Here is a 72,089-nt window from a genome sequence, read left to right on the forward strand (position 1 = left end):
AGATACACCCCCACTACACACACCTCATATACACATCGAACCCCACTAAAGCAAAACCCAAAGAAAAAGACACACACACACATACGCAAGCATGATCTCCAAAACCAAGACCCAAGATACAAACCCAGACAACACAAACCAAATAAATGGTTACGAAACCCCAAGACCCTATTTTAGAATTCTTTTTCTGAGCGAACAACGAACCAACAGACTACTCGATCCTTAAAACAAACTTTTTTTGCGTGGTTTTTTTCCATTACTATGAAAGGCAGAGAAAGAAATTTTTTGTGCATTTTTTATACTACAAAACGCTGTAAAACAAACATGTATTTTTTGCAATTTTTTCTTTTGCTAAAAAAGGAAAACATAGAAAAAAAACTTCCTTTTGGTTTGTTCGGTTTAATTTTCCATTTCTAGAAAAGATAGCAAAAAATAGATATTTTTTGTGTTTTCTCCTTTGCTTAAAAGACAATAAATAGAGCAAACAAACGGAAGCCTTCCGATATTTTTTCTTTTTCCGTGGCAATTGTTAACACCACTGCGAGCCTGCATATATGGGGTAACTCTCAGTAAATGTATACTTGGAGTATCAATGGTTACTGTTTAAAATGATGAGAAAGATATATGTATCGTGCATGCAGATTGGTAATAGACTATTTTACAGTTTACTGGCAACTGTTGTTACTTATTCTAAAAAGAAAGGAAAGATCAGGTGTACATTGGTAAATACTATATACAACAGTGGGTGAAATGAATATGGATTAGGTTCAAGTGAGGAGTTTGGATTAGTAGTATACTTTCGACATGCACCACATGTTGCCTCCACCTGAACCTAATTCATATTCATTTCACCCACTGTTGTATATACTAACTAATCATGGTCATAAAATCATATATAAAACCTATAAAAAACAGCGAAAATAAGCTGCAATTTCAAAAATACAGGAAAAATAAGCAGTAGCGCTTTTCAAAAGAAACGCTACTGCTACTTACTACTATCAGCAGTGATTTTCCACCACGGGCGCTACTGCTAACTAGGTATAGCAATAGCGCTGGATAACCAGCGCTACTGCTACCAGTTAGCTGTAGCGCCTTACTGGTAGCGCTTGTACAAGCGCAACTAGTAGCTCTAAAACCAGCGCTACTGCTACCGGTTAGCTGTAGCGCCTTACTAATAGCGCTTGTACAAGCGCAACTAATAGCTCTAGAACCAGCGCTACTACTAGGGTTTTCCCTAGTAGTGGCGGCTGCGGGGACGGAGAGGAAAGAGAGGTCGTCGACGGCGACTATGCACGGGGAGAGAGAGGGGCTGCGGGTGGGTGTGTCCACCGGCGAGGGAGGTGCTGCTTTATATAGCAGCCTGGGGGCGTCGCCATGTGTACGCGTGGCGGGAGGGGGCATGTCGCCTCAACGCGCCGCCCGCGAGGAATCAACGGAAGGCTGACCGGCGGCAGCCTTGGCATTGATTCCCCACGGGAAACCGAGGCGATGTGAGGACGATGAGGCGCGGGGGTCGCTGACTCGGCGGGCCCGCCATTCTTTCGCGCCAAAAATGATTGCCCTGGCGCCCTGGGGCGCCCCCGAGCGCCGGGTTCGTCCTGGGTCCGCCGGCGCCAGTTTCGGCCTAACCGGCGAAAAATGGGCTCCTAGGGGCGCGATTGAGCCGTTTGTTGGGCGCCAGCACCAAAAAGGGGCCTGGGGGGGCTGTTGGGGGCGCGGCTGGAGATGCTCTTTGTTGTGATCTATTCTAAAACAATTATTTTTTGCAGCCAATGAAGTTTTGTTGCATGCAAAAAAAATTATTTACATGTATTAAAAATTGTTGCGAAGTGTTCATAGCATTTTTCTTAGGATATGAAGGCCACATGTTGCAACAAAGTTAAAAACACATGATAATTACATCAAAAAAATTAGTGTTTTAGCATGTTTAGAATGTTGTGAGACTCTTTGAATAACTCACACATGAACATGAAAAAACATGTTGAAATGATGTGATGTACCCAAAAAAATATATGCTAGTACATATGAAGTTTTCATGTTGCAATGTGAAAGTTCCGATCACCACAAAGGGGTAGAGAATCGGGCTACAAAGAGAAAAATGAAACTGTATAGACAAGAGCCACCAAGACAGATGCATGCATGGTGAGCATGGATTTTGCATACAAGAACAAAAATAAAGGGTTACGCTTCATGATGCCATTTGGAATCCCGGTTTGGATGTCAGAAGGTTCCCGAACCTTTCCGCCAAGGAGTGACATAGGGTTAAACCCATGAGAGGATGTGCACTATGAAAGAGAGTCAAGCAAGCTATTGTTATCAAATTAAATTCCAATTTTTTGAGCGGGCCTTTAACAACCATTTTGAAAGGGTCTCACTCTCACATCCTTATATTTGTGCATGGAATCTCATCTTGATAATGAACATTGCGACAAACGCTATGATGTGTGTCGGTGGGAAACGTCACCTATGGGATCGCTGGAATCCCTTCTACGGTTGCGGGGCGCGGGAACCGTGAGAAGAGCGGGACTAGTAGACAACACAAGGGGATTTACCCAGGTTCGGGCCACAAAGATGCATAAAACCCTACGATCCTGCTTTGGTGGATGTATTTAGTGTTCTTGAGCTCTCGAACTACCTCTAGGTGATGTCGGGTTCCAAAGAGCCGAATCCCTTCTCAGTGTGCCATGGGCCTTCTTTTATAAGCGAAAGGGGCAGCCACAGTGGCACACAGGAGGTGGAAAGTGCTACAGCGTTGTGAGCCTATCGCTAGTACTACAGGACAAAACGCATTTAATGCGGAGCTTAGGTGTCCCTCCACTTTATCGGGGGCGGGAGCGAGGCCCGTCTCGTCCGTTGCCGCTCCTCCTCGTTTCGACACGCGCCCCGGCCAGCGGTGCATGCGGTGCCATGTAGGCAGGCAGGCAGCTGAGGTGGCATGGTGGTGGAGCCTCCATGAAGGACTGCATGTTGCCACGCAGGTGCCTGCCCAGCTGGTTGGGTCGACAGCTGCATGCGAACGGCGGTGAAGACTTGGCTGGCGCGGGCCTGACAGTGGCCCTGCCGGTGCGCTTGGCGAGGGTCTTGCCGGGTGGCCTGGCAAGGGTCTTGCCGGGTGGCCCGGCAAGGGTCTTGCCGTGGCGCGCTGGCTTCCCCGGCAAGGATCTTGCCGGGGGTCTTGTGGGTTTCTTCGGTGAGGATGGTTGCCTTTCTATCCTCATTTGATCTTGGCTATTCTTTGTCTTCACAAAGATCTGCATGCCACCACGGAGGTGCCTCCCGAGCCCTGTCCCAACGCGTTTGCTTAGCGTTGGTGGGCTCAAAGGTGACTCGCTCGGCTGGCGAGGGCGAGCTGCCCCGGCAAGGGTCTTGCCGGGGCCGCTCCGGCAAGGGTCCTTGCCGGGGAAACCTGCTTCGTCCATCTGATCTTTGTGGCCTTGGTCCTTGTCGTTGCTCTGTCTGTCTTGTGTCTTTGGCTTCTCTCCGGCTTCCCTTCCCTGCCCTGTTATGCGTGGCCGTGGCGGAAGGCTCTGACTGCCCGTGCACAAGTAAAGGGGTCAAAAGAAGAGCCCCTACTTTTATACACCGATAATGTGCTTGCTACGCGATTAAGTGGGGGATATATCCAAAGTATGTCTTGACTGGTACGCGACCTATACCAAGAGTCGTCCAACCGACGGGCCTTGCCTCCACGTTGGGTTACCTGGTTACAAAAGATTACTTCAGACAAGAACATTCGGCGTTAAATGACTATATTTCATTTAGCCGCAATGAATTGCTTTCCGCTACCTACTAACCCCCTTCTCTCACTGTGTTATGAATAACACTTCACGCATCCTCGCTTCTTGCCTCCTCATTCTTAGATACTTTGGATTCATACATATTCACAATATAATACTCCTTTTGTAAACAAATATAAGACGTTTTAGATCATTACTTTAGTAATCTAAAACATCTTACATTTGTTTATAGAGAGGTTGGCTGGACTTGGACCATGGCCTCCAGCAATGAGTAGAAGGAGTTATCCGACATTGCAGTGACCTGAGTTGTCTGGCGAGGCTTGCCAGAAAACCATTCAGATCCGGTGCCACCGCCATCGCCAGTCCGTCCTCGTCCGTCTAGGCTGGCCGACACCGTGTCCTTGACATAGCTTTGGATGGCCGCCGTCTCCAGGGAAAATATGTCGTGGGAGTGAAGATCTGCGCTAGCTGGCATCAGACTAGTTTTTGCCTAGTCCGGTATAGTTTAGTAAAAGTATGGCTGAAATGTAAATTCTTTTGCCCGGTTTGTACGAAAATCATCGGGCTTGCATGAAATACGTCTGATTTTTTTAAACTTGTTTTCAAATGTATGCGGAGCTTTGGATGTCCGCTTCCCGAATTCATGTCCGTGGAATGGTTCCCTCTGTCCGCAACGGATGTGGTGTCCGGTTTACTGGTCATTAGAGACAAAGATGCTTTAACTACTCACACACACACACACACACCCCACCCAACTCGTTTCCCACATGAAAACAACACACGCACTACTATAGTTTGAATCAAAGTGGGAGCAAAGTAGAGAAAGAGAGACGGACCAAACAAACAATACAACAAGGCTCAACAAACAAGAAACAACTACAGCCAACCGTCAACAGACAACGGACCTAGCCAAGTAAAATAAAATAAAAAGACAACCTAGACGAGCATATGAACGGCTGAGAGAAAACAAAATGACTAGTCTAAGTCAGCCAAGACGTCATCTGATTGAGACATACTTTTTTTCATTGTTTTTTTCAATGTTTTTGAGGTAGCTCACGACTAGACATATTTCCCCCGTCATGTTCATCGTGTCCCTTTCATGTCATAAAAATAGCATGAAATGGCTACAATTGATGCTAATTTTCAATCTGGGTGTGAGACGTTTTTTTTCTCCATTGATTAGCTTTTTGAAAGGTTTGTTCTTGAGAAGTATTTGATACCAACCGGATATGAAAGTCAAGTGTCGCATGCGTGCTCACCTGTCTGTATCAGACGTGTCTGCACGCATACTATGCTGAAATTGTATGCTTCAAGTATAGGTGGCAGCTTCTCTGAAATATTTCTGAGTCGAAACTCTGTATTTGATTTTTATTACTTTTTGCAGGGAAATATTGGCTATCAAAGTTATAATCCAAGTATACGCAAAACAGGGGTTTCTGTAAACTGGTGGGAGTATATATATGTTGCAACGCTATGATGGTACAGATTCGGCCATTCAAGCTACTCAGTCGCACACGATAGCGAGAAATTGTGTGTGATCTGTGATGATGACATTACACACCATTGGAAAAAAAACAATGTGCCTGAGTTTGAATGTGTGCGATGTTGAAGAATAGCACATGGATGGAATCGAGCAACCATGTGAGATGTCATGCATACGGTTTACCAAGCTGAACCGTCTGCGATGAGGGGTTAATTGTACTTTCCCCCTGACATGCCTCACCTCCTCGCCTTTCCTGCCGAACAATCATCGCCGCCCCGTCGTCTCCTGCACCATCATGCACTTCACCCATTGACACGCCTTGCCTTTCTCCGTGCACGCATTGCTGATCCCATGTGCTGGCGCCAAGCTGTGCCAATGCCGCTTCCTTGGACGTGTCTCTCTCCGGGCATCGCCGCCTACCTTCTCGTCTCACCCAAGCCCTATAAAACCACACGCTTTCATGCACCGACGCCTCTTATACACACCCTCCCCCTCCATATATCTAGCATCTCCCTCTCTCACCTTCTTCACGTCCGTCGATTCCCCGAGAGAGCCCATGATGGCACCACACCGCCGCTACACCATTGGGGATGATATACCCCGATGGTCAAACCGACAGGGGGTGGAGGATGCGTCGGCCAAGGTCACTCCACACCACCTATGCGTGGTTCATCGTCGAGGACACTCCTCCTTGACTGTTGCATTGTGCCTTCATTCTCCGTCTGTCAGCTGTAACTGAAGCCACCGAGCCCGCTGCCATGGAGGACTCCATTTGACAACGATGCCGACATGGAGGACACGTGTTCGAGCACAAATGGGGATGAGAATAGTGGTTGAGATGTTGTTACCGTACCTTTCCGTTTCCAACACGCTACACGTTCATGCAATGTGAATGCACATGCCGAGGCTGTGGTTAGCAGTAAGTGTCAAGACCAATCTGACGTACGCTCGGTGCAATTAGTCTTCCTACGAAAACTCCCGTGGGAACTGAGAAGATATATTTCTCCACAAGATACAGCCGCATACTCCGAGCATTTTACCTACCCCGTCCACTTAGCCTACTGCAAGCTCTAAATATTAAATAGACGTGCTGCACGCTCTCACCAACGCCCACACAAGACACAACCATCAGAGCCATTTCCATCCAGCCAAAATCCTCGTCATGGAGACGGAGCCACCCAAAGTGCTCGCTTCTCTCACCGTACTGTTGCTGCTGGCGACGGCGCTCGCGCCGGTGCCCGGAGAACAAGCGAGGGCACTCCTCGTCTGGAAAGCCAGCCTCAGCAACCAAAGCCAGCACGCCCTACGGTCTTGGGAGAACATGTCCGCGCCCTGCAGCTGGCTCGGAGTCAGGTGCACAGCGCACCGACGCTGGCGCCAGACGGCGATCAGCGGCATCTCTCTAAGGGGGATGCGGCTGAGAGGGACGCTAGAGTCCCTCAACTTCTCGGCCCTCACAACCTTGACGTGCCTTGACCTCTCGCACAACTACCTTGCCGGGGCCTTCCCTCCTGGCATTGGGGTCCTCAGAGAGCTCCAAGCTCTTCTCCTGCAAGGCAACCAGATAAGAGGGTCAGTTCACCTTGGCAAAATGAGCAGTAATCTTGTGACCCTCAATTTGTCAATCAATCACTTAGCTGGTCACATCCCTTCTGAAATAGGCCACCTAAGGCACTTAGTTACATTAGATTTGTCTAGTAACAATCTTTCCGGCTCAATCCCAAGCAACATAGGTGGTCTAACAAAACTCACCACCTTGAACCTCTTTGAAAATAATCTTTCAGGCAATATTCCAAGAGAATTAGGTTATTTGGTAAACTTAGAAGATTTTGATCTTAGTGAAAACACACTTTCAGGTTCCATCCCAAACAGCTTAGGAAATTTGACAAAACTCACCACCTTGCATCTTTTTCAGAACCTGCTTTCTGGGCAAATTCCACGGGAACTAAGTTACCTGGTTATCTTAGAGGACTTAGACCTTAGCAACAACACACTCTCAGGTTCCATTCCAAGAAATTTAGGTAATTTAACTGAGCTCACTATCTTACGTCTTTGGGTCAACAGACTCTCCGGCCAAATTCCAAGAGAATTAGGTTACCTTGTGAACTTAGAGAACTTGGATCTTAGCAACAACACACTCTCGGGCTCTATCCCAATAATTATAGGGAACTTGACAAAACTCACTTATTTGTCCCTTTTTCAGAACCAACTTTCTGGTAAAATTCCACGAGAACTAGGTTACCATGTGAACTTACAGGTCTTGGATCTTAGCCAAAACACACTCTCAGGTTCCATCCCAGACAGCTTGGGAAATTTGATAAGACTCAAAACCTTGCAAATTTTCCAGAACCGACTTTCTGGACCAATTCCACCAGAATTAGGTTACCTTGTGAACTTAGAGGGCTTGGATCTTAGCAACAACACACTCTCAGGTTCCATTCCAAGAAATTTGTGTAATTCGACCAAACTCACTTTCTTGCGCCTTTGGAAAAACAAACTTTCTGGTCAAATTCCACGAGAATTGGGTTACCTTGTGAACTTAGAGAATTTGGCACTTCAAGAAAACACACTCACAGGTTCTATCCCAATCACCATAGGGAATTTGACAAAACTCACTCTCGTGTACCTTTATCGCAACCAACTTTCAGGGTCTATACCTCAAGAAATTGGCAAGTTAATGAGTTTGGTTAAGTTGGACCTTGCTTTCAACAACCTCTCCGGTTCCTTGCCATCTGGACTTTGTGTGGGAGGTCGGCTACAAAATTTAGTCGTTGTTGGTAACAACTTGGTTGGACCATTGCCATCAAGCTTGCTAAATTGTACAAGCCTAGTTAGGGTTCGACTTGAACAGAATTACCTTGAAGGAGATATCACCGGGATGGGATCTTATCCAAATCTTGTCTATATTGATATCAGTTCGAATAAACTATTTGGCCAATTATCTCATATTTGGGGTGAGTGCTACAAACTTACTGTGCTACGTGCCTCAAACAATCATATAACTGGAGTAATACCATCAAGCATAGGGAAATTATCTATGCTAGGGATACTTGATGTTTCATCAAACAAGCTTGAAGGACAGATTCCACCGGAAATTGGTAATGTAATGATGTTGTTCAATTTGAGCCTTTCCGGCAACTTACTGCGGGGAAATATGCCACACGAAATTGGATCAATGAACAACTTGGAGTATCTAGATTTATCATCAAACAACCTAACTGGGCAGATACCAGACTCAATTGGACACTGCCAAAAGATTCACTTTCTAAAGTTGAGCCATAATCACCTCAATGGTATAATTCCTATTGAACTAGGAATGTTGGTAAACCTACAAGATCTGTTGGATCTCAGTGACAATTCAATTGATGGCAATATTCCAAGTGTGTTAGGAAGTCTCGGTATGCTTGAAGCCTTGAATCTTTCTCACAATGCACTGAATGACAGCATTCCACCATCATTTCAAAGCATGACAAGTCTCCTATCCATGGATGTGTCATACAACAAATTGGAAGGACCATTGCCACATACTAGGTTCTTCGAAAAAGCTCCAATCAAATGGTTCCGGCATAATAAGAAATTGTGTGGTGTTGTGAAAGGTTTGCCCACTTGTGATCTTCCTCGAAGTAGTGAACAAGGAAAAAAGTCTGGGGCTATTTTACTAGCTATTATACCAATTGTTGTATCTTTTGTGTTTATGACTGCAGTAGTAACATGGCAATGCAAAAAGAAAAAACCAAGGACAGGAACTGCAAATGAAGTACAACAAACCAACATGTTCTCCGTCTGGAATTTTGATGGGGAAGATGTGTACAATAAAATTGTTGATGCCACAAAAAATTTCAGCAGCTCTCATTGCATTGGAACGGGAGGGAATGGATCTGTCTATAGAGCTCAGTTACCAACTGGTGAATTATTTGCAGTGAAAAAGATCCATATGACGGAAGATGATGTGCAATTTAACCAAGAAATACAAGCCTTGATGCATGTTCGACATCGCAACATTGCAAAGTTGTTTGGTTACTGCTCTGCAACTCAGGGAAGATTCCTTGTGTATGAGTACATGGATAGAGGTAGCTTAGCAGCAACTTTGAAGGGCAAGGAAACTGCAATTGAATTGGATTGGACGAGGAGGTTAAATATTGTTTGTGATGTTACTCATGCTTTGTCTTACATACATCATGATTGTTTCGTGCCGATAGTCCATAGAGATGTAACAAGCAACAACATTTTGCTTGAATTGGAATTTAAAGCGTGCATCTCGGATTTTGGTCTAGCAAAAATACTAGACGTGGAAGCATCGAACTACACAAGTCTTGCTGGTACAAAAGGATATCTTGCTCCAGGTAAACTTATAACTCTGTGTTGGTTACATCAATAAACTTATCATGTTGAAGAAATAGCTCTCTCTCCATTTGTCTATAATTTATACAATGTACATTAGCATGCACTACACTAGTTATCAACCTTGTGCACCCCACACCACTATATATTTTCTATATTGCTTTTTTCCATCCTCTCCTCATGGACTACATGTTTAAATCTGCAGCAGACATTAGCTTATCAGTTTATACGATTCATATAATATTGATGCGACATTGGCACTTTAAATAGTTGGAAGCTATGCCTTTTGTTACATGACAGTATTTTCAATACAGTTCTACACATTCCGTCTCCAAAGTTCAAATAGCTAGCTATATATACAAGTGGATCTCACATGCATCCCATCCAATCTGTTAAGGGTTGTTTTTCATTTTCTACTCCAAAGAAATGCCGAAGTTAAGTTCGTGTGCGTTAATTAAACGTGTATTGCAGTACTATATAACTATCAAGATTAACTCTCCAATGTTGATGATTCTTCAGATCTTGCATACACAACAAGGGTGACAGAGAAGTGTGATGTTTATAGTTTTGGAGTGCTCATTCTAGAGTTGTTTATGGGACATCATCCACGTGATTATCTTTCATCTATGGACAAGAGAAGCACATTACTTGAGAATTTGTTGGACACACGGCTTCCACCCCCTGAAGTTGAGATCACAAGTGAAATATTCAAAGTGGTCACGGTCGCGGTTCAGTGCATAGAACCGAATCCATCACACCGTCCAACAATGCAGCAGGTGGCCAAGGTGTTGTCAAGAGCTGAACGACCTGCTAACGATCTTGATTATCTCCATGTTGACATTATCATCCCTGCTTGTTGGTCATGAACAGGGTTTTGGTTAGCGCTCGAAATTTCAAGATTTACCGTGGTTACCACATATTTCGGCCCCCCTCGGTAAATGGCCATTTCGAGAAAAAAGAATCACATTTTTTGAATTTGTTGAATTCAAACGCTCAATGTACAGTAAAGTATGGTAACACCTCACAACACTCGCGTAGACAACATTCCACTGAGCTAGTACCTCTTTTATGATAAATATAAGTTTAAGTGCTATCTATACCTATTTTGAAGAAAATTGAATCCAAAATTGAATTATAAATTTCGTTCGAAGTTTGCTTGAAATTTTGTGGTAACCATGGTAACCACGTTTACCGGTCCCCGTCGGAAAAAAATGTCCCATTCGGTAACCAAAACCTTGGTCATGAATTCTCATTTAATTAGCACATTGTTTTCTCTTCCATTTTATTATGTAGAAATTGTCGGTGATACATAACTTAGTCTGTATGGTGCTAGTTTGTTTTCTGTATTGCCCTCATGTTTTGTACTGGTGTACAATGTGTGATTAGTAGTTACTGGTTGGCAGTTAGTTACATATAAAGAAATAGTTGTGTAGCAAACTGAGCTCCTGCTATTTCTTCAAGATCATTTGCAAATAATCCATGTGTCCTCTAGTATCGTTCCATGCAAACATGATCCCCTAATGTGGTCCTATAAGTATACCCATTGGTCACTTGCGTTACACGCAATGTTTTAAATAGCCGTCTACAGCCCCGCTATAGCTTTTTGAGCAAGGTGCCGCTAAAATGGTGCTCATGTACAATAGTCCGCTAATAGCCAGCTATAGCCTGCTATTAGCCCGCTATAGCTGATTTGGAGGACTGCTGCTATTTGGCATAACCCGCTATTTAAAACATTGTACATGTCCAACTAAGCCAATCACTTCCTTGAAAGAATCTAAGACAACCAGTACCTCAATTATTTTCTGCGTTCGGCTAGTTATCAATAATGGAAACGGAGCCACCATCATCAACAATGGAAATGAATCTCACAAACAACAGTAGCATCCAACCGATCTAACATGCACTTGTATCTTGTTTTTCAAGTTGGCCCCAAAGATCTAGATTTATTAATAAAGAAGAAGGTCATGTCCCTACCTTTGCCCAGTGTTCTGTTGCCAGCCACCTTGCTCGGTACGTTGATTAATGGAATGAAATGTCCAAGTTCAAAAAAGAAAGAAGAGGGTTACTCGGTTAAGTAGCGGAAAACCAGGCGAAAACCATCACAACATGCTCACAAGGTAAGGTACCCGGCCAACCTAGCTATCCACACGACCCGCACACCCCACCGAAAAGGGGAACACCATCGACAATGCCTGCGAAGCGTCATCATTATCACTGCTCTCAGAGAAGTGACCCTGGGTTCAACACAGACGACCAATCAAGAACCCTTAGACCGGACGAAGCACGAGAATCCTACGGCGTATGCCAAATAATCAACCACAACACATCCAGTACTAGGCAGTTCCGACTTGGATAACAAGCCTCACAAGAGAAAAGGGGCATGCCTGGAACCAACAGAGCCTGAGCATGCCACCCCGCGACGTTGTAGCTCTGACTTCACGCTCAGGAACAAGCCAAGAGGCCGATGAGGGACTGATATGCTGCATGTCATGTCCCTCTTGTTGTTATGCTGTTCGTTACTGGCTGTGCTTATGTTACTGGCTGGCACACACACTAGCCACCAAGTAGCTAGTATCAAGATGAGCAGTAACTAGAGACGAAGAAGAATTCAGCCGTGAATGCGTGAAAATAATCCATACCAAATTAGCAATCAAGTCGGTTAGCTTGTGGTTGAAAACCACAGATACAGTTTCCGTCTCAGTTTTCGTCTTCATCTCAGTTTTCGTTTCCTGAGCGAAGCAGTCAGTATGCAGTCGTTCGATCAACATCTGACAGCAGGAGCGAAGCGTTTTTCTTCAGAAACGAACAGTAAAACTGTCAATATCTTGAGGTTCCTGCCATGGCGCCATCCCGTCCCTGAGCTATAAGTCTCGCAGCTTGATCTATAAGTGTTGGATCCGTAGCTACAAGCTAGGGTTGACTTGCAGTGGAAATATTCATCTTGCGCATAGCCAACCTTATCGGTGGACTTCCTCTTATCTTCCACAATATAGCACTAACACACTTGTCTCTCTTTCTCTAAATTTTCACACTGTTCTTACTGATCGTTACACACACACACAAAAAAAAAAAACTTACACTCCGAACTTCAAAATTCGAATGTAACATATCATTTCCCTGTCGATAACAGATCGCCAATCTGAGACGTGGACAGGGACGACGAGCGGGCCGGCCACTACTGGCTGCAGCTTGGGAGGCGGCAGAAAGCTCGGCTTCACATGGTCATGGGCTCATGGCCCTGCTATCATACATGCATGGTGTCCTCTTCGGGGTTAGTATCACCGCCGCCGTGTCCCTTGCATTGCATGCATGCATCTCCCTGCTGGCGCTTGGGAAGGCGCACGTCAAGGGAAGACCATCGCTATATGGTAAGCCTCACAAGCAGCACGAGAAGAACAAGAGGGACAGGACATGCGCATCAGTTGGCCGGTTATCGTCTCAAGTAGCAACATGTTACTGATCGCCCGAAATGACAGGAGCAAGTGCTACTAAGATGGCAGCAGCACAGGATTATAAGTGTACACCTTGGAGAGATCACGCAAAATAAGCAGTGGCTCCTCCTATGAGATATCACACTACACTTGACTATACCGTCAATCCGTAGCATGCCAATTTTAAATTTACAAGTTTCATCACCATGCAAAACATACAGCATAAATCTCCCCATAAAAATGTTTTACTCTTTACTTAGTTATTACTACAACTCTGCTGAGAGCTATGCTAAGAATTTCCGACGGCTTTTGAGAATCTCGTATGCATTTGAACATGGAAGAACTATTACAGAGGACATGCTGTCCTGTCATTGGTTGGCAGCTCAATCGCCAGACCCAACCGCAGCAGCGTCTCCACAGCTTTGTCCATAGGCATTTGTTCTAAAGATTTTCGATGGGCATTTCAATCTACAAGGAAATCAAACTCTCAATTAGTGGTTTCATGACGACCACAACCAGAGTACACCAGACACAAGTTGTCATATTCATATGAAATTTCTTGTACCTCAACTGCTCTTTACACATCCCTATCTTTTTGTTACAGAATATGATGAGCATGGCTAGCCAGCTGCTGGAATTTTGTGTGGACGCCTTCTGACTGTACCTACTGTGTCAGCATTCCAAACCTCGTTCAAACAGAGTTTGTATTGCACATCTGTGACAGTGCTGAAGAGGAGGTCACCGCGGGGACATAGTGAGGCCACAGCAATGATCACAGCCTAAAAGGTGACAGGAGAACTGAACTGGACACCGATGCACCTCCACAAGCGGCTCCGATGGCTGCTAGCAGTTTACTTGGAAATTCAGAAGTGTTTTTCTCATCCTTTTTAGGAATTTAAAAGAGTATTTTTTTTTTCCTTCAACTTCTCCGGTGCCCACCAAAATCAGCAGAAACTCCTATCAGCCATCACATTTTACTATACCATCGTTCTGCTGTAGGAATGAAACTCAATTTGCAACCAGTTTTCATCACCCTGCAGAATGTGAATCATAACTGTTAGACAAGCCAGGAGTTACAGGATGATCCTCCTTAACAGGATCCCTTTACTTGGTTACTAGAACTCTCCCCAGACAAGCCCTTCCACTTTCAGGAGCATTCTGCGTCACAGAACCTTTACTCTTTACTTGGTTCCTACAACTCTGCTGGCGAGATATGCTCATAGTCCAAAAGAAGTTGTAAATCGAGCTGCACTGGGATGGGAGCTATGGACAGTTGGCTGTCAGACTGTTTCTGGTGCATAAGTCTCGTACATAAACTGCCCGCATGTATCTCTGATGAAAGTGAACATGGCATACCTGAGAGTTTTTTTGCCTATTAGATCTCTGAGCTGGGTATGGCAACCAGTTCGCATCGGCAAACTGGATTACATCTATAACTGCACACTTGAAAAAAAAAATAACCATAATGGAAATGAAACTCAAAAGGAAAAAAGGAAAGGCAGCCAGAGGGCCGGAGAAGGAAGCAACATACACATTTCATTCCACTTCCATAGAAGTAGTGCCTGGAAAGGAGGGAACTGAAACCTGCGGCATGCATGCATGCTCTGGTTCTGCAAAGAAAGGAGGCAATTGCAAGATGAAATATGTAGCTTGCAGCTAACCTCTCATAAAGCCTTTTGGAGGGAGAAATGATCATAAAGTTAATTTTCTACTCCCTCCGTTCAGAATTACTTGTCTCGGAAATGGATGTATTTAGAACTAAAATACGTCTAGATACATCCATTTGTGCGACAAGTAATTCCGAACGGAGGGAGTAGATGACGATACAAGGTTTTTTCCCCTGAGAGTACTGCACATACCAAAAATTTGCCCGGTTGAGATGCTCTCTCCAAGATATGAACAATTTTTGTGTGGTAGAGAAAACCTACAAAGAAAATATGCCCATACTCATTCCTTGGGGAATGATTCATTTATAAATAAGCCCTTAAGAGTTTCCAAAGTAGACAAACTTGCAGAACTTTATATACCAAACTAGAATGTTACATACCTGATTAAGAAAATAAAGAGCAAAGGCTACAAAAAAGGGTCACACCATTTCATAATAAGTAGAGTTTGGCCCCTCCTCCTTTTCCGGGCTTGGGACCGGCTATGCAACATGAAGCATAACATCATGTTAACATAGGCGGAGTTACACCCCCGCCCCCCTCTATAAACATCGAACCCCCCAAAACCAAAGAACAAGACACACATGCACATACACACAAAGCAAATGGTTGCAAGACTCCAAGACCTTTTTTTGTGCTTTTCTTTTCATGAATAAACAAGTAAGCAAAACACCACGCAAGCCACAAAGTGAACAGACTTTGTTTTATGGTTTTCTTTTTTCCTTTGCTGTAAAGAAAATAGACATTTTTTTGTTGTTTTCCTTTTTTTTCCTTCCTACAGAAGACAACATATATATTATATGTGTCTTTTGGGGCAAAAACTAGGATTTTTTCAAATAGATAGCCAAGCGACATAGTTAAGGATGAAACATCCCTTCGTGTATTTGAAACCTTTTTTTTGTAGAACTTTTTTTTCTCGAGAGTGAATAAGGCAACATGGCACTAAAATACTACAACTAAAAAAGGAAACTTTTTTTTGGTTTTTTCGGTGAGCCAATGACTAGCTATGTGATATTCCAGCTGCTAACATTTGCTGCACAAGTCGCTTGCGGCCTTTTTTTTCTTCTTTGCGATGATTTGCTAACACTGCCAACCTACATATATGAAGGAATAATGGTCACAGAACGTATATATCTAGAGAGAGAGAGAGAGAGAGAGAGAGAGAAGATATTACACATTAGTTCAGCCTGAGACAGAAATAACCATGTGCTTCCCATGGAGAAGAGGTACTTACCCCAAGCTATCTTGCTTAGTACGTCTTCAGTTCAAATGTGAAACCACTGGGGCCGGAAAAGATTGCCTCCCTCACCACATCCTTAGCCTTCTCTGAATCGAATTCATTGAAGTTGTACCATACTAGAATTACGACTCTCCGAAGCATAGGGAGATTCACCAAGCTACCAAAGTCAGGTTTAGTGTTGAGGTCCATAACTGAGACGACGAACTCGAGATATTCAAGATTTGGCATTACTCCAAGGAAACGGGGCGTTCCGTCCGTCTTGAAAGCTCTCAACTTGGGGAATGCACCTGGAGCTCCCGTGACATCATAGTGATAAGTATTCACATCCAGCTGGAGAGTAACGAGCTCTGGGAACCTTCCAAAGATCTCCACATCTAGAACATTCACTTGTAATGATAAGTGGGAGAGGTTTGGTTGAAGAGATGGACTAATCTTTATAGGCAGCCCAGGTTGTTTGTACTGCATATGCAGAACACGGAGTTGGCGAGGGGGGACATAGCCTTCTCGGCAGTAGGTGGCATCACCTTCTTCTTTATATATAAACCAACCAATGTCTATGACCTGAATTTTCTGCAGTTTGGCTAGAGACTCCTCCCAATCTTTTATCAAGCTCGCACTCTTCAACCGTAAAGATACAATGCAAAGCTTCCTCAACTCTGTCAGCTTTCCGAGATCATTCACAAAGTTTGAGGACTCACTGACGTTCAATAAGCATAACTCTTCCAGAGATGTCAGGTTTCTGATCCAGTCTAGTGCTGTGTCTTCCAGACATTGCAGCATCGAAAACCGGTCCGCGTAAACACGCAGGCACTTGAGTTGACTTAATTGACCAATACTCTGTGGCAGTTTCAGTAGTTTGTTGCAATCCTTCATCTCCAACATCTGTAAGAATTTTAGATCTCCTATTTCCTTTGGGAGCTCACTGATATTTATATTCCTTAGTCCAAGATACCTCAAGTGAACTAACTTTCCAAGATGCTCAAGGCAAGTAGTGTCATGTTCAGAAGAGGTATCACCTTCTAGAGCTAGGACACGTAAAACTTGAAAGCATGAAAGCGATGGCAGCTTAACATCGGTACTCAAGACATTAAATGACCTTACTTGTGGCATACATGTGTTAGCCAGACAGTTTTTGTCTCCAACAGCTAACCTACGGACATTGTCATGTACTGTATATGCTTGTTGCTCATTATTGTACAATGCAGTGACAAAGTTTTCTTCCTTTGCTAACCGACAGATCATGTCAAGAACCATATCATGAATACGGCAACCCGTAATGATGTCGTAGTAACCTGTAATGGTGCGATCATACGGGTGGGAATCTACCGGTTGTATCATGCTTTTATTTATCAGCTCGTTGAAATATCTTTCACCAATCTCATATAATCCTACCCCTGCTTCCTCATGAATAAAACCCTCGGCAACCCACTTCCATATCAGACTATCTTTCTCGATTAGATGTTCTTCTGGATATATGCTCATATACAATAAGCAAGTCCTTAGATAGCAAGGAAGATCATAGTAGCTAAATAAAAGTATCTTCCTCGTGTTGTGGACATCTTTGTTATCTTCATTTCCAAAACCAATTGAGTTGTACACCTTAGACCAAAACTCCACTGGTTTACCAACAAGCAAGCTAGCCATTGTGATTATAGCCAACGGTGCACCACCACATTTATGCAACATTTTCTCGTATACCTCTGCTGGCTGATGACAAGCGCCTTTGTTTTTGCCACCAAACAATCTTGTATGAAATAGTTCCTCAGCTAAATCATGAGAAAGTGGTTTTAGCTTGTATACTTCACCGGTTTTTGTCGCAACCTCGAGAATACGAGTAGTTGTGACTATCCTGCTTGCACAATTATTATCAACAAGAGCACATCTGATTATTTCCCACGCTTCTGTATCCCACATATCATCAATCACGATGAAGTACCTGCCCGCATCCGAAATGCAACAATCGTAATTAATTAGTGAAACTATTTGGTAAGGCGCCTAATTAAGCATCTAAAATATCCAGGGAAAAAAGGGGATGCATTTGCATGACAACTACCTAATGTAAAATAGGCATTATCCAATAAAGAAATAGTGAAATGATAGTTGCAGGAGAGAAATCATGTGGCCGTCCCCTTGTTCTGTTTAATTAAAATTTCTCGTTTTAAAACTGGATTGGAGTAATAGGGTGCATACCTCTTGGTCGCCAGTGATCTTCTGAGTTGGTCGATGAGCTGCCTTTCGTCCCATGAAGATAAAATAGAATCCTGATGCTTTTGCTTGTCGATTTCAAAGAGAATGTCATTGAGAAGTTTCTTCACGCTAGATTTCAGTCCCACCGGAACAAAAGCGCTGCAATCGAATTGCCATTGGAGCTTATCATACACTGCTTTAGCAAGACTAGTCTTGCCAAGACCTCCGAATCCAACAATAGAAACTATCTTAAGTTGCCTGGACACATCAGTATCCCCCTCAGTCAGCATCTCAGTTAGGTTGCTCAACGGCTCATCGATGCCAACCAGTTCTTTCCGATCTTTATACAGAGACATCAGGCGAGGGTCAACCGTTGCTGAGCCTGCTGGACTAGCAACCACATCATGGACCTTGTACCTATCACGCCGGTCAGCTGCCTCCTGGACTCGGGCCTTGATGCCCTTGACCTCGTCGGCGATCTGGTGGCGAGTCCTGCCCTTGGTGAACAGGTCGCCCATCTTCTCCATGAGCCGTTTGAGCTTGCGTGGTTTGTCGGCGGCAGCGGAAGAAGCCTTGGGGCCCTCGACGCGCACCAGGAACTTGTCGACGACGTCCTCCATTCTGTATGAGAGGTCCCTGACGTCGTCGGCCCAGAGCTGGACTTGCACGTCGAGCTCGTCCCGCGGCACGTCCCCGACCTTGCGGAGGGCGGCGTACATGCTTGTCAGCTCTCTCTTGAGGTACTGTACGTCTTCCTTGACTCCGGCCTGCAGCTTGTACTCGTCCGTAAGGAGGCCGCCGAGCTTGAGGAGGAGGCTGCCCATGGCCCCCGTCGCCAGATCCATGGCTCGCGGGCCGGCGGCACTGAGGTCGGAGCGGTACAGCCGGCGCTAGGAGGCTGCGAGCTGCCGCTGCTATGGTAGGGGAGGGGGCGAGAGCGAGAGCGAGGGCGAGGACGAGGCGGCGTCTGGGGATCGAGGGAGGACGGCGAGGGGATGTTATGGCCGGCGGCGCTGGCGGCGGCGGCGGGATTTAGGGATCTGGGGGAGGGGAGAGTGGTGGATCTGGCTGCGGCTGAATAAAAGAAGACCAGTGTCGTGAGAAATAATACCACCTCTGGGCTGGCTCACTTTTTTTTTATTCTGTCATTTTAACTCTTCAATGCAGGTAGGCACCACAAGGATGACTCCAGCTCACCTACTCAGCCTACTTCCAATGCAATGCATTGATACTTAACTTGTTGGTGCTAAGCATCCTTCATTTAATGGTTTTGCAACTAAAGTTTTTCATTTAAGTCTTTTGACTAGGTTCTCGCGCTTAGCATTGTTTCTTCCTGGGTCACCGCACTCACCTCTCTCCTCTTAATTACCTTGCCACATTAGACTTTTTGCCTACATGGCGGCCTTAGCACCTGTACAAGGTGGAGCATTGGGAGGGGCCTCAAACGTCCATTCTATCCGGATTTCATTTGTTTGCGTCGGTAAAACAGACATGATGCGGGTCCATTTGCATCATCTGTCAGATGAGCAGCTGCCGCATCTCAAAACTTTATTCACATTTCAACTTAAATTTAAAAAAAATGTTGCAAATAATTTAAACCTATATATAACTTAAACGTCCCCAAAGTCACGGTCAAACGTTGAAAACAAACTTGAAATTAAAAACAAAAACCTAGATCGGGTTGTCCATCGCCACCATGTTGCCCGTCTTTCGTCGCCGTTGTCCTACTTGTCGTTGTCTTTCCATGGCGCAGTCGATGTACTGCAGTGGCAGACAAAGGTGGGCGAGAGCCCCTGCAGCGGCTGCTAAGGGATGAGCGGGCGGCTCCTACAGCACTCGTGGCCGTTGCGGTGAGGGTGACCATTGCTCGACACCCAAACACGAGGCCATGTCCGGCGCCGTGGACGTCCACGTACATGACTTTCACACCAAGACGGGTTCCAGGCCGCGATGGGAGGCTCTTCCAACACCTTCTCCTTAACCTCTAGCCATGGCGTGGCGACGTTGCCGGCGGACGACAAGGTCAGCATCTCGTCGAGGCCCTACCGCTCAGCGCGGTTGTGCTCCCTCACGGAGTTCTCCATCACCCTCCTCACAAGCTCCTCCTCCTCCTCTACGGTCATGGTAGGAGGTGATGGTGGTGGGAACGAGAACGGGGAGGGAGTCGGTGTTAGACCGTGCACCCGCACACGGCCACACGACCGGGGCGGGCTAGGACCACATGTGCGACTAGCAGAGCACGCCCATGGCGGGCTCGAAGCACGAATGACAAAAAAGGTTTGCCGACGTAGATCGTGCTCGTCATGGAACCATGTGTCTCAAAGAGGGGAGTCCTCGGTGTACCTGGAGTTGTTGAGGAGGTCTGGAAGAAGGCGGGCGCGGTGGCGGTTGATCTCGAGCAGGCGGGTGCGGCCGCTCGCCGGGGCAGGAGGCACGGCACCTGATCTCTCTGTTATAAAAGGCAGTGCCTAGGAGGCTCTTAGGCACGCCTAGGCGCTAGGCGATGGCCAAACGCCTCGCCTAGGGCATAAATGGTAGTCTAGACAGTGCATGCAAAAAATTATTTACCCAAGCAAGAAATCATGCCATATTGCACTGAACTGCCAAACATCACATATTCAAATGGCAGCAGCTGGTAGTTAACATATTTATCTGCCCTAAATTAACATCAGTACACATATAATAACCACAAATACACCTTGATAGTAGAATCTATATTACCGCCTAGGCTGCGCCTAGAGCGCTTAAGCACCGCCTAGGCACTAGGCGAAGGCCAGCCACCTTGCTTACGCCTACCGCTTTTTTCAACCTTGCCTGATCTAGGCTTAGGTGCCAGCCGTTCGGGAGATGTGCGTCGCCCCACGGCAGCGGCATTGCCATGCCCCGGTACCGCTGGCAGATCTATGGAAGGCCACGAAGTGTATCACATTCGTTGTAAGGGGTAGGAAGTGAAGGTATTTCAAGGTGACAGTAAAAGCCTTTACTCCAAATCTTTGCAATTTATAGGGATTAATGGGGAACCCTTAGAGCGGCCGCGTCCACAGTGGAACCCCTAATTACCTTAGTCACAACCTGTCAGGGGAGACTAGAGTAGTGGCGTGCATAGCACGAAGTCTACCTAGAGTAGAATGTGTTATGTACCTGGCTCCGCCCAGCATAATCATCAAGAGTTGCTCAGGTATCCAGACTACACTACTGGAATCAGCTTCTTTGCCGTCCGCCATGGCGGACGGCAAAGACCTTTGCCGTCCGTCAGCTGACGGCAATAGGTCCGGCTGAATGGGCTACGGCAAAGGCTTCTTTGCCATCAGCTGGCGGACGGCAAAGATGAAACGATCTTTGCCGTCAGCCGACTGACGGCAATGGTCCTGGACGGCACACGTGACAAGTCCGGCCGTTAGGGGGCTAACGGTGAGCTTTGCGTCAGCTGGCATATTCATATCTCAGGAGAAATACCTCAAGGATGTGTTGAGGAAATTCGGCATGCAAGATTGCAAAGGCGTCAAAATCCCTATGCCCACAAATGGCCATCTACGCACCGATGAAAATGTTAAAGACTTCGATCAAAAGGTATACCGCTCCATGATTGGCTCTTTATTGTACCTATGTGCATCTAGGTCGGATATTATGCTTATTGTTTGCATGTGTGCCCGATTTCAAGCTACACCTATGGAATCACACCATAAGGCTGTGAAGCATATTCTGGATTATGGTATCCCAAGGGCTCTTTCTTTGATCTCATTGGATATTCTGACTCTGACTATGCTGGTGATCGGGTGGACCGCAAGTCAACATCAGGCACATGTCATTTCCTCGGACGATCCTTGGTATGTTGGTCCTCGAAGAAGTAGAACTGCGTATCACTCTCTACTGCTGAAGCTGAGTACATTGTTGCTGGATCCTGCTATGCTCAATTGCTATGGATGAAGCAAACCCTCAAGGACTATCACTACTGGAATCAGCTTCTTTGCCGTCCGCCATGGCGGACGGCAAAGGAATACAACGCGGACGGCAAAGACCTTTGCCGTCCGTCAGCTGACGGCAACAGGTTCGGCTAAATGGGCTACGGCAAAGGCTTCTTTGCCTTCAGCTGGCGGACGCCAAAGATGAAACGATCTTTGCCGTCAGCCGGCTGACGGCAACGGTCCTGGACGGCACACGTGACAACGTCCGACCATTAGGGGGCTAACGGTGAGCTTTGCCGTCAGCTGGCGGACGACAAAGTAACCAAATAGGACAGCCCCAGGTTGAACAGGGAGCTGCCACGTGGCATCTTTGCCGTTCGCTGGCTGATGGCAAAATGTTTTGCCGTCCGCTGGCGGACGGCAAAGATTCTGTATAGCCCCAGTTTTTTCTGTTTTTTTAAATTCATGCAATTTGAACACACAATGCAAGTTTCAACACACAAATTCCACAAAAGAAGTATCCAACACACAAGTTTCATCATATATACACATACATAATCAACACGTACATAGTTCCATCCATACATATTACAAAAGTTTCACATTGTTCATCCAACACCGTTATCCATCCATCCATATAACAAGTTCCATCCATGCAAGTTCATCGATACAAAATAAAAGCAGAAAGGGAAAAGAAGCACTCCATCCATGCAAGCTTCCGTGAATTAAATGAGATCTACCAAATGGGAAACAAGAAAGTTAGAAGAAGAACATGAAGAAGAAGAAAATGAAGAAGAAGAAGAAGACTGGAATAAGAAGTAAGCATATACTTAGCTAAAATGGATCATATTGGAGCTAACCTAGGTAAATTAGGTCATTTTGGAGCTAACCTAGCTCAAATGGATCATATTGGAGCTAACCTAGGTAAACTTGATCATTTTGGAGCTAACCTAGCTAAAATGGATCATATTGGAGCTAACCTAGGTAAACTTGGTCATTTTGGAGCTAACCTAGGTAAAGTAGGTCATTTTGGAGCTAACCTAGCTAAAATGGATCAAATTGGAGCTAACCTAGGTAAACTTGGTCATTTTGGAGCTAACCTAGCTCAAATGGATCATATTGAAGCTAACCTAGGTAAACTTGATCATTTTGGAGCTAACCTAGCTAAAATGGATCATATCAGAGCTAACCTAGGTAAACTTGGTCATTTTGGAGCTAACCTAGGTAAAGTAGGTCATTTTGGAGCTAACCTAGCTAAAATGGATCAAATTGGAGCTAACCTAGGTAAACTTGGTCATTTTGGAGCTAACCTAGGTAAAATGGATCATATTGGAGCTAACCGAGGTTAAATGGGTCATTTTGGAGCTAACTTAACTAATTATGCCATTTTTGAGTTAACTAAGCATAGTTATGCCATTTTTTACACAAGTAAGCCAAGTGTATATGTCATTATTGAGAAAACCAAGGAAACTAAGCATATTAGAGATAACTTAGCATATTAGAGCTAACTTATGTTATTTCGGAGGAAACAAAGCTAAGTATATATAGATCATTCTGGAGATCTGACATACCTGACATAGTTCACTCCTCATTCTTCTTCTCCTTCTCCTTCCCCATCCTGATGCGCCAAGAGCGGCGAGGCGGTGGAGGCAGTGGGATGCAGTCTTCTACCACAATTGGCATGGTCATGTCGCCCGGCTGTGGGATCGCCGATGCCACCACCATCGCGAGGTCATTGTCAGGCACCACCACCATTGCGAGGCCATCTTCAGGTAGCACCATCGCTAGGTCATCCTCAGCCACCACCATCTCTTGCCCATCGTCAGCCACCACTGCCGCTACGTCATCCTCAGCCACCACCATCTGTTGCCCATCGCCAGCCTGCACCTCCATATCCCCACTCTGCTCCTCTTCTTCCCCACTCCATTCCGGATCATCCTCGTTGCTGCTTTTGCTGCAGCCAGAGTCGTTGCTGCTGCTCCCATTGCCTGACCAAATGCAACAATGACCGTTAACAATCGATGTGAGACAAAGCAAAATGTAGAGGAAGAAGAGGCAGAACGTACCGGCATCGTCGTCGTCCTGGTAGCGCATGCGACACATCGTCGTGTTGAACACCTTCACGATGAGCATGGCGTCGCCGTCGTACCTGAAGAGAAGGAAGTACCCGTGCCGCAGGTTGTAGGCACGGTAGAACTGCTCCCAGCCACGACACAGGTACATGTGGCCATACCTAATCACCAACTCCACGTCCCAAAGCCTGCGAAGCGCGCTGTCGGCCTGTCGCAGCTTCACATTCTTTGGTCGATGGCCGTCCAGCATTGTCATAAAAGTGTCAGGCAGCCTCTGCAGTTTGGGACAAGGAGTGATGTGGCAAACAGCAGAGTTATCATAATGAGATGGGTGAAGGGGCCGGGAGATCTCTCCTTTTATATACCTGCCTCTTGGAGGAAGTCTCAAGTATGATACTAAAGAACTCGGAAGCATCCAACTCGTACTCCGGTGTGGCAGAGCAGAGCCTGCGGTGACGGCCTCTCCCCATCTCTAATAAGCAGCAGAAGAGACCAATTAGTATCTAGAAGCATATCTATAAACATAGAGCCAAGTTTCTAGACATGAAAGAAAACTAAGAAAAAAAAGCAATGCATTTGTGCTCAACAACATCAACAACACTTAATTAATTTGGTATGTTAGTTGGCAATGGCAATTGGCTCCCTTCAAAACTAGGGATTTCTTTAGACGTGAAAGAAAACTGAAAATGTTAAAAAAGAGAGCATAATAATCTAAAAATAGGGAAAAAATACACTTCTTCTTCCTCCTCTTTAATTATCTTCTTCTTCTTCTTCTTGATTGTTAATTCCTAAGGTGGAAGCAACTCTGGTTGGCAATATATAGTTGAAGTTACCAAGAGCTTGTTATCACTTTCCGCGGCAAATTGGTGTCAACGGTACCAAAAACATACTTATTTGTAATTATGAGTTCATATCACATAAATCCAGTATTGTCCCGGTTGGCATTGGTTCAAGTTTTGTCTTAACTACACAAATATGTACTACATTTCCAGGCATATAAGGTATAATATCCTTATGAGCTATTCTACTGGATAATAACATTATTAGCCATTAGATCTTCGACAAAATTAGGGTGCATCTTTGGTTCACAAGATTCTCAAAATATTGGGATCTTATGTCGTTTGCCCTTGAGAATTTGCTACTTTCTTTTTGCAGGATAACATCCGATCTATTCATATTCAATCATAACAGTATAAGGCTCTCTACTCTAAACCTAAACTAAAGTAAACCTAAACTAAACTTAAAATACAGAAACAAAAATAGAAAAAATACAAGAGATCTCACCGGGTGGAGGAGGGGGCGCCGGAGGGGTGGGGCGGCCACGGTGGTGGAGGAGAGGGGCGCCCGGGCGGCCGGGTGGAGGAGGGGGTGCCGAGCGGTGGTGGAGCAGAGGGGCGCCGGGGCCGCTGGGTGGAGGAGGGGGCGCCAGAGCGGCGGGGCGGCCGTGGTGGTGGAGCAGAGGGGCGCCGGGGCCGCCAGGATGGAGGAGGGGTTGTCGCGGCGACGGCTCGGGCACGGGGAAGGCCGGGGCGGCGCGACGCGACGACGGGGATGGCACGGGGTGGGGAAGGGGGTCGCCGGGGCTGCTGGGGCGGTGCAGCGACGGGGGTGGCGCGGGGCGGTGGTGACACGGGGGCGGGGTGGCGCGGGGCGGCGGCGGCTCGGGCACGGGCGAAGAGAGAGAGAGAGAGAGAGGACAGATAGAGCAACAACCAGACTATATGATTTTGTAGGGATAACTTTCTTTGGCCATGTTATTTTGAGAAGACATGATTACTTTGATTAGTATGCTTGAAGTATCACTATTTCTTATGTCAATATGAACTTTTATTTTGAATCATTTGATTCTGAACATTCATGCCACAATAAAGAAAATTACATTGAGAATTATGCTAGGTAGCATTCCACATCAAAAATTCTGTTTTATTCATTTACCTACTCGAGGACGAGCAGGAATTAAGCTTGGGGATGCTTGATACGTCTTCAACGTATCTATAATTTTTTATTGTTCCATGCTATTATATTACCCCTTTCGGATGTTTATGGGCTTTATTTTTCACATTTATATCATTTTTTGGACTAACCTACTAACCGGAGGCCCAGCCCGTATTGCTGTTTTTTTTGCCTATTTCAGTATTTCGAAGAAAAGGAATATCAAACGGAGTCCAAACGGAATGAAACCTTCGGGAGCGTGATTTTTAGAACGAACGTGATCCAGAGGACTTGGAGTGCAAGTCAAGAAGCAGTCGAGGCGGCCACGAGAGGGGAGGGCACGCCCCCTATCTTGTGGGCCCCTCGGGTGGCCACCGACGTACTTCTTCCTCCTATATATGCCTACGTACCCCGAAAACATCCAGGGAGCCAACGAAACACAATTTCCACCATCGTAACCTTCTGTATCCGCGAGATCCCATCTTGGAGCCTTCGTCGGCGCTCCGCCGGAGGGGGAATCGACCACAGAGGGCTTGTACATCAACACCATAGCCCCTCCTCCGAGTTGTGAGTAGTTTACCATAGACCTTCGGGTCCATAGTTATTAGCTAGATGGTTTCTTCTCTCTCTTTGGATCTCAATACATTGTTCTCCCCCTGTCTTGTGGAGATATATTCGATGTAAACTCTTTTTGCGGTGTGTTTGTTGAGATCCGATGAATTGTGGGTTTATGATCAAGTTTATCTATGAGAATATTTGAATCTCCTCTGAATTCTTTTATGTGTGATTGAGTTATCTTTGCAAGTCTCTTCGAATTATCAGTTTGGTTTGGCCTACTAGATTGATCTTTCTTGCCATGGGAGAAGTGCTTAGCTTTGGGTTCAATCTTGCGGTGTCCTTACCCAGTGACAGCAGGGGCAGCAAGGCACGTATTGTATTGTTGCCATCGAGGATAAAAAGATGGGGTTTATATCATATTGCTTGAGTTTATCCCTCTACATCATGTCATCTTGCTTAATGTGTTACTCTGTTCTTTATGAACTTAATACTCTAGATGCAGGCAGGAGTCGGTCGATATGTGGAGTAATAGTAGTAGATGCAGGCAGGAGTCGGTCTACTTGTTGCGGACGTGATGCCTATATACATGATCATGCCTAGATAATCTCGTAATTATTCGCTTTTCTATCAATTGCTCGATAGTAATTTGTTCACCCACCGTAATGCTATCTTGAGAGAAGTCTCTAGTGAAACCTATGGCCACCGGGTCTATCGTTTATCATATAAGTTTCCAATCTACTTTTATTTGCATCTTTACTTTTTGCATCTATATTATAAAATACCAAAAATATATTTATCTTATCATACTATCTCTATCAGATCTCACTTTCGCAAGTGGTCGTGAAGGGATTGACAACCCCTTTATTGCATTGGTTGCGAGTTCTTTGTTTGTTTGTGTAGGTGCGTGGGACTTTTGAGGAGCCTCCTACTGGATTGATACCTTGGTTCTCAAAAACTGAGGGAAATACTTACGCTACTATTGTTGCATCACCCTTTCCTCTTCAAGAAAAACCAACGCAAGCTCAAGATGTAGCAAGGCTTCCCCATCATATTGTATCGTTTAACCATGTACTCTGATTCATTGTTTTATTTATAAAGCGGGGCGAAAGTCCGTTTCCAGGAAAATCTTACAATGCACAATTTCATGAATGTTTTTTTGCGCTTGAAACCCCCTCTTTATTCATTGGTAATCAGAGATACATCATTGAGAAGAAACGAAATTAAACCCTGGAGGGTTCATCTAACCAAATACTAGGATTATCATATCTAGCAATATGGGCTAATTCATGAGCCACTGTGTTATCCTCCCGTGGACAGTGCTCGAATATGACATGAACAAAGTTTGTCAACATATGATAGCACTCGTCAAAGATAGGAGCTCCCACACCTGCATAGAAATCTCCTTCGCACATGGTGCTAATAACATCAACATTGTCGGAGTTGACGACCAGCCGGTTGCAGCCAACAGTTTGTGCTAAATGTAAGCCAAATTTTAGCGCCATTGTCTCCTCTGTGAGGGCATGCAAGCAAGCCTCAACTTTGTTATTTGCAGCTGCCAGAAAGTCACCTTTAATATCTCCCGAAACAGCACCAAAAGTCCCCATAAGTGAATCAGCATCAAAACCTAATGTCTCCGCGTAGAAATACAGGAGCCACCAAGGCGGAATTTTGTAGAACTCTGTAGTGTGCTTGAGTGAGAGAATGCCCGTCCATACATATTATTTTATTCGGTCCTAGCGTGCCATTTCCGCCCAGCCTGCCCTTGTGTCGCGATTCAGGAATACCAATCGGTTTAAGGTCAGGAATAAAGTCAACACAAAACTCAATGACCTCCTCATTTTCGTGGCCCTTGGAGATGCTTCCTACTGGCCTAGCACGGTTATGAACATATTTCTTTAAGACTCCCATGAACCTCTCAAAGGAGAACATATTGTGTAGAAATACAAGACCCATAACGACAATCTCTTCATATAGGTGAACTAGGATGTGCGTCATGATATTGAAGAAGGATGGTGGGACCACCAACTCGAAACTGATAAGACATTGCACCAAATCATTCTCTATCCTTGGTATGATTTCTGGATCGATTACCTTCTGAGAGATTGCATTGAGGAATGCACATAGCTTCACAATGGCTAATCGAACGTTTTCCGGTAGAAGCCCCCTCAATGCAACCGGAAGCAGTTGCGCCATAATCACGTGGCAGTCATGAGACTTTAGGTTCTGAAACTTTTTCTCTGCCATATTTATTATTCTCTTTATATTCGACGAAAAGTCAGACGGGACCTTCATATTGAGCAGACATTCAAAGAAGATTTCCTTCTCTTCTTTGGTAAGAGCGTAGCTGGCATGACCCTGATGTATGCCGTCTTTTCCATGCATACGTTGCTGATCCTTTTCGATAAAAAATAATATTATTGCATAGGTGCTCAGTTCATTCCTGAAAAATATCTCGTTCAGGCAAGATTTGATCGGCCCGACTTATGTCATGGCACAATCTTTTATTCCGTTTGGACTCCATTAACCTGACGTCTCGCTGGAACCTCATCACATCTGGTTCTTTCATCGTAGACACTATGTACTATGCTCTCACGCATTCTAAGGTACCAATGAGTAATAACAAGAAAATTTGAAAGTCGGAGATTCCACACAAATTTAAAGTTTTCATGTGGTATCATCAGGGGAGTTGTGTTAACCAGAGACAACCTCACATGGCGCAAGAAGTGTAGCTAATAAGTTCAGAATGCTAATAAAGGTGGACCGTATGCTTTACATGATCAAAAAATGAGAGTTGCATTGAAAGAGAAAGATTAAGGATATAACTGAAATCTGACAACCGAGTGACTAATGATCAAAAAACAAACACTAAATCTTAATGAGAAAAAAAAGTGACACAATGAAGAAAAATAAGGCTCTGAAACTTCATGCTAACTAGCTAAAAATTGACGATTTATACTTAGCGGGATCAAGAAAATGGCTTGATAACTTGACTAATCTTGTTATTTCTTTCTTGTCCACTACGATTGCACTATAGGTTAGAAGATTTCCGTAAAGATATACATATTACTTTCAGAAAATATGCAAATAGACCTGCTATGTATGCTCAATTATATGTAGTAATGAATTTTCTGAATTTTTCTGACTGGTCAATACCTGAGTAGTGGTCAGAAGACAAGAATTAGTTGATTCATTTAAATACATGTCCCTCCTAACTATAATGAACAATAAAATTTCAGTTGAATGTTTTACGTGCATTGCACGTGCAAGCTTACTAGTATTCACTAGTCACCCCTTTATGAATAGGCATACCGAAGCTTACTAGTATTCACTAGTCACCCCTTTATGAATAGGCATACCGAAACATGGGCGGCATACCGAAACATGGGCAGGGAAAAAAATAATGAAAGGGAGTGCAAAAGGAAAAAAAAACAATGATCACTACAAGAAATTGATTCCACCGCTAGCAAAGGTGCGATACAGAAACATAATGGACATGAATGCAGGGATGGGTGGCTTCACGGCTGTTCCACCATTGTAGAGAACGTACCCCAAGATGTATGACCTCGTCCACGCTGATAAAGTCTTGAGCTTTTATCAATGGAAATAATGGATGAATTGACTCCTGACCTGGTGTGTTCCTTTCTTCTAAGCAATGGACTTATGTTGAACTAAATTTGAACAATGGTTGCAGGTGTGACATAATATACATTCTCCTGGAGATGGGCCTTAAGGTACGGTGATCTTCAGGGACACTGTGGAGATACTAGTGAAGATACAGGCAATCACCAATGTGCTGGTTTCCGAATGATTCCTTCTTCAGAATCTGAACCATCTTCAACACAACAGGAAAGACAACAAGACTGAACTTGGTGGTGGGAAGTGACTTAACTTGCAGTTCATCGTCTGAATGAAACCTACTAGAGTAAATTTAAGTCATGGCTCTGCCGAAATAACATGAAGCCAGCATCATGAAGAAGAATCTGTGGGTACTACTACTACTATGATGGCAGTATAACATTTCGGGTACAAATCTCAAACTCATGACAGTATAATATTTCTTGTTTCGTCAAACACACAAATTAAGCTCAGTTTATATATGGTTCATCAAATCTTCATTGATGTACAGCCGGTCGGGGCACAAACAACAATTTTACTACAAACCACCCAGCTTAAATTTAATTGCAGGAACATCAAGTAAATCAAAATTAAGCTGATGTACGTCATGTCACGAGTGCTTTCTTAATGGAACATTAGGTAAATAAATAAATAAAATCTAAGCTTAATTTGCGTTTGAATGATGAAACCCGAAATGATATAATGACACAAGTGCTTTGGTGATTATATGGTACTCCAAGTTTATGTGGATTCCCTGAAAATAGAAGAGCCATTTCAGAGCAGCAACTGAGTTTCCATGGACGTCCGATCCGCGGCGAGATTCGTGCGAGCACACATGTGGCTGACGCTCGGGTGTCTCTCTGGCAGAGGAGTCGAGAGAGAAAGAGAACGGTTCCGCTCACGGCAGTGGCGGTGGTGGCGGAGGTTGCCCTGCGCCGGCACCATCCTGTCCCAGAGCTCGACTGGAGTCGTCGCTGATTGATCTGTAAGGGTTGGAATCGTCGCTGATTGGAGCTCTAAGAGTTCCTGAAACTGTTGATTCAGTGCCGTATCTAAGTATCATACGGTCTAGTCTATATTCTCCTGACCTTGTTAAAAAGAAAGAGAGGATAGATAGCATCTCCGTCCATACGTCCGTCCCGTGGTCGGAAGGAGGAAGATTGTCAGGCCCCGAATGGAGTCGACCTCAGGACTGCAACGGACCTGGAGCTACAGCCAAATATTCAGAGTTGAGAAAACGGAGCAAAAGCAGAGGAAGCGACGTGCAAATATTGAGAGTTGAGAAAACAGAGCAAAGCAGAGGCTAACTACAGGCAAAGCAGAGTTCTGAAAACAGAGCAACGAAATGCAAGTATTCAGAGTTTCGAAAGCAGGGGAAACAGAGGTTGCAGTCTGTATCCGTTCGTATTGCCTATCTTTGTCCACTGCCTTCTGCCTTCACCCTCGCTGATAATTGCACGGTGAGAGAGAGAGAGAGAGAGAGAGAGAGAGAGAGAGAGAGAGAGAGAGAGAGAGAGAGAGAGAGAGAGAGAGAGAGAGAGAGAGAGAGAGAGAGAGAGAGAGATGCCGGTGTGGCAGTGAGCCGAGGTTGCCCGTAGCCCCGGCACCATCCCATCGAAAAGCTTGAGTGAAGTCGCGGCGGCTTGATCTGTACTACCTAGCTAGCAAGGGTTCCTGATGTGGATTCGGTGCCATAGATCGAGTACTGCTACACAGTCTAGTGTGTATTCTCCATGTTAAAAAGAAAGAGGGGATATATAGCAGCCATTAACGCTAGTGTGTAACATCCCAAAGAAGTAGGACACGAAAGATGTAGATTTAGTATCTGTACAATTGAATAGCATGCATTTGAAAAATGTGGGGAAATTACAAACTTTTTTATTTTTAATTTTGAGATAACAAAGTGATTGAGATATGAACTTGGTGATGAGTTAGAGCTAGGTCATCATAAGTTTGAAGTAAATTTCAACATGATCTTTGTTCAAATCCAAAAATTGGGCTTTCAAATTTCAATAATAACACAAGTGAGTCTTTGACTCATAACCACTTGCACAAGATAGATGGTTCTAAAACAAACATGAACCATACAAATATGTTTGAATTCAAAATTGAGGTTTGAATTATTCAAACTTGAGTTCAAATGAGAAAATTCATAACAAATAGAATAAAATTCAGAAAAAATATAATAAAAAAATCACAATGCTCACAAAAGTATTCTTATCCACAACAGTATTTTACAACATCAATTACAAGAGGAAATATCAATTCGCCAAATACATAAATACATAATCCCAATCTCCGTGATGGACTTCGTTGCCTTGCCTCCCGGGGAGGTCGTTCCTAGTTAGTTCCCGTTATTAGTCCACTTGCATTGCTTGTATTCACAATTGGCAAATTAACCTCCATGATTGCTATCATTGTCTCAAATGCGATAGCGAGCCTATGTAATTAGAATAGATAATCAGAGGTTAGCATTGTGAAATTGGATAGAATCATAATATATAATAACAGAGAAAAAACAAACCAAGCAAGAATAGTTGAGTTGAGGATTATAGTTTATGAGAAACCATTTTGTGCCTCTCAGCGTTAGACTCAAAATTGGCATAATTCTTTTAGCTAGACTAGTAATAACTTGAGAATAAAATATACAAGCATTTGTCAGTTTGTTGTCTTTATTTGCACACCCACAATGTTTCGGGTTGTCCAAGTTTTCATGTATAGTACTCTGTCCATTTTTATAGGTGGCATTAGCATTTGAAACATTCAAGCATCCACCATTTACATTCAACGTTTCATTAAAGAGCTTGCTTTACAAAATTTCTAAAAATAATAGTGCTAGCATCAATTGCTTCTTTTTTTTCTCATTCTTTGGTCAATATGTACTTTCTACAAATCCCGGAGCAATTTGTGGGATATTCTTTAGTTATTATAGAGAAGCCACCCCCAACATGTATTTTAGAGATAAATGAAAATGCTAATACAAAAAAAAGAACTTGAGAAGTACCTGAGTGGGCCATTTGTGTCTGGGACAAATACCAAATCACGACACTTGCTGTCGGTAATGCGAACCATTTTCTCAAGCCTATATAATTAGGAGACCGGCATTAGTTATATGTGTTGCTTTCAGGAACAAATAAAAAACCTTCCATGTCACTGGAGTAAATGATGCAATGCATGGCCAAACCTTACATGCAACCCCAAGAACAAAACAGAAATCAAGTAATACAGACAATGCTATTTTTTTAATAAAAAAACACTGCTTGTGGACAAACTACAGGTACCAACCCACCGGAATAGCTAGTTGTGCCAAGATATGAGATGACCCCATTGTAATCATGGTGGTTTGGGTAATCTTTATAGGTTGTGATAACATGAATGCAGTCTTCAGTATTTTAAACAGATTTTTGGTCAAAAATAGTATGTTTGAATCATGGAATACATGTATATCTTAAAAAAAAGAGATGGACAGAGCTAGTATATTGAGCAGAAACATTATAGTTACCTGTAGATAGTGGCATCCCACAAACATACAGTCCCGTCATCTAACACTGTAACCTGTATTGGAAGCTTTGGGTGGCAAGCAACCCAGGTCGTTTTGTGCCCACTCACGCTAAGAGTGTGAACAACTTTTTGTGTCTTCATATCCCATATCTGATTTTCACACAGATTATGAGGCTTATATATGCAAACAACTATTATCAATCCTGTTATGAAAACAATCATTAATGCTTAATATTCTTCACCTCAGAGATGTGCGAGTCAAATCTCAAAGTAACCATCAAGTGCTCATCACCGCGAGTGAACAAATAATCGGCCATGACGAATGACCCCGTCAGTGTGGTTTCAAGACTGGAAGGTTTGATGCTCCCGACCTATAAATCTCATGCAGTGAAGACATCTTTTAACATCAAATATACAAATAACTACCGAAATAACTGAATTTGTTGATTATTCATGAACTACAACATGCACACCGTACGAGGACTTAGGAAAGGAAGAGGCTATAACAAACCTTTACTCCGTCATAACGGGTAACACAAGCAAAAGTGTTGGTATCCCTTGGATTCAACTTGACACTGCGCACACCATTGTAATATGCAATCTCAGGTTTCGTGTTGAAATTTTGAAATATCTTCCACTTATTGCTCTTGTCCCAAACCTTGATATTTGTACCAATAGTAGATGACGAAAGAAGGTATGGCTCTGTTGGGTGAGCAGCCAGAGAGTTCACAGATTTCTTATCATGAGCTCTGAAGTTGTCGACCATGTGCAGCTTAGTGTTGGTGTAATTATAGACATAGATGTATCCGTGACCATCCCCCACTACCAACCATTTCCTTTCAGAGATAAATTTGACTGAAAAAACGGAATGTTTGGGAGGCCTCACTTTGATGCGCTGAGACAAGGCATGGAACATGAGTGCAGTCTTGTCTGGCACCTCATTGACCTGCAACTTCATCACAGTTTCCTGCCACACAATCAGCAAATTTAAGTTTCACCAACTTAATTTTCACTGCATTAGCAACCACACGCTGGCTATAAAGTAGCAGTAATGATACCTGCTTCTGGTAGTCCCAAATGGAAAAATTCCCTCCCTCATGACCCATCACAATCCTGTGATGCATATTATAGCGCAAATAAGAGGAAATCTTGGAATAACTAATATAAGAGTTGCGTCACTGGATGGGTTATAATTCTATAAATATGACTCACCATGGCTTAGTGGGGTGTGTGTCAATGGATGTCACCAAGTTCATTTTCTCTATTGATCTTGATATGATCTGGTAAAACCAGTTAACATAAATGCAAATAGTTAAGAGAATTAACTCCCAACAACTTTTAATCAGCATACTCTTTCTATGTGAAGTCATTACTCTCAATAAGATCAATACGAACTCTTTGTTTCTTTTTATTCTTTTTCTTTTTCTTTTTGTTATCCAGCCAAGATCATGGCAAAATAATCAAGCCCTTGACTCAACACTAATCTTTATTATATATAGCTCACGGACTCGATTACATGGAGGGATCATAAAGCAAAACTCAAAACTAGATCATGCTATAATCTTTATTCTACTAGATCAAGATACTACTAATAGGATCGAACTAAGAAAAACGGTAAAGATATGAGTTGTGATTGTGATACGATACCGGGGCACCTCCCCCAAGCTTGGCAGTTGCCAAGGGGAGTGCCCTTACCCATGTGATTATGTCTCCTTCTTTGTTGTTGGTGTAATATTCTTGGCGATGATTCCCCTCCAGATACGGTTCTCCTCCTCGAGCTTATTGACTTGCTGCTTGAGGTCCATTATTTCCTTGCGAAGCTTTCCTGTAACGGCTAAAGCTCCTTGCACCCAAGGGTGTTGCATAGCTGCGGGAGAACAAGAGACACTCCTCCTCATATTTTCATAAGAAAGAAATCTAACATTGGAAGGGATAACCGAGTTTGGAATAGCTGAGCTCTGTAGTTCCCCCATCGTAAACCCAGCTCGGAGGCGAGAGGTGACTTCTTGATCCTCCATGGCATCTACCCTCATCAAGTCGGCCTCCATCTCTTCCTCCGTTGCTGGCCCAAAGTGGTCAGCATCGATGTGTGCCCTTGGTTCCGGTAGGGCGCGCCCACCACCCTCGTGGGGCCCTCGTGTCCTTCCCGGACTGCCACTTATTTTTCTATTTTGCTAAATATTCCAAAACAGAGAAATATTGCCTTAAAAATTGTTTTGGAGTCGGTTTACTTACCGTACCACATACATATTCCTTTTCGGAGTCTGAAACGGTCTGGAAAATGTCCCTTATGTATTCCTCCGGGGACGGTTTCAATAATATTGGTTTCAACATTTATGGGATTACCTGAGATATAGTGTTTGATCCTTTGACCGTTTACCACCTTCGGATTTGTGCCTTCGAAGTTGTTGATTTTTATGGCACCGGAACGATAGACCTGCTCGATAACGTAGGGACCTTCCCATTTAGAGAGAAGTTTTCCTGCAAAAAATCTTAAACGAGAGTTGTATAGCAATACATAATCACCTACATTAAACTCACGCTTTTGTATCCTTTTGTCATGCCATCTTTTAACTTTTTCTTTAAACAACTTGGCATTTTCATAAGCTTGGGTTCTCCATTCGTCAAGTGAGCTAATATCAAATAACCTCGTCTCACCAGCAAGTTTGAAATCATAGTTGAGCTCTTTAATAGCCCAATATGCCTTATATTCTAGTTCGAGAGGTAAGTGACATGCTTTTCCATAAACCATTTTATATGGAGACATACCCATAGGATTCTTATATGCAGTTCTATAGGCCCATAATGCATCATCAAGTTTCTTGGACCAATTCTTTCTAGACCTATTAACAGTCTTTTGCAAAATTAATTTGAGCTCTCTATTGCTCAATTCTACTTGACCACTAGATTGTGGGTGATATGGAGATGCAATTCTATGATTAACGTCATATTTAGCAAGCATTTTATGGAAAGCACCATGAATAAAGTGTGAACCACCATCAGTCATTAAGTATCTAGGGACTCTAAACCTCAGAAAAATAACTTCCTTAAGCATTTTAATAGAGGTATTGTGATCAGCACTACTAGTTGGAATAGCTTCTATCCACTTAGTAACATAATCAACAGCAACTAAAATATGTGTATATCCATTAGAGGCAGGAAAAGGTCCCATATAATCAAAGCCCCAAACATCAAATGGTTCAATAACAAGTGAATAATTCATAGGCATTTCTTCACATCTACTAATATTACCAATTCTTTGACATTCATCACAAGACAAAACAAACTTATGGGCATCCTTGAAGAGAGTAGGCCAATAAAAACCAGATTGCAATACCTTATGTGCAGTTCTATCTCCAGCGTGGTGTCCTCCATAAGCTTCAGAGTGACACTTGCGTAGGATCTGTTGCTGTTCATGCTCAGGCACACAACGTCTAGTAACACCATCTACTCCTTCTTTATAAAGATGTGGGTCATCCCAAAAGTAATGCCGCAAATCATAGAAAAACTTTTTCTTTTGCTGGTATGTGAAGCTAGGTGGTATAAATTTAGCAACAATATAATTAGCATAATCAGCATACCATGGATTGCTACGAGAAGTGCTTATGACATCTAATTGTTCATCAGGAAAGCTATCATCAATAGGTAGTGGGTCATCAAGAACATTCTCTAACCTAGATAAGTTGTCTACAACGGGGTTCTCAGCTCCTTTTCTATCAACAATATGCAAATCAAATTCTTGCAGCAAGAGAACCCATCTAATAAGTCTAGGTTTAGCATCTTTCTTTTCCATAAGATATTTAATAGCAGCATGATCTGTGTGAATAGTTACTTTAGAATCTACGATATAGGGTCTGAATTTATCACAAGCAAATACAACTGCTAAAAGTTCCTTTTCGGTAGTAGCATAATTTCTTTGAGCATTGTCTATAGTCTTACTAGCATAATGGATAACATTTAATTTCTTATCAACTCTTTGCCCCAGAACAGCACCTACAGCATAATCACTAGCATCACACATAATTTCAAAGGGTAAATTCCAATCAGGGGGCTGAACAACAGGTGCAGAGACTAATTCTTTCTTAAGTATTTCAAATGCTTCTACACAATCATCATCAAAGACAAATGGTACATCTTTTTGTAATAAATTAGTCAGAGGCTGAGAAATTTTTGAGAAGTCCTTAATGAACCTCCTACAAAATCCGGCATGACCAAGGAAACTTCTTATACCTTTGATGTCCTTGGGACATGGAATTTTTTCAATAGCATCAACCTTGGCTTTATCAACTTCAATACCTCTTTCAGAAACTTTGTGCCCCGAGACAATTTCTTCATTGACCATAAAGTGGCACTTTTCCCAATTCAAGACAAGATTAGTTTCTTCACATCTCTGCAAAACTCGATCAAGATTGCTCAAGCAATCATCAAAAGAGGAACCATAGACGGAAAAGTCGTCCATGAAAATCTCACAAATCTTTTCACATAAGTCAGAGAATATAGCCATCATGCATCTTTGAAAGGTAGCAGGTGCATTACATAAACCAAAAGGCATACGTCTATAAGCAAAAGTACCAAAAGTGCATGTAAAAGTAGTCTTTGATTGATCTTTGGCCGACACAGGTATTTGAGAGAAACCAGAATAACCATCTAGAAAGCAATAGTGTGTATGTTTGCATAATCTTTCTAGCATTTGATCAATAAAAGGTAAGGGGTAATGATCTTTCTTAGTAGCTTTATTTAATTTGTGGAAATCAATTACCATCCTATAACCTGTGATAATCCTGTTTAAAGAATACTTCATCTATTTCCCTTCTTTCATTCATGAACATATCATTTTCATGGTCTAGAAAATAATGTTCTAAAGGATCACTAGGAGGTACGGTAATAGAAGCAAGACCAATAATTTCATCCTTACTAGGCAATTCTTCCTCATGATGTTGTTTACTAAATTTAGAGAAATTAAACTCATGAACCATATCATCCAAGCCAATAGTAACAACATTCTTTTTGCAATCTATCTTAGCATTAACAGTATTCAAGAAGGGTCTACCAAATATAATGGGACAAAATCTATCTTGTGGGGAACCAAGAAAAAGAAAATCAGCAGGATATTTAGTTTTCCCACACAAGACTTCAACATCTCTAACAATTCCCATTGCAGATATAGTATCTCTATTGGCAAGTTTAATTGTAACATCAATATCTTCTAACTCAGCAGGTGCAATTTCATGCATAATTTCTTTGTACAAGTCAATAGGTATAACACTAGCACTAGCACCCATATCACATAAGCCATGATAACAATGATCTCCTATTTTAACAGAAATAACAGGCACGCCTACCACAGGTCTATGTTTATCTTTAGCACAAGGTTTAGCAATTCTAGCAATTTCACCATAGAATTGAATAACATGCCCATCAATATTATCAGACAAGAGATCTTTAACAATAGCAATATTAGGTGTCGTGGTTCTAAGTCTGACAGTAGAATGGGGGGTAGGTATGGAGAGGCAAGATCCTAGCTATGGAGTAGTTGTATACGCAAGGGATTTACGAGTTCATGCCCTTCTCGGAGGAAGTAACAGCCCTATGTCTCGGAGCCCGGAGGCGGTCGACTGGATTATATGCGTATGTGTTACAGGGGTGCTGAGGGAGTCCCGGACTAGGGGGTGTCCGGATAGCCGAACTACCATCATCGGCCGGACTCCAAGACAATGAAGATACAAGATTGAAGACTTCGTCCCGTGTCCGGATGGGACTTTCCTTGGCGTGGAAGGCAAGCTTGGCGATACGGATATGTAGATCTCCTACCTTTGTAACCGACTCTGTGTAACCCTAGCCCTCTCCGGTGTCTATATAAACCGGATGGCTTTAGTCCATAGGACGAACAACAATCATACCATAGGCTAGCTTCTAGGGTTTAGCCTCCTTGATCTCATGGTAGATCTACTCTTGTAACCCACATCATCAATATTAATCAAGCAGGACGTAGGGTTTTACCTCCATCAAGAGGGCCCGAACCTAGGTAAAAACATCGTGTCCCTCGTCTCCTGTTACCATCCGCCTAGACGCACAGTTCGGGACCCCCTACCCGAGATCCGCCGGTTTTGACATCGACATTGGTGCTTTCATTGAGAGTTCCTCTGTGTCGTCACCGATAGGCTCGATGGCTTCTTCTATCATCAACAATGATGCAGTCCAGGGTGAGACCTTCCTCCCCAGACAGATCTTCGTATTCGGCGGCTTCGCACTGCGGGCCAATTCACTTGGCCAACTGGAGCAGATCGAAGGCTACGCCCCTGGCCGTCAGGTCAGATTTGGAAGTTTCAACTTCACGGCTGACATCCGCGGGGACTTGATCCTCGATGGATTCGAGCCACAACCGAGCGTGTCGCACTGTCACGATGGGCATGATTTAACTCTGCAGCCGGACAGTACCCTGGAGGCCGCACTTGAGCCCGCTCTGATCTTCAATTTGGAGCCGGCCGCGCAGATCGAGGATGGATGGCTAGACATCACCTCGGGCGCCGCAACCTCTACGGCGATAGAGCCGAACACCGATCTTGTCCCCCATAAAACTCGTGACTCCAAGGTGCCGGACTCGTTGCCGGACTCCGGACCTCCCGCGCCCCCTCCAGTCAAATCCGATTGGGCGCCGATCATGGAGTTCACCGCGGCGGACATCTTTCAACACTCACCTTTTGGCGACATCTTGAGTTTGCTAAAGTACCTCTCGTTATCAGGAGAGGCCTGGCCGGACTGCGGCCAGGACGGTTGGGATGCGGACGACGAAGAAGTTCAGAGCCCACCCACCACCCACTTGGTAGCCACTGTCGACGATCTAACCAACATGCTAGACTACGACTCCGATGACATCAACGGTATGGACGACGATGCCGGAGACGACCAAGAACCAGCGCCCATCGGGCACTGGAAAGCCACCTCTTCATATGACATATACATTGTGGATATCCTAAAGGATGGGAATGGCGAAGGAATAGAGGAGGATGACCCTTCCAAGAAACAGCCCAAGCGCCGGCGTCAGCGGCGCCGCTCTAAATCCCGCCATAGCAAGAATGAAGATTCTGGCACCGGAGATAATAATACACCGGATAGCGCCAAAGACAACCCACTCCAGCAAGATCCAGCGCAGGAGGAGGGGGACGCCAGCCCTCATGAGAGAGCGGCCGAAGAAGAGGTAGAGGACTATATGCCTCCCTCCGGAGACGAGGCAAGCCTCGACGACGACGAATTCGTCGTGCCTGAGGATCTCGTCGAACAAGAGCGTTTCAAACGCAGGCTTATGGCCACAGCAAACAGCCTCAAGAAAAAGCAGCAACAGCTTAGAGCTGATCAAGATCTGCTAGCCGACCGATGGACCGAAGTCCTCGCGGCCGAAGAGCATGAACACGAACGCCCCTCCAAAAGCTACCCCAAACATAAGCTGCTCCCCCGATTAGAGGTGGAGGCATATGATCCCGCTTCACCAGGAGACAATACGGTTGATCGACCACCCCGTGGTCGCGACAGAGAGGCCTCAAGGCCCTTCACTAGACCCGTACCCCGGCATCGCTCGAAAAGCACAAGGCCACAGGGGAACACTCCGGACCTGCGAGACATATTGGAGGATAAGGCAAGACAATCAAGATCGATCTATGGATCACGTGGGCGCCCCACGATACGGGACGATCACCGTCACCCCGGACACAGTAAGTCCGGCCGGGCCGAACACAACAGACAAAGCTCTTTTGAGCTCCATCGCGATATCGCCCAGTACAGAGGCGCCGCACACCCATTGTGCTTCACAGATGAGGTAATGGATGATCAAATCCCAGAAGGGTTTAAACCCGTCAATATTGAATCTTATGATGGCACAATAGACCCCGCGGTCTGGATCGAGGACTATCTCCTCCATATCCACATGGCCCGCGGAGACGATCTCCACGCCATCAAATATCTCCCACTCAAACTTAAAGGACCAGCCCGGCACTGGCTTAACAGCTTGCCAGCAGAGTCAATCGGGAGTTGGGAGGACCTGGAAGCCGCATTCCTTGATAACTTCCAAGGCACGTACGTGCGACCACCAGATGCAGATGACCTAAGCCACATAATTCAGCAGCCAGACAAATCGGCCAGACAATTCTGGACACGGTTCTTAACCAAGAAAAACCAAATCGTCGACTGTCCGGATGCCGAGGCCTTCGCGGCCTTCAAGCATAACATCCGCGACGAGTGGCTTGCCCGGCACCTGGGACAGGAAAAGCCAAAATCCATGGCAGCCCTTACATCACTCATGACCCGCTTCTGTGCGGGTGAGGACAGCTGGCTAGCACGCAGCAACAACCTCAACAAAAATTCTGGCAGTCCGGATATCAAGGACCGTAGTGGCAGGTCGCGTCACAACAAAAACAAACGCCGCATTAACGGCGATAACAGTGAGGATATGTCAGTCAATGCCGGATTCAGAGGCTCTAAACCCGGTCAACGCAAAAATCCATTCAAAAGAACAACTCAGAATTCTCGACCGCTTGTGCCAGATACATGGCACCCCTGAAAAGCCAGCTAACCACACCAATAGGGACTGTTGGGTGTTCAAGCAGGTAGGCAAGTTAATTGCCGAAAACAGCGACAAGGGGCTACATAGCGACAACGAGGAAGAGACCCGACCGCCGGACAATAGAGGACAGAAGGGCTTCCCCCCACAAGTGCGTACGGTGAACATGATATATGCCACGCACATACCCAAAAGGGAGCGGAAGCGTGCACTCAGGGATGTATACGCGATGGAGCCAGTTGCCCCGAAGTTCAATCCATGGTCCTCTTGCCCGATCACCTTTGACCGAAGGGACCACCCCACCAGCATTCGCCATGGTGGGTTCGCCGCATTGGTTCTAGACCCAATCGTTGATGGATTTCATCTCACCAGAGTCCTGATGGACAGCGGTAGCAGCCTAAACCTGCTTTATCAGGACACGGTGCGCAAAATGGGCATAGACCCCTCAAGGATTAAACCTACCAAGACGACCTTTAAAGGCGTCATACCGGGTGTAGAAGCCAATTGTACAGGCTCAGTTACACTGGAAGTGGTCTTCGGATCCCCGGATAACTTCCGAAGCGAGGAGTTAATCTTCGACATAGTCCCGTTCCGCAGCGGCTATCATGCCTTGCTCGGACGTACCGCGTTCGCAAAGTTCAACGCGGTGCCGCACTACGCATACCTCAAGCTCAAGATGCCAGGCCCTAGAGGAGTCATCACGGTCAACGAAAACACTGAACGCTCCCTCCGAACGGAGGAACATACAGCGGCTCTCGCGGCAGAAGTACAAAGCAGCCTTTTAAGGCAATTCTCGAGTCCGGCTGCCAAGCGGCCGGACACAGCTAAGCGTGCCCGGAGTAACCTACAACACGACCACCTGGCACGTTCCGAGCACGCGTAGCAGTGCGGCCCCAACCCCAGCCCCTGTAAAACATTAAGACAGACCCTACGCGTACTCCATTATGCTCTGAAGATACCATGGGCATGGGGCAAGGGGCTCGACCACGATAAGCCCAGACTGTGGCTCAACCGCACCAGGGGCTCTTAAGTGTGTCGTTTCTTTTTCTTTTCCTTTTATTTTTTACCTACAGGACTCCGTTCGTCAGAGGCCCTGTCCGGCAGTAGACATGCCGAACCCACGATGCAACAGCCAGGGAAGGAGAAAGGCTACGACGAAAATCCAGGTGGTCTCCATTATGAGCATTAAATCTGTTTTATGCATTATTCCGTAGCCTACCACTGGAGGGGGACATGTTAAACAGTCCCATTCCTTGCTTACCACACCACTTGTATCGTCCTGCACTTACAGCAGTTTTTATTGAATAGAGCAATGCAGCACATTTTTGCTTCCAATTGCATTTCTTTCTTACACATATGTTCATCTATGACATGTTGCATCCGTACATTTTGGTACGGCTAAATACACCAGGGTCTTATGTTTCCCGCATTATGGTGTGATAAGTCCGAACACTTTCATAAGTGCGGCACCCCGAACTTATAGCATTATATGCATCGGCTCCGAATCATGTTCTTGGGTCAATAGTTGGGTTTGCCCGGCTCCCATGTTTTGGTACCTTACGTTCCGTTTTATCGGCTAAGGTAGCACTGGGAGAACCACTGCGATTGCGCCCCAGTTGAGCTGGGTTAACGCCTCAGTGGAGAAAGCTAAAACTGACCGTCATGATGAGGCGAGAGCTGGTCGCTGTTCGTGAGGTTCTTTGCGAGTCCCTAAAGACTTATGCCGCTTCGAGCGAGGAGCCGGATTCTGTCCGGCCAAGGCGTGGATAGCGCCCCAAATTCGGCCTTCCGAAAACTAGGGGCTTCGCCGAAATTTAAAATTATATAATTCTATGGCTAAGTGAGAGTGTTCAAGCATTATAAGTCCGGTTGCCTTGTTCGTTGTGTTGAGCGCCTCCCTCGATGGACCCAAATATGGGAACAAGAGTGCCCAAATTTATCCCGAACACCCCAGCACTCGTGGCATGGGGGCTGAAGCCGACGACTTGCCATCTCTCAGATTTGATAAACGGCCGCACAGAAGGTAATATTTTTAATTAACACGTGTTGCTTCGCGCATATGAACTTAGTTTTCAGCGCACAGGATAACAAAACGCGAGTCTACTCAAAAACTTCTTCTTTGGAGCACTCACCCGCAATAATGCGGGCGCCCTTCAGCACACTCCTATAATACATCTCAGGCATGCGATGCTCCTTGCCCTATGGTGGGGGGTCCGTCACAAGCTTCTGGGCATCCATCTTGCCCCAGTGCACCTTTGCGCGGGCAAGGGCCCGACGCGCACCCTTGATACAGGCGGAGTGCTTGATAACTTCAACCCACGGACACGCGTCCACCAGCCGCCGCGCCAAGCCGAAGTAGCTCCCAGGCATAGCCTCCTTAGGCCACAGCCGAACTATGAGGCCCTTCATGGCCTGTTCGGCCGCCTTGTGGAGCTCGACCAGCTGCTTCAGCTGGTCGCTAAGGGGCACCGGATGTCCGGCCTCAGCATACTGAGACCAGAAGACCTTCTCCGTTGAGCTCCCCTCCTCGGCCCGGTAGAATGCGGCAGCATCGGACACGCTGCGGGGAAGATCTGCGAACGCTCCTGGAGAGCTCCGAATTCGGTAAGCGACAGGTAATTAACACTCACATGCTTACTTTGCATGAAAAATGCCTTACCGACTGCTATTTTCTTCACCGCCTCTATCTCCTAGAGGGCCTTGTAGGCTTCGGCCTTAGCGGCTTTGGCACTCTCAAGAGCCGTTGCAAGCTCAGACTCTCGAGTCTTCGAGTCACGCTCCAGGCTCTCATGTTTCTTCACGAGATCCTGGAGCTCTTGCTGTACCTCCGCCACCCGCGCCTCCTGTTTCTCTCGCTCGGTGCACTCCGCAGCCGCATTGCGTTCGGCCGCGGCCACCGCCTCCTTTAGGGTCGCCACCTCGTTCATGGCCCCTGCAATACCCCAGTTATCCTTGTCATTTTTCTTGCAACCAAATCCTTTTCTGTAAGGTACAATTTTCATAAGGTATTACTCACCTTCCTTTTCCTCGAGCTGCTTCTTGGCATGGCCGAGCTCATTCTCGGACCGCTCGAGGTTTTCCTTCAAAGTATTGACCTCCGCAGTCAGTGCGGTAGAGGTCAGCAGCACAGCCTGCAATCCCATATTGACATATTTTCATGACTCCTGCGTTTATCTTTCTAAAGATCCTCGGTCTGGCTTTTCTTTCCGAACACCGAACCGAGCATCAGGGGCTACTGTCTATGTGGTACCATTTTACATATATTTAAATTCTTACCTCAAAGCCTGTTAGAAGGCTGCCGCAGGCTTCGGTCAGCCCGCTCTTCGCGAGCTGAACCTTCTGAATCACCGCACTCATAACAGTGCGGTGTTCCTCTTCGATGGAGGCGCCATTGAGCGCCTCCAGCAAATTATCCGGCACCTCCGGTGGACGGAGGCAGCCGGCATCGCGGTCTTGCCCTTCTTACGAAGGGGTCGCCCGCTGGACTCCGGAGCCACTATGGGTTCCGGGGCTGAGTCCGGTGCAAAGTCTTGGAGGTTGTCCTGTGACACCTCCGAGGCCCTCTCCTCCTGGTGGGTCCCTTCCTGGGATCCCACCTCAGCATCATCCGCATCACGGGGGGTGGAGGTAGTCGGAAGAGAATCCATATCCGACGCCCATAAGGACCCGCTCGACGAAGTGGGGAGATCATCCTTAGGCGGACTACAGGGTTGTATGCGGCATTAGAAAGACATAATGTGGCGGAAAACGAAAACCTTGAAGTTATTTGGGAGTCCGGATACTTACGATCTCGCCAGAGGCTTGGCCCTTGGAGACCAGTCCTCGTCGTCGTCACTAGCGTTGGCGGAACAGTCCGGGGGAAGAGTTTTTCCCCTCTTGGACCCTTCGGCCTCCCTTGTTGGGGAGGCCTTCCTTTTCTTCCCTCCCCCCGCTGGGGGAGAGGCTTTCTTCTTCTCCTCCTCTCCTTGGTGGGAGGAGTCGGCCTCGGATTCATCGTCCAATAGCACCTGAAAACGGGAACTCTTCCGAGTCCCCGTGGCCTTCTTCTTGGCCTTCTTCTCCGGCACCACGTGGGGTGCCGGAGCCAGCAGCCCCGTTAGGCGGGCGTCAGCTGGGTCCTCTGGCAATGGGGCTGGACAGATAGCCTGTGCGGCCTTCTTCAGCCAGTCCTGTCAAAGGAAAGGGAGTTTAGATCCCGCATAGAGTCAAACTATGAATAACAAGCGTCCCGTAAAGGACAATATCACTTACCTCGTTAGCTGGACGCTGCGAGCTGAATCCGCGATCATCGGTAGAGGATGCGGGAGCGTCGGCGCCCTTGAACAACACCTTCCAGACCTCTTCGTACGTAGTGTCGAAGAGCCCATTCAAAGTCTGGTGCTGCGCCGGATCGAACTCCCACATATTGAAGCCCCGTCGTTGGCACGGGAGAATCTGGCGGATGAGCATGACCTGGACTACGTTGACAAGCTTGAGCTTCTTGTCCACCAGCTTTTGGACGCAGGCTTGGAGTCCGGTCAGCTCCTTCGAATCGCCCCATATCCGGCCGCTCTCTTTCCAGGAGGTGAGCCGTGTGGGGATGCCGGATCTGAATTCGAGGGCCGCTGCCCATTCGGGATCACGCGGCTCGATGATGTAGAACCACCCCGATTGCCACCCCTTGATGGTTTCCACAAAGGTGCCCTCCAGCCACGTAACGTGGGACATCCTGCCCACCATGGCGCCTCCGCACTCCGCTTGGCTGCCCTTCACAACCTTCGGCTTGACACTGAAGGTCTTGAGCCACAAGCCGAAGTGGGGCTGGATGCAGAGGAAGGCCTCACACACGACGATAAACACCGAGATGTTGAGAATAAAATTTGGGGCCAGATCATGGAAATCTAGGCCATAGTAGAACATGAGCCCCCGGACGAAGGGATGAAGTGGGAAGCCCAGTCCGCGGAGGAAATGGGGAAGGAATACTACCCTCTCATGGGGCCTGGGGGTGGGGATGAGCTCTCCCTCATCGGGGAGCCGGTGCGCGATGTCGCTGGACAAATATCCGGCGTTGCGCAGCTTCTGGATCTGCCCCTCCATGACGGAGGAGGCCATCCACTTGCCTCCTGCTCCGAACATAGTTGGAGAAGGTTGAGGTGAGAAGTGCGTACTTGGGCGCTGGAGCTCGAGTTCACGGAGATGGATAAGCCAAGGAGGAAGAAGGCGCAGGTAAAAGGGTTGGATCTTTATCCCCTTATATAGGCGGACAAACATGTGTCCCCACCGGCCTGGTAAAACTCTCTTATCTCCTAAGCTTCACAATCAATGGCGCGGTTGGGTTACCCACGTCCGTATTGATGGGAATCCCGGAATAAGGGGAACATGATCTCTGCTTCGACAAGACGTGCCAAGGAAACCGCCTCGCTAAACGCGCTGAGGTGGAATAATAAAAACAATTCGAGTAAATGCTTGGAAGTGGTGTGGCGTCACGCCACAGGATACATCAGGAGATTGATCTTGTGTAATATTATTCTCTCTACGGTGGTATGTGGAATTTATTTTTGCAGAGCCGGACACTATCCTGTATAAATTATTCGGAGGAGGAACCCGCCTTGCAATGCCGAAGACAATATGCGCGCCGGACTCGTCGTCATTGAAGCCTGATTCAGGGGCTACTGAGGGAGTCCCGGACTAGGGGGTATCCGGATAGCCGAACTACCATCATCGGCCGGACTCCAAGACTATGAAGATACAAGATTGAAGACTTTGTCCCGTGTCCGGATGGGACTTTCCTTGGCGTGGAAGGCAAGCTTGGCGATACGGATATGTAGATCTCCTACCTTTGTAACCAACTCTGTGTAACCCTAGCCCTCTCCGGTGTCTATATAAACCGGATGGCTTTAGTCCATAGGACGAACAACAATCATACCATAGGCTAGCTTCTAGGGTTTAGCCTCCTTGATCTCGTGGTAGATCTACTCTTGTAACCCACATCATCAATATTAATCAAGCAGGACGTAGGGTTTTACCTCCATCAAGAGGGCCCGAACCTGGGTAAAAACATCGTGTCCCTCGTCTCCTGTTACCATCCGCCTAGACGCACAGTTCGGGACCCCCTACCCGAGATCCGCCGGTTTCGACACCGACAGGTGCCAACCCTTCTACCTTTGGAGGGGGGTGGCTTATATAGAGTGCACCAGGACCCCAGCCAGCCCACGTAGCAGAGGGTTTAAGGTACATTAAGGCTAGGCGTTACTGGTAACGCCTTACATAAAGTATCATTATGATCATAAAGACTATTTAACTATAGACCATTTGGACGCCGAGTGGCTCTTGGTCTCCTGGTGGTCGAGTCAGTCTTCATGGTCGAGTGTCTTTGAATCTGTCGAGCGGAAACCTACCTGGTCGATTGGAAGGCCGCTTCTTTCGCGAGTGTCCTTGGGGAGGGTACCTTTGGGCAGGTCTATGACCCTACCCCAGGTACATGACTTCATCATTAGCCCTCGAATGGATCGAGGTTTGAGTGAGGAAGGAGTTGATAATCTTTCCGACCTGTTCTTCGTGTTGCGAGTGTGTCTTACTCTGGATCAACCACCTTTTAGTGATGGTGTCAACTTCTCTTTCAGTCGCCTTGATCCATTCTTCACATTTGTCGAGTGAACTTTGTGAACTTGAGGATTTCCAAGCGACGGATCGGAGGAAATCTGCTGTCTGACAGGTTGCTCCTCGGTTAGCGGATTTCGCGGGATCTGAATTTTGGGAAGAACGCAAAGCGGAGAAAACTGCGGCACTCGGATGGGATAAGACGATGGCGCCTCGATCTTCATGCCGCCTTTTTCTCCATGTACCGCGTGCGCGCCTGTTGCGGGATTTGACGGGATTGCTTGGGCCTACCGGTCAGCCACTCGGAAGCGGCCCCATATAAAGCATCAGACGGGGTATTTTGAACAGTGCGACCTCAATCTTCCCCTCCCTTCGCCTCCAAACCTTCCTGCTGCGCCCTTAGCCTGCTCAGCGCCGCAGCTCAGTACCTGCTTCGCCGGCGACCATGGTGAAGGAGAAGACCGCATCCTTGGAACGGGTGAAGAAGGCGGCGGCAAAGGCTAAGGGGAGAGCGCCAAGTCGGAGCGGATCTTCTTCGTGGTCCAAACTTCCGCAAGGTTGGGTCCAGGGAGACTGGATCCGCTCGACCATCATCGAGAAGGACCTCACCGATCTGGCCAACGAGGGACTGATCCCCCATGGGTCGGCGAGGCTTCCGGGAATGGAGTGGCAACCGCAGCCTGAAGAGGGTGAGTGCATTCTTCTAGCCACTCACGTAGATCGGGGATTTTCTTTGCCGCCGAATCCTTTCTTCCGGGGGTTTCTGAACTTTTTTGGAGCTCAACTCCATCATTTCACTCCCAACTCCATTGTATACCTTGCTGCTTTCATTTCGTTATGCGAAAACTTCTTGGGCTATCGGCCGCACTGGGGACTCTTCAAGCTTATATTCACTTGTCGCTCTCAGACGGTGAAGAAAACGAACCCGAATGACGAGAGAACCCAAGTAATCCAGATGTGTGGGGGACTCGGGGTCCAGATGAGGGGGAAGAGCGCTTTTCTGGCTATGACTCTCCCCGACTTGGTTAGAGGGTGGCAGTCGACCTGGTTCTACTGCCAAGACCAGCCTACGCTGGGGCAGTCGACTGGACTCCCTCCTTTCTCCATGAGTCGAGTGAACAAGCCATCTTCCCTGTAGGTGCTACCAGAGGAGAAGGCCCAAGTAAAATTGTTGATGGAACGCGTAGTCCAGCTCATTCTCGACGTGGTGACCGGCATGGATCTTCTGGAAGTTTTCCTCCGATGGCGTATTCAGCCACTCCAATACCAAGGCCATCCGATGTGGATGTACTCTGGTACGGATGATACAACTCGGATCCATCCAGAGGAGGTCGATGACGCCACACTGGAGAAGTGGATGACTGCCATCACAGGAAACAAAGATAACCCTCGCGGAGCTAGGAGGATTCCACCACTCGACCAGACTTACGAAGTAGACAAGGTATAACCACTTATCTCCGACTGTGATTCGGCTGCATTCATTCTGTTTAGATGCCAATTCATCGACTAAATTTCGCCTTGTTTTGTTGTCTTCTAGGTCACCACTGAGATGTACTCGATGCCCAACGGGGCGCAGGAACCAGTCGAAGAAGAAGAAGGAAGCGGAGGTGAAAGCCAGGAGGAATGGGAGTCCAACAACGAGGAGGATGAGGGGGATGACAGCTCTAATGAAGAGGAGGAGGAGGAGGAAGAGGAGGAAGACGTCGATCCTCCCCGCTCGGAGGGGAGGTCCCAGTTGACGCATGACCCGGCGGCCCGACGCAGTAAAGCTGTTGCACCCATTGGGTAGTCGATGAAGTGACCTAGGACAACTTCCCCTGCGCCGACTGAGAAACCGCCGAAGCAACCTCGAGCAACGTCGTCAAAGCCGGCGAAGGCCCTGCCCAAGATGTGGATGGTCATCCCCACCATCTCCGGGTAACCAGCAGAATCTTGTATTTCCTTATTCAACATGAGTGAACTTTTGGTCGACTTGATGACTGATCAGCCGATTCTTGAAATCTGCAGTGCCGCTACCTCCGAGACCTCAGCCAAGCACGAAGATCAGGAAATGGAAGATGCCGCCACCTCCAACCTTGGTATGATCTCTGTAGTTTCGCTTTTAGTCGATTGGATTTCCATGTTTACTTTTGAATCTTTCTTGTAGTTCCACCTCATGTCATTGATCTCCCCGACGATGACGAGGAAGCGCCGTTGAGGAAGAGGAAGAACAAGAGGGTGCCTGCTGGCAAGGCTGCTCAGTCGTGACGACACCTGAGACGCTGATTTCCGAGGGAGGCAACCCCACTCGGGCTTCTGTGTCTTTTGCTGTACCGCTGACAAGTGCCCGACCCACTTCGTCGACTGCTGATCCACCATCTCTCTTTGCTATACACCACGTCCTGGAAGACCAAGTGAGTGCTGCTAAGGAGGCTATACGCCAGGCAGGGATCATGATGGAGCGAGTGAAGGCAGTCCGAGAGGCCAGCCAGGCGGCCTATGATGCTAGTTCAGCTCTCCAGAGCAATGTCCAAGTAAGTCGATCGTTGCTTGCTCTGTTAGGATATGCTACCTGAAACTGCTTCTTTCTGAAGATTTCCATATCTGTACACCCACTGGGTGGGTGTGTCGATTGAGTTTTTGTGGGGGCACGCTGAGTGCACTCACTGGGTGTAGTCCCCGAGACTATGGTGGACGGCGTGCAGTCAACTATAGTCTTTATACTGTGAACTTCTTCACTTGACCTGGTCGGACCAAGTCGAATGGAACCGTAAAAAACGGTGGGGGCACGCTGAGTGCACCCACTGGGTGTAGCCCCCGAGACTATGGTGGACTGCGTGCAGTCGACTATAGTCTAAAGAACTGTTTTTTTACTGCGGCTGACCACTGACAATTAGCCATGGTTTTAGAATCATAACCTTTTTGCCTCTTTTGGTCGACTGGTCGAACCAAATTGGTAAAACCAGTGGGGGCACACTGAGTGCACCCGTTGGGTGTAGTCCCCTAGACTACTGTCGAATGTTTTGATTCGACTGTAGTCTTAGAAATGCTACTATTTTTCCTTAGTCACTCGGAAGTGATCTGTCTTTGATGTCTTTCGTTGATTGACTATTTGTAGAAATCTTGCGAGCTTGTGGCTCGCTATACTGAGTTAGAGAACAAACAGATCCAGCTCAACCTCGACTTGAAGCTTGCTCAGGAGAATTTGCAGAAGGCGAAGGATGAAGCAAAAGGTATGGCTAGTGAGAACATTGACGACTGTCTTTGTTTTTCTTGTTCATTCTCAACTCTGTTCTCATTGTTGCTTTGCAGATAAACTGGAAGAGACTCTGAAGAAGAAGGACCTTGACCTTGCAGAGGCACAGAAGGCGGCTTTGGAGAAAACAAAGCTCGTTGAAGAGAAACTTGCCTCAGTCGACAAACTTGAAGACGAGAATGCCAAGCTGAAAGCCGCTCTTGACGCGACCAACAAGGAAGTTAGTCGACTGAAGAACGACAAGATTGCTCTGTCTGACAAGGCCGGTCAACTGGCGGGGAAGCGAAATGACCTGGAGATTTATCTTGGAGGGCTCGCCAAGAAGCTGTTTCTCATGCTTGAAGGTAATCTCTTTTACCCGACTATCTTGCTATCACCGGCTCATCGCATGATTGTCATTTTGAGTCTGAGTTGTGTTTTCAGAATTCTGTCAAAACTTCAAAGAAGAAATCAGTCGAGTGGAAACCAGCCTGGACCCCATCAACTCTCTTGTGAAGGACGAAGCTGCTATGAATGTGCTCCGACTGGAGTCTCGCGTTGCTAGCGTGGTGGATTATCTTGCTCGACTGAAAGCTGCAGTGTCGCGGATCGACTCAACTCTCTGGCCAGATCATACGCTTCAGAATGACCTTGAATCCTTAATGACTCGACTGAATGAGATTCCAAGTCGAGTGCAAGAATGGAAAAAGTCTTCTGCCAGGTGTGGTGCTGACGTTGCTCTGTCTCTGGTTCATGTCCACTGCAAGGAAGCGCAAGAGGACAAGTTGGCTTCCCTCAAAGTTGCCAACACCAGGAAGTACGACTTCAGATCTTTCATGGAGACTTTCATCGCTGCTGCTACCTGTATTGCCGACGAAATCGACCTCGACCAGTTTGTTGCACCTTCCAGTCCTCCGCCGGAGGAGTAAAAAACTTCTAAGTCCCACCTTAAATTTGCATCGGAATGCCGAGTGGTTTTTGTAACCGACAAACTTTAACAGGTTTAACGCCTGAGCACTTTGGATCCGTAGGACGTTTATCTGAACTTGATTTATCCTTGAACATGCTTTATTTGCCTTCGAGAGAACTTTGCTCCTCATTCGGAAGATATTTCATTGTTGTAAGTAGTATCCTTGAGGTGAAACTCCAGTCGACTTGTACTTCATCTATCTTGCAGGTAGAGATGGAGCACAGACTGCGACTGACCTCGTCGTTCTTGCGGGTTGGGATGAACCGCACGTTGTACTTGTGGCGAAGCTCCGACGGAAAAGGTAGCAATCGACCTGCACCTCGTCGTCCTTGCGGATTGGGATGGACCGCACGTTGTACTTGTGGCGGAGCTCCGAAGGAGAAGGTAGCAGTCGACCTGGACCTCGTCGCCCTTGCGGATTGGGATGGACCGCACGTTGTACTTGTGGTGAAGCTCCGAAGGAGAAGGTAGCAGTCGACCTGCACCTCATCTTCCTTGCAGATTTGGATGAATTCCTTACTTAGGCGAGCACGGGGCTGTGGCTAAGCCCCCGAGTGGGAGGTTTGCTCTCCACTCGGTAGGATTTTTATTACTTAGGCGAGCGCTGGGCTGCATCTAAGCCCCCGAGTGGTAGGTTTGCTCTCCACTCGGTAGGATTTCTATTACTTAGGCGAGCACTGGGCTGCAGCTAAGCCGCCGAGTGGGAGGTTTGCTCTCCACTCGGTAGGATTTCTATTACTTAGGCGAGCACTGGGCTGTAGCTAAGCCTCCGAGTGGGAGGTTTGCTCTCCACTCGGTAGGATTTCTATTACTTAGGCGAGCACTGGGCTGCAGCTAAGCCCCCGAGTGGGAGGTTTGCTCTCCACTCGGTAGGATTTCTATTACTTAGGCGAGCACTGGGTTGCAGCTAAGCCCCCGAGTGGGAGGTTTGCTCTCCACTCGGTAGGATTTCTATTACTTAGGCGAGCACTGGGTCGCAGCTAAGCCTCCGAGTGGGAGGTTTGCCCTCCACTCGGTAGGATTTTTATGGTGTGGCTTTGAAGGAGAAGGTGGCAGTCGACCTGCACCTCGTCGTCCTTGCGAAGCGTTCATTATTTTGGATGTTAAGGCGAATCCTTGGGCCGCAGCTAAGCCCCCGAGTGGGAGGCTGGCTCTCCACTCGGTAGGATTTAAATACTTAGGCGAGTACTTGGACTGCAGCTAAGCCCCCGAGTGGGAGGCTGGCTCACCACTCGGTAGGATTTGAATACTTAGCCGAGTACTTGGACTGCAGCTAAGCCCCCGAGTGGGAGGCTGGCTCTCCACTCGGTAGGATTTTGAATAGTTAGGCGAGTACTTGGACTGCAGCTAAGCCCCCGAGTGGGAGGCTGGCTCTCCACTCGGTAGGATTTTGAATACTTAGGTGAGTACTTGGACTACAACTAAGCCCCCGAGTGGGAGGCTGGCTCTCCACTCGGTAGGATTTTGAATACTTAGGCGAAGCGGATTCGCAGCTAAGCCCCCGAGTGAGAGACTGGCTCGCCACTCGGAAAGGATTTTTTTTACAAACTTAGGCGAACCGGATTCGCGGCTAAGCCACCCACTGGGGGAAATTTCAACAAAAAGTAATAACAATCACTGGGAAAATCATAACATTCTTGTCTTAGATAGCAAACTACAAAAGTACTTTTATTACATCTCAACCGAGTGAGTATTTAAGTATAAAAGGGGCGGAGCAGCTCCGCATTCCAAGCTCGAGGCTCGTCGATCTGGCGATCAACGTTGTAGAGATGATACGCTCCGTTGTGGAGAACTCTTGTGATGATGAAGGGGCCTTCCCAAGTGGGAGCGAGCTTGTGTGGTTTCTGTTGATCCACTCGGAGGACCAAATCTCCCTCTTGGAAGGCTCGACTCTTCACATTTCTGGCATGGAATCGACGCAAGTCTTGTTGATAGATAGTCGAGCGGATAAGGGCCATCTCTCTCTCTTCTTCCAAGAGGTCGACTGCATCTTGCCGGGCTTGTTCCGCTTCTTCTTCAGAGTATAGTTCGACTCGAGGCGCATTGTGAAGCAGGTCACTCGGCAGAACTGCTTCAGCTCCATATACCAGGAAGAGTGGAGTTCTCCCAGTCGACCGATTAGGAGTGGTCCTCAATCCCCAGAGAACTGATGGAAGTTCATCGACCCAAGCTCCTGCTGCGTGCTTGAGATCATGCATTAGCCGTGGTTTCAACCCTTTGAGAATGAGGCTGTTTGCACGTTCTGCTTGTCCATTCGACTGAGGATGAGCAACTGAAGCATAGTCGACCCACGTGCCCTGAGAGGCGCAGAAGGCTTTGAACTTGTCATTATCGAAGTTTGACCCATTGTTGGTGATGATGCTATGCGGAACTCCATATCTGAATATCAACTCTCTGATGAAACTGATAGCAGTGCATGCATCGAGGTTCTTGATGGGCTTGGCTTCGATCCACTTGGTGAACTTGTCGACTGCTACTAGCAAATGAGTGAAGCCGCTTCTGCCAGTTCTCAGCGGTCCAATCATGTCTAATCCCCAAACAGCGAAGGGCCAGATGAGTGGAATGGTCTTCAAGGCTGAGGCGGGCTTGTGTGACATGTTGGAATAGAACTGACACCCTTCACACTTGTCAACTATTTCTTTTGCCATTTCATTTGCTTTCAGCCAGTAAAATCCCGCTCGGTATGCTTTAGCCACGATGGTCCAAGAGGACGCATGATGGCCACAGGTCCCCGAGTGGATATCCTCAAGAATTATCTGACCTTCTTCTGGCGTGATACACTTCTGGCTGACTCCAGTCACGCTTTCTCTGAACAACTGTCCCTTGATCACTGTAAAGGCCTTGGATCGACGGACGATCTGTCGAGCCTCTTCTTCATTCTCTGGGAGCTCTTTCCTTAGGATATATGCGATGTACGGCACTGTCCAGTCGGGAGTGATGACCACAACTTCCATAATCAGGTCGACCACGGCTGGGACCTCAACTTCAGTCGGATCATTGGCACTCTTTTGCTGCGGGGCTTCTTCTATGAAAGGATCCTCCTGCACTGATGGTGCATGAATGTGCTCCAAAAATACATTACTGGGAATGGCTTCCCTCTTGGACCCTATCTTCGCCAAATCATCCGCAGCTTGATTTTTCAGTCGGGGTATATGATGAAGCTCTAACCCCTCGAATTTCTTCTCCAGCTTTCTCACTGCATTACAGTAACCTGTCATAGCTGGGCTTCTGACATCCCACTCCTTCATCACTTGATTAACAACCAGATCCGAGTCGCCGTAGACCATAAGGTGAAGGACGCCGAGTGAAATGGCCATGTGCAACCCATACAGGAGTGCTTCATATTCTGCTTCGTTGTTGGAAGAATCAAAGTGAATCTGGAGAACATATTTGAGCTTATCTCCTTGGGGGGAAACCAATACAACCCCCGCACCAGAACCATTCAGCATCTTGGAACCGTCAAAAAACATAGTCCAGTGCTCCGAGTGAACTTGAGTCGGAAGCTGCTGTTCAGTCCACTCGGCAAGGAAGTCTGCTATTGCTTGGGACTTGATGGATTTCTTTGCCTCAAATTTGATATCAAGGGGAAGGAGTTCAATCGCCCATTTTGCCACTCGACCAGTTGCATCTCTGTTATGAAGAATTTCTGACAATGGGGCGTCGCTGACGACTGTAATGGAATGATCAGAGAAATAATGAGCAACCTTCTTTGTGGTCATATAGATCCCATAAACAAGCTTCTGATAGTGAGGGTATCTTTGCTTTGATGGGGTCAGCACTTCAGAAAGATAATAAACTGGGCATTGAACTTTGAAGGCTTTTCCTTCTTCTTCCCGCTCGACCGTAAGTACGGTACTGACGACTTGTCCAGTGGCTGCAATGTAAAGCAACAAAGGCTCTTTGCTGATAGGAGTAGCAAGCACCGGCTGGGTGGAGAGCAGAGCTTTTAGCTCTGCAAACGCTGCATCAGCTTCTAGAGTCCACTCGAACTTGTTTGACTTCTTCATCAGTCGGTAAAGAGGCAATGCCTTTTCACCGAGGCGAGAGATGAATCGACTTAAAGCGTCCAAGCATCCAGTAAGCTTCTGGACATCGTGCACACGCATAGGGCGCTTCATTCGGAGTATAGTGCCAACCTTTTCGGGGTTAGCATCGATTCCTCGCTCAGAAACGAGAAAACCGAGTAACTTTCCACCAGGAACTCCAAATGCGCACTTTGATGGGTTAAGCTTGATATCATACCTCCTGAGATTGGCAAATGTTTCAGCAAGGTCAGTCAACAGGTCGGAACCCTTTCGTGACTTGACCACTATATCATCCATGTACGCTTCCACATTCCGACTGATTTGAGTGAGCAAACACTTTTGAATCATCCTCATGAATGTGGCTCCGGCATTCTTGAGACCGAATGGCATGGTGACATAACAGAAGCACCCGAATGGAGTGATGAACGCTCTTTTAATCTCATCGGGTCCATACAGATGGATCTGATGGTACCCGGAATAGGCGTCTAAAAAAGACAACCTCTCACATCCCGCAGTTGAGTCGACTACTTGGTCAATGCGGGGAAGAGGGAAATGATCTTTTGGGCAGGCCCGATTGATATGCTTGAAATTGATGCACATGCACAACGATTTGTCCTTCTTGGGGACCATGACGACATTGGCGAGCCACTCGGAGTGGTAGATCTCTCGGATGAACTCTGCCGCTAAGAGCCGAGCCACTTCTTCGCCAATGGCCTTTCTCTTCTAGACGGCGGACCGCCGAAGATATTCTTTAACCGGTTTGAATTTTGGGTCGACTCGTAGGCGATGCTCAGCCAGCTCCCTGGGAACACCCGGCAGGTCAGCAGGCTTCCATGCAAAGATGTCCCAGTTCTCACGGAGGAACTGGATGAGCGCTTCTTCCTATTTTGAGTCGAGTGTTGTTGAGATGTTGGTCGGAGCAGCATTGGGATCTGTCGGGTGAATGTGAACCTGTTTCGTCTCACCAGTCGACTGGAATGCTGACTCCATAGCAGGCTTCTTAGCTCGCACCAAATCACTCGGATCTGTAGTTTTATGATACTCTTGTAGCTCTATCAACTGAGCATCGGCGATCTTAGAGCCTTTCTGGAAGCACTCTTCCGCCTTCTTCCGATTGCCTGTAACAGTGATCACGCCCTTGGGACCAGGCATCTTCAGTTTAAGATACACGTAACATGGCCGGGCCATGAAACGTGCATATGCTGGCCTTCCCAGAATAGCGTGATAAGCGCTCTGGAAATCCACGACCTCAAAGGTCAACTTTTCTTTCCGGAAATGCTTCGAATCACCAAAAACTACATCAAGAGCAATTTGGCCGAGCGACTCAGCCTTCTTTCCAGGAATGACTTTGTGGAAACTCATGTTACTGGTACTGAGTCTGGACATCGGAATGCCCATCCATTTCAATGTCTCTGCGTACAATATGTTCAAGCCATTACCACCATCCATCAGAACTTTGGTCAGTCGAGTGCCCTCGACGACTGGGTCGACCACCAATGCTTGCCTCCCAGGGGTGGCAATGTGCGTCGGGTGATCAGACTGGTCGAATGTGATGGCGGTCTGGGACCATTTTAGATAATTGGGCGTCGTTGGAGCGACCAAGTTCACTCCCGATTGATAACCTTCAATCGACTTTTGCTTCCGACGTCACCAAAAATCATCAGGGTGGAATTGACCTGGGGATATCCATCATCACTGTCATCTTTGTCCTCAACTTTGTCCGTCTCCTTATCCTTATCCTTGGGCTGTTTCCCTTGGAACTGCTGAATCAAGAGCCGACACTGTCGCGTGGTATGTTTCGGGTAAATGAGTTTACCCTCTTCATCTTTCTTCGTGTGAATATGACATGGCAAATCCAACACGTCATTTCTATCCTGGTCTTTCACCCTCTTGGGGTTCCAAGGACCCTTGGGTTTCCCCTTGAACTTTCCTGGGGTCACAGCCAAGGCCTCTCCGGGAGCAGCTGGCTCGGCTTTGCGCTTCTGCTTCCTACCGGAATTTCCTCCGCCGGCCTCATTGGCGGCCGATTTGTATTTACCACTCTGGAGTCGATCCTCTTCTTCACCATTTGCATACTTGGTGGCAATCTCCATCATCCGACTCAAGGTCATATCTCCGATTCAACCGAATTTCAAACTCAACTCTCTGTTCTTGACACCTTCTTTGAAGGCACAGACCGCCTGGTGATCAGATACGTTCTCAACTGTGTGGTGCAAAGTGATCCACCTCTGGATATAATCTCTCAAAGTTTCACTCGACTTTTGCACACACGACTGCAACTCCGTCAACCCTGTTGGTCGTTTGCAAGTCCCTTCAAATGTCCTGACAAACACTCGGGCAAGATCTTCCCAAGTGTAAATACTGCTGGGTGCTAACTGATTCAACCATGCTCTGGCTGAACCCTCCAACATAAGAGGCAAATGCTTCATGGCTACCTCATCGTTGCTGCCGCCGATCTGAATAGCCACTCGGTAATCTTCAAGCCAAGTGTCAGGCTTGGATTCACCAGTGAACTTACTGACTCCAGTCGCCAACCTGAAGTTGGGAGGAATCACCGCGGCTCTGATGGCTCTGCTGAAATACTCTGGTCCTGAGACATGAACTCTGCTGCTGGAGGGAATATCTCTGTCATGGCCGTCTCAGTGAGCTCTATTCCTGTCGACCAAGCCTTGAACGATAATAGATCTCACATCAAAGCCTGGTTCCCTGAGGTCGACTGGAACTCTTCGCCCAACACTGTGCTGGCGTCTGTCGTCCTGCTGCCGAGGAGCGTATGATCCACCTCTTGGGGGAGGAGTGAGCACTCGACGTCGATCATTGCGATCGAATCGGTGCTCATACTGCTCGCGGCTCTTGTACTGATCATCACGTCGGCCCCCATGTTCCTCACGCCTCGGGGGCAATCTCGGACTATGAGCCGACTGGACTGAATTCGCAGCGACAGATCGGCTGTGAATCCTATTCCGTGACTGTGATACGACTGAGTTTTGGTCTCCTGCCGCCCGGAGCAGATCTCTGATTTGTAACAAACCTCTACCTGCCTCCGACTGGGATGGCTGAATTGACTCTGCTATACGGGTGGCAGCTGCTAAATTCTGGATCGGAGTTCGATATACCGGAGTTGGTGGCTGGAAGAGCTAACGTCGACTGGATTCTAGAACCCTTGGTTGCGCGCGCTCGTCGAGTACTCTCTGAAGGTTCTCCAGTCGAGTGCGCTCAGCCAGGGTGGCCAAGCGGGCATCCTCCAAGGCACGAGCCTCCGGGGTTTCTCCAATGATAGGAGTGTGAAGCGCATCCATGTTCCGACGGTGAAGTTCCTCCCTCTGAAGCGAAGTAAGGGGCTCGGGCAGGTACTCTTCATGGGCTTGCGCCGGATCGCCTCCACCATCACCTCCATTGGTGTGGGTGAATCCGGGGGGACTGCGTGGTCCATCGACCATCAGGACCTCTGCCGCCGGGTCACTGCTATCATACTCGGACGCAGTCTCTGCGGAGCCAGTCGACAGGTCGTACAGGCCATAGAGGGATTCGTCAGGCTCGATCACCGCAACTTGGGGGGTGGCCGACTGGTAGGCCACCGCATGCCTCACCCACCGCTGAAGCCTCGACCGACCGGAACGCTTGCTCCGGCGGGAGACTGGGGGTGAGGACGGCACAGGAGCCGATCCATACTGGATCGACGGTTGCCGCAGGAGGACGCCGCGGACACACGTGCGAAAGTGCGTCGCCCCGCGGACGGGGAGCGCATCCACGTCGAGTGGAGCCTCCTGAAGCCAAGCGGAGTCGTCAGCGACGAACGTGAGCGCTCCGAGACGGATCTCGCGGCCCTCGACGAAAACTCCACCTGAAACCATGATGTAGGAGATCAAAAGAATCCCAACTTCTCCAACAAATCGCTAGAACACCTGCCCCACGGTGGGCGCCAACTGTCGTGGTTCTAAGTCTGACAGTAGAATGGGGGGTAGGTATGGAGAGGCAAGATCCTAGCTATGGAGTAGTTGTATACGCAACGGATTTACGAGTTCAGGCCCTTCTCGGAGGAAGTAACAGCCCTACGTCTCGGAGCCCGGAGGCGGTCGACTGGATTATATGCGTATGTGTTACAAGGGTGCCAACCCTTCTACCTGTGGAGGGGGGTGGCTTATATAGAGTGCGCCAGGACCCCAGCCAGCCCACGTAGCAGAGGGTTTAAGGTACGTTAAGGCTAGGCGTTACTGGTAACGCCTTACATAAAGTATCATTATGCTCATAAAGACTATTTAACTACAGACCGTTTGGACGCCGAGTGGCTCTTGGTCTCCTGGTGGTCGAGTGAGTCTTCATGGTCGAGTGTCTTTGAATCTGTCGAGCGGAAACCTACCAGGTCGACTGGAAGGTCGCTTCTTTCGCGAGTGTCCTTGGGGAGGGTACCTTTGGGCAGGTCTATGACCCTACCCCAGGTACATGACTTCATCATTAGGTTCTACTTTAACTTGCTCAGGAGGTGTATAAGTTCTAATATTGCTTTTACGAACAACAGTTGAAGCTTTAGCATGATCCTTCATTCTAACAGGGAAAGGTGGTTTCTCAACATAAGAAGTAGGAACAATAGGATCATTATAAGTGACAGTCTTTTCTTCAACTTTAATAGGTGCAGCTACTTTTACTTCTATGGGAGGATGATATTTAAACCACTTCTCCTTGGGGAGATCAACATAAGTAGCAAAAGATTCACAAAAAGAGGCTACTATCTCAGAGTCAAGTCCATATTTAGTGCTAAACTTACGGAGAATATCGGTGTCCATGAAAGATTTAACACAATCAAACTTAGGTGTCATACCTGACTCCTTACCTTCATCGAGGTCCCAATCTTCAGAGTTGCGTTTAATTCTATCCAATGAATTCCATTTAAATTCAATAGTCTTCATCATAAAAGTGCCAGCACAAGAAGTATCGAGCATGGTGCGATTGTTATCGGAAAGCCGAGCATAAAAATTCTGAAGAATTGTCACTCTTGAGAGCTCATGATTGGGGCATGAATATAACATTGATTTAAGCCTCCCCTAAGCTTGAGCGATGCTTTCTCCTTCGCGAGGCCAAAAATTATATATATAATTGCGATCACGATGAACAAGATGCATAGGGTAATACTTTTGATGAAATTCCAATTTCAATCTTTTATAGTTCCATGATCTCGTATCATCACATAGCCTATACCATGTAAATGCGTCTTCCTTCAAAGATAAAGGGAAAACCTTCCTCTTAACAACATCATCGGGTATACCTGCAAGGTTAAATAGTCCACAAACTTCATCCACATAGAGTAAATGTTCATCAGGATGCTTTGTTCCATCTCCTGTAAAAGTATTAGCTAGCAGTTTTTCCATCATACCCGAAGGAACCTCAAAAGGAGTTTCATTTTCAATAGGTTCAGTAGGTTGAGGAGCAACTCTTTGCTCTACTGGACGGGGTGAATACACCCCGAACAAGCCCCTCAGAGAATTACTTTCCATAGTAACAAGTAACAGAAAATTTCAGCACACTATATAAATTTTTCCTTACCAAATTCCACTTACCAAAGGTGCTACACTCCCCGGCAATGGCGCCAGAAAAGAGTCTTGATGACCCAAAGGTATAGGGGATCTATCGTGGTCCTTTTGATAAGTAAGAGTGTCGAACCCAACGAGGAGCAGAAGGAAATGATAAGCGGTTTTCAGCAAGGTATTCTCTGCAAGTACTGAAATAAGTGGTAAGAGATAGTTTTGTAATAAGATAAATTGTAATGAGCAACAAGTAACAAGAGTAAATAAAGTGCAGCAAGGTGGCCCAATCCTTTTTGTAGCAAACGACAAGCCGGAACAAACTCTTATAATAGGAAAAGCGCTCCCGAGGACACGTGGGAATATCATCAAGCTAGTTTTCATCACGTTCATATGATTCGCGTTCGGTACTTTGATAATTTGGTATGTGGGCGGACCGGTGCTTGGGTGCTGTTCTTGCTTGAACAATCATCCCACTTATGATTAACTTCTATTGCAAGCATCCGCAACTACAACAAAAGTATTAAGGTAAACCTAACCATACCATGAAACATATCGATCCAAAATAGCCCCTTACAAAGCAACGCATAAACTAGGGTTTAAGCTTCTGTCACTCTAGCAACCCATCATCTACTTATTAATTCCCAATGCCTTCCTCTAGGCACAAATAATGGTGAAGTGTTATGTAGTCGACATTCACATAACACCACTAGAGACCAGACAACATACATCTTATCAAAATATCGAACGAATACCAAATTCACATGACTACTAGTAGCAAGACTTCTCCCTTCTCCTCAGGAACAAACATAACTACTCACAAGGCATATTCATGTTCATAATCAGAGGGGTAATAATATGCATAAAGGATCTGAACATATGATCTTCCACCAAATAAACCAACTAGCATCAACTACAAGGAGTAATCAACACTACTAGTAACCTACTAGCACCAATCCCGGACTTGGAGACAAGAATTGGATACAAGGGATGAACTAGGGTTTGGAGATGAGATGGTGCTGGTGAAGATGTTGATGGCGATTGCCCTCTCCCGATGAGAGGAGCGTTGGTGATGACGATGGTGATGATTTCCCCCTCCCGGAGGGAAGTGTCCCCGGCAGAACAGCTCCGCCGGAGCCCTAGATTGGTTCCGCCAAGGTTCCGCCTCGTGGCGGCGGAGTCTCGTCCCGAAAGGTTGCTTAATGTTTTTTTCTCATCGAAAGACTTCATATAGGACAAGATGGACGTCAGAGAGCCACCAGGGGGCCCACGAGGTAGGGGGCGTGCTCCAGGGGGTGGGCGCGCCCCCACCCTCGTGAGCAGGGTGTGGGCCCCCTGGCCTTCATCTTTGGCGACGATTTTTCTTTATTTATTTTAAGATATTCCGTGGAGTTTCAGGACTTTTGGAGTTGCACAGAATAGGTCTCCAATATTTGCTCCTTTTCCAGCCCAGAATTCCAGCTGCCGACATTCTCCCTCTTCATGTAAACCTTGTAAAATAAGAGAGAATAGCCATAAGTATTGTGACATAATGTGAAATAATAGCCCGTAATGCAATAGAAATCGATATGAAAGCATGATGCAAAATGGACGTATCAACTCCCCCAAGCTTAGACCTTGCTTGTCCTCAAGCGAAAAGCCGATAACAATAAATATGTCCTCATGTTTAGATGTAGAGGCGTCGATAAAAATAAAATACGGACATGAAGGCATCATGATTATTCTCATAATAGCAACATATATAGATTTTGTCATATGATTACTTATGTTCAAGTGATGATCTTTTCACAATACAAAGGTATGAATCAGAAACCTTATTGAGCACCAACAAATTATAACCTCAGTTATTGAAGCAATTGCAATTTATCATAACGTCAGAGCTTAAAAGCAAGTCCACATACTCAACTATCACTTAGTCCTTCATAATTGCTAACACTCACGCAATACTTGTGGTTACTGAGTTTTAATCGGACACAGAGAAAGATAGGGGCTTGTAGTTTTGCCCCACAACCTTTTACCTCAAGGGTAATGTCAACAGTAACAATTCATGCTCCCCTACATCCAATTAGATATGTATATCGTGTTCTTTCCAACATGCTGAGCTTGCCAAAGGATAAAATGAAAAAGAAAGGTGAAGATCACCGTGACTCTTGCATAAGGTAGAAGATAATAATAAAAGATAGGCCCTTCGCAGAGGGAAGCAGAGGTTGCCATGCGCTTTTATGGTTGATGCACAAAATCTTAATGCAAAAGTACGTCACTTTATATTGCCCCTTGCATGTGGAACTTTATTATGCAGTCCGTTGCTTTTATTACTTCCACAACAAGTTCGTACAAAGCTTATTTTCTCTGCACTAATAAGTCATGCATATTTAGAGAGCAATTTTTATTGCTTGCACCGATGACAACTTACTTGAAGGATCTTACTCAATCCATAAGTAGATATGGTGGACTCTCATGGCTAAACTGGTTTAAGGGTATTTGGAAGCACAAGTAGTATCTCTACTTGGTGCTGAGAATTTGGCTAGCATGAGGGGGAAAGGCAAGCTCAACATGTTAGAGGATCCATGACAACATACTTTATCTCAGATATAAGAAAACATAACTCATAATGTTGTCTTCCTTGTCCAACATCAACTCTTTAGCATGTCGTATTTTAATGAGTGCTCCCAATCATAAAAGATGTCAATGATAATATATCTATATGTGAAACCTCTCCTTCCTTATTACTTCCTATTAATTGCAACGATGACCAAAACTATATTTGCCAACTCCCAACAACTTTTAATCATCATACTCTTTCTATGTGAAGTCATTACTCTCAATAAGATCAATACGAACTCTTTGTTTCTTTTTATTCTTTTTCTTTTTCTTTCTGTTATCCACCCAAGATCATGGCAAAATAATCAAACCCTTGACTCAACACTAATCTTTATTATATATATAGCTCACGGACTCGATTACATGGAGGGATCATAAAGCAAAACTCAAAACTAGATCATGCTATAATCTTTATTCTACTAGATCAAGATACTACTAATAGGATCGAACTAAGAAAAACGGTAAAGATAGGAGTTGTGATTGTGATATGATACCGGGGCACCTCCCCCAAGCTTGGTAGTTGCCAAGGGGAGTGCCCTTACCCATGTGATTATGTCTCCTTCTTTGTTGTTGGTGTAATATTCTTGGCGATGATTCCCCTCAAGATACGGTTCTCCTCCTCGAGCTTATTAACTTGCTACTTGAGGTCCATTATTTCCTTGCGAAGCTTTCCTGTAACGGCTAAAGCTCCTTGCACCCAAGGGTGTTGCATAGCTGCGGGAGAACAAGAGACACTCCTCCTCATATTTTCATGAGAAAGAAATCTAACATTGGAAGGGATAACCGAGTTTGGAATAGCTGAGCTCTGTAGTTCCCCCATCGTAAACCTAGATCGGAGGCGAGAGGTGACTTCTTGATCCTCCATGGCATCTACCCTCATCAAGTCGGCCTCCATCTCTTCCTCCATTGCTGGCCCAAAGTGGTCAGCATCGATGTGTGCCCTTGGTTCCGGTGCCGGATTAGATACCCGGCTCTCCCCGACTGACTCTTGAGAAGACATCTTGCTCTAATCTGTAGCAGCAACAGCTCAAAACAAGAACAGAGGATATTTGCATGATACGGGAGTCAAACCCTTCGGGAGAATATATAATGAATTTTTACCAACCAAAATACGTATCGTGCAAGAAAACGGAGTCCGGAGGGCACACGAGCTGCTCACGAGGTAGGGGGCGCACCCAGGGGGTAGGGCGCGCCCACCACCCTCGTGGGGCCCTCGTGTCCTTCCCGGACTGCCACTTATTTTTCTATTTTGCTAAATATTCCAAAACGGAGAAATAGTGCCTTAAAAATTGTTTTGGAGTCGATTTACTTACCGTACCACATACCTATTCCTTTTCGGAGTCTGAAACGGTCTAGAAAGTGTCCCTTATGTATTCCTCCGGGGTGACGGTTTCAATAATATTGGTTTCAACATTTATGGGATTACCTGAGATATAGTGTTTGATCCTTTGACCGTTTACCACCTTCGGATTCCTGCCTTCGAAGTTGTTGATTTTTATGGCACCGGAACGATAGACCTGCTCGATAACGTAGGGACCTTCCCATTTAGAGAGAAGTTTTCCTGCAAAAAATCTTAAACGAGAGTTGTATAGCAATACATAATCACCTACATTAAACTCAAGCTTTTGTATCCTTTTATCATGCCATCTTTTAACTTTTTCTTTAAACAACTTGGCATTTTCATAAGCTTGGGTTCTCCATTCGTCAAGTGATCTAATATCAAATAACCTCGTCTCACCGGCAAGTTTGAAATCATAGTTGAGCTCTTTAATAGCCCAATATGCCTTATATTCTAGTTCGAGAGGTAAGTGACATGCTTTTCCATAAACCATTTTATACGGAGACATACCCATAGGATTCTTATATGCAGTTCTATAGGCCCATAATGCATCATCAAGTTTCTTGGACCAATTCTTTCTAGACCTATTAACAGTCTTTTGCAAAATTAATTTGAGCTCTCTATTGCTCAATTCTACTTGACCACTAGATTGTGGGTGATATGGAGATGCAATTCTATGATTAACGTCATATTTAGCAAGCATTTTACGGAAAGCACCATGAATAAAGTGTGAACCACCATCAGTCATTAAGTATCTAGGGACTCCAAACCTAGATAAGTTGTCTGCAACGGGGTTCTCAGCTCCTTTTCTATCAACAATATGCAAATCAAATTCTTGCAGCAAGAGAACCCATCTAATAAGTCTAGGTTTAGCATCTTTCTTTTCCATAAGATATTTAATAGCAGCAGGATCAGTGTGAATAGTTACTTTAGAATCTATGATATAGGGTCTGAATTTATCACAAGCAAATACAACTGCTAAAAGTTCCTTTTCGGTTGTAGCATAATTTCTTTGAGCATTGTCTATAGTCTTACTAGCATAATGGATAACATTTAATTTCTTATCAACTCTTTGCCCTAGAACAGCACCTACAGCATAATCACTGGCATCACACATAATTTCAAAGGGTAAATTCCAATCAGGTGGCTGAACAACAGGTGTAGAGACTAATGCTTTCTTAGGTATTTCAAATGCTTCTACACAATCATCATCAAAGACAAATGGTACATCTTTTTGTAATAAATTAGTCAGAGGCCGAGAAATTTTTGAGAAGTCCTTAATGAACCTCCTATAAAATCCGGCATGACCAAGGAAACTTCTGATACCTTTGATGTCCTTGGGACATGGAATCTTTTCAATAGCATCAACCTTGGCTTTATCAACTTCAATACCTCTTTCAGAAACTTTGTGCCCCAAGACAATTCCTTCATTGACCATAAAGTGGCACTTTTCCCAATTCAAGACAAGATTAGTTTCTTCACATCTCTGCAAAACTCGATCAAGATTGCTCAAGCAATCATCAAAAGAGGAACCATAGACGGAAAAGTCATCCATGAAAACCTCACAAATCTTTTCACAAAAGTCAGAGAATATAGCCATCATGCATCTTTGAAAGGTAGAAGGTGCATTACATAAACCAAAAGGCATACGTCTATAAGCAAAAGTACCAAAAGGGCATGTAAAAGTAGTCTTTGATTGATCTTTGGCCGACACAGGTATTTGAGAGAAACCAGAATAACCATCTAGAAAGCAATAATGTGTATGTTTGCATAATCTTTCTAGCATTTGATCAATAAAAGGTAAGGGGTAATGATCTTTCTTAGTAGCTTTATTTAATTTGCGGAAATCAATTACCATCCTATAACCTGTGACAATCCTGTTTAAAGAATACTTCATCTATTTCCCTTCTTTCATTCATGAACATATCATTTTCATGGTCTAGCAAATAATGTTCTAAAGGATCACTAGGAGGTACGGCAATAGAAGGAAGACCAATAATTTCATCCTTACTAGGCAATTCTTCCTCACGATGTTGTTTACTAAATTTAGAGAAATTAAACTCATGAACCGTATCATCCAAGCAAATAGTAACAACATTCTTTTTGCAATCTATCTTAGCATTAACAGTATTCAAGAAGGGTCTACCAAATACAATGGGACAAAATCTATCTTGTGGGGAGCCAAGAAAAAGAAAATCAGTAGGATATTTAGTTTTCCCACACAAGACTTCAACATCTCTAACAATTCCCATTGCAGATATAGTATCTCTATTGGCAAGTTTAATTGTAACATCAATATCTTATAACTCAGCAGGTGCAATTTCACGCATAATTTCTTTGTACAAGTCAATAGGTATAACACTAGCACTAGCACCCATATCACATAAGCCATGATAACAATGATCTCCTATTTTAATAGAAATAACAGGCAAGCCTACCACAGGTCTATGTTTATCTTTAGCACAAGGTTTAGCAATTCTAGCAGTTTCACCACAGAATTGAATAACATGCCCATCAATATTACCAGACAAGAGATCTTTAACAATAGCAATATTATGTTCTACTTTAACTTGCTCAGGAGGTGTATAAGTTCTAATATTGCTTTTACGAACAACAGTTGAAGCTTTAGCATGATCCTTCATTCTAACAGAGAAAGGTGGTTTCTCAACATAAGAAGTAGGAACAATAGGATCATTATAAGTGACAGTCTTTTTTTCAACTTTAATAGGTGCAGCTACTTTTACTTCTATGGGAGGATGATATTTAAACCACTTGTCCTTGGGGAGATCAACATAAGTAGCAAAAGATTCACAGAAAGAGGCTACTATCTCAGAGTCAAGTCCATATTTAGTGCTAAACTTACGGAGAATATCGGTGTCCATGAAAGATTTAACACAATCAAACTTAGGTGTCATACCTGACTCCTTACCTTCGTCAAGGTCCCAATCTTCAGAGTTGCGTTTAATTCTATCCAATAAATTCCATTTAAATTCAATAGTCTTCATCATAAAAGAGCTAGCACAAGAAGTATCAAGCATGGTGCGATTGTTATCGGAAAGCCGAGCATAAAAATTCTGAAGAATTGTCACTCTTGGGAGCTCATGATTGGGGCATGAATATAACATTGATTTAAGCCTCCCCCAAGCTTGAGCGATGCTTTCTCCTCCGCGAGGCCAAAAATTATATATATAATTGCGATCACGATGAACAAGATGCATAGGTAATACTTTTGATGAAATTCCAATTTCAATCTTTTATAGTTCCATGATCTCGTATCATCACATAGCCTATACCATGTCAATGCATCTTCCTTCAAAGATAAAGGGAAAACTTTCCTCTTAACAACATCATCGGGTATACCTGCAAGGTTAAATAGCCCACAAAATTCATCCACATAGAGTAAATGTTCATCAGGATGCTTTATTCCATCTCCTATAAAAGTACTAGCTAGCAGTTTTTCCATCATACCCGAAGGAACTTCAAAAGGAGTTTCATTTTCAATAGGTTCAGTAGGTTGAGGAGCAACTCTTTGCTCTACTGGATGGGGTGAAGATACCCCGAACAAGCCCCTCAAAGAATTACTTTCCATAGTAACAAGTGACAGAAAATTTCAGCACACTATATAAATTTTTCCTTACCAAATTCCACTTAACAAAGGCGCTACACTCCCCGGCAATGGCGCTAGAAAAGAGTCTTGATGACCCACAAGTATAGGGGATCTATCTAGTCCTTTCGATAAGTAAGAGTGTCGAACCCAACAAGGAGCAGAAGGAAATGATAAGCGGTTTTCAGCAAGGTATACTCTGCAAGTACTGAAATAAGTGGTAACAGATAGTTTTGTAATAAGATAAATTGTAACGAGCAACAGGTAACAAGAGTAAATAAAGTGCAGCAAGGTGGCCCAATCCTTTTTGTAGCAAAGGACAAGCCGGAACAAACTCTTATAATAGGAAAAGCGCTCCCGAGGACACATGGGAATATCGTCAAGCTAGTTTTCATCACATTCATATGATTCACGTTCGGTACTTTGATAATTTGGTATGTGGGTGGACCGGTGCTTGGGTGCTATTCTTACTTGAACAAGCATCCCACTTATGATTAACCTCTATTGCAAGCATCTGCAACTACAACAAAAGTATTAAGGTAAACCTAACCATAGCATGAAACATATGGATCCAAAACAGCCCCTTACAAAGCAATGCATAAACTAGGGTTTAAGCTTCTGTCACTCTAGCAACCCATCATCTACTTATTAATTCCCAATGCCTTCCTCTCGGCCCAAATAATGGTGAAGTGTTATGTAGTCGACGTTCACATAACACCACTAGAGGCTAGACAACATACATCTTATCAAAATATCAAACAAATACCAAATTCACATGACTACTAGTAGCAAGACTTCTCCCTTGTCCTAAGGAACAAAGTAACTACTCACAAAGCATATTCATGTTCATAATCAGAGGGGTAATAATATGCATAAAGGATCTGAACATATGATCTTCCACCAAATAAACCAACTAGCATCAACTACAAGGAGTAATCAACACTACTAGTAACCTACTAGCACCAATCCCGGACTTGGAGACAAGAATTGGATACAAGAGATGAACTAGGGTTTGGAGATGAGATGGTGCTGGTGAAGATGTTGATGGAGATTGCCCTCTCCCGATGAGAGGAGCATTGGTGGTTACGATGGTGATGATTTCCCCCTCCTGGAGGGAAGTGTCCCCGGCAGAACAGCTCCGCCGGAGCCCTAGATTGGTCCCGCCAAGGTTCCACCTCGTGGCGGCGGAGTCTCGTCCCGAAAGGTTGCTTAATGTTTTTTTCTCATCGAAAACTTCATATAGGAGAAGATGGACGTCAGAGAGCCACCAGCGGGGCCCACGAGGTAGGGGGGCGCGCCCCAGGGGGGTGGGCGCGCCCCCACCCTCGTGAGTAGGGTGTGGGGCCCCTGGCCTTCATCTTTGGCGACGATTTTTCTTTATTTATTTTAAGATATTCCGTGGAGTTTCAGGACTTTTGGAGTTGCACAGAATAGGTCTCCAATATTTGCTCCTTTTCCAGCCCAGAATTCCAGCTGCCGGCATTCTCCCTCTTCATGTAAACCTTGTAAAATAAGAGAGAATAGCCATGAGTATTGTGACATAACGTGAAATAACAGCCCATAATGCAATAGATATCGATATGAAAGCATGATGCAAAATGGACATATCAAGGTTGCCTCATGTGCTTCATCTTTTTAATGTCTTTCGTGAAAATGATGGAAAGGAAAATTGTGCCGAAGTGTTAGAAGAAGAATGCATTAAAATGGTTGGCACTAAATATTTGAATGATGAGCATGATTGCAATGTTGTTAGTGTGAATTCTCTGAATATCCATGATGCTAACGATATGCAAAGCTACAAGCTTGGGGATGCTATGTTTGATGAAGATGATATTTTTAGTCCACCAAGTTTTGATGAGGATATTTATTATGATGAAAGCATGCCTCCTATTTATGATGATTATATTAATGAAAGTGGGTTTGGAAGAGTGCAACTTTAGGAAGTAATGATCCCACTATTTTGGAGGGTGTTGAATCTTATTGTGATAATTATGAAATTGGATTTGGAGAGGTCATGA

The 72,089-nt window shown here is 45.7% G+C and overlaps 3 protein-coding genes across 3 annotated transcripts; 1 reads left to right on the plus strand and 2 right to left on the minus strand.

Annotated features, from left to right (window-relative positions):
- The first annotated feature begins 6,348 nt into the window (after positions 1 to 6,348).
- On the plus strand, positions 6,349 to 10,700 carry LOC123088518 (probable leucine-rich repeat receptor-like protein kinase At1g35710). The gene is made up of 2 exons (XM_044510724.1): positions 6,349 to 9,563; positions 10,081 to 10,700. Exons 1-2 carry the CDS (start codon positions 6,383 to 6,385, stop codon positions 10,425 to 10,427), a joined length of 3,528 nt encoding a protein of 1,175 aa, XP_044366659.1. The 5' UTR covers positions 6,349 to 6,382; the 3' UTR covers positions 10,428 to 10,700.
- A 4,837-nt stretch (positions 10,701 to 15,537) lies between these two features.
- On the minus strand, positions 15,538 to 19,199 carry LOC123088521 (disease resistance protein RGA5). Its single transcript, XM_044510725.1, has 3 exons — positions 18,087 to 19,199; positions 15,891 to 17,832; positions 15,538 to 15,750 (listed from the first exon to the last, which is right to left on the minus strand). The coding sequence occupies exons 1-2, from the start codon at positions 18,926 to 18,928 to the stop codon at positions 15,906 to 15,908; spliced, it is 2,769 nt and encodes a 922-aa protein (XP_044366660.1). The 5' UTR covers positions 18,929 to 19,199; the 3' UTR covers positions 15,538 to 15,750; positions 15,891 to 15,905.
- Positions 19,200 to 33,658: 14,459 nt separating this feature from the next.
- Positions 33,659 to 34,774, minus strand: LOC123083552 (probable coatomer subunit beta'). Its single transcript, XM_044505571.1, has 2 exons — positions 34,725 to 34,774; positions 33,659 to 34,633 (listed from the first exon to the last, which is right to left on the minus strand). The coding sequence occupies exons 1-2, from the start codon at positions 34,770 to 34,772 to the stop codon at positions 34,151 to 34,153; spliced, it is 531 nt and encodes a 176-aa protein (XP_044361506.1). The 5' UTR covers positions 34,773 to 34,774; the 3' UTR covers positions 33,659 to 34,150.
- Positions 34,775 to 72,089: the final 37,315 nt, after the last annotated feature.

This window comes from Triticum aestivum, chromosome 4A (assembly GCF_018294505.1).
Source record: "Triticum aestivum cultivar Chinese Spring chromosome 4A, IWGSC CS RefSeq v2.1, whole genome shotgun sequence".
Lineage (NCBI taxonomy): Eukaryota > Viridiplantae > Streptophyta > Magnoliopsida > Poales > Poaceae > Triticum > Triticum aestivum.

Coding starts and splice junctions, on each gene's coding strand:
- LOC123088518 (XM_044510724.1), top strand. CDS start 6,383: ATGGAGACGGAGCCACCCAAAGTGCTCGCTTCTCTCACCGTACTGTTG. Junction 9,564..10,080: donor AAAAGGATATCTTGCTCCAG/GTAAACTTATAA, acceptor ATGATTCTTCAG/ATCTTGCATACACAACAAGG.
- LOC123088521 (XM_044510725.1), bottom strand. CDS start 18,928: ATGGATCTGGCGACGGGGGCCATGGGCAGCCTCCTCCTCAAGCTCGGC. Junction 17,833..18,086: donor AGATCACTGGCGACCAAGAG/GTATGCACCCTA, acceptor GGATGCGGGCAG/GTACTTCATCGTGATTGATG.
- LOC123083552 (XM_044505571.1), bottom strand. CDS start 34,772: ATGGGTCATGAGGGAGGGAATTTTTCCATTTGGGACTACCAGAAGCAG. Junction 34,634..34,724: donor TTTGGGACTACCAGAAGCAG/GTATCATTACTG, acceptor ATTGTGTGGCAG/GAAACTGTGATGAAGTTGCA.